General features: G+C 36.5%; 4 protein-coding genes and 1 non-coding gene across 5 annotated transcripts; 2 read left to right on the top strand and 3 right to left on the bottom strand.

Moving 5' to 3' along the window:
* Positions 1-3528: 3528 nt before the first annotated feature.
* LOC145633729 (protein FAR1-RELATED SEQUENCE 3-like) lies at positions 3529-3921 on the bottom strand. The gene has a single exon (XM_081685538.1). It carries the CDS (start codon positions 3919-3921, stop codon positions 3529-3531), a length of 393 nt encoding a protein of 130 aa, XP_081541664.1.
* Positions 3922-13096: 9175 nt separating this feature from the next.
* LOC145566586 (small nucleolar RNA R71) lies at positions 13097-13203 on the top strand. The gene has a single exon (XR_014095453.1). It is a non-coding gene; the product is annotated as a small nucleolar RNA R71 (small nucleolar RNA).
* Positions 13204-23599: 10396 nt separating this feature from the next.
* LOC145592673 (NAD(P)H-quinone oxidoreductase subunit L, chloroplastic-like) lies at positions 23600-25691 on the top strand. Its single transcript, XM_081649212.1, has 5 exons — positions 23600-23856; positions 23985-24074; positions 24168-24278; positions 25148-25242; positions 25401-25691. Exons 1-5 carry the CDS (start codon positions 23719-23721, stop codon positions 25546-25548), a joined length of 582 nt encoding a protein of 193 aa, XP_081505338.1. The 5' UTR covers positions 23600-23718; the 3' UTR covers positions 25549-25691.
* A 3972-nt stretch (positions 25692-29663) lies between these two features.
* Positions 29664-41485, bottom strand: LOC145633668 (uncharacterized). Its single transcript, XM_081685537.1, has 3 exons — positions 39796-41485; positions 30105-30195; positions 29664-29781 (listed from the first exon to the last, which is right to left on the bottom strand). The coding sequence occupies exons 1-3, from the start codon at positions 41483-41485 to the stop codon at positions 29664-29666; spliced, it is 1899 nt and encodes a 632-aa protein (XP_081541663.1).
* A 1903-nt stretch (positions 41486-43388) lies between these two features.
* Positions 43389-47809, bottom strand: LOC145556716 (uncharacterized). The gene is made up of 10 exons (XM_081618373.1): positions 47223-47809; positions 46947-47084; positions 45964-46152; positions 45271-45408; positions 45032-45153; positions 44813-44945; positions 44605-44734; positions 44414-44493; positions 44167-44301; positions 43389-43962 (listed from the first exon to the last, which is right to left on the bottom strand). Exons 1-10 carry the CDS (start codon positions 47709-47711, stop codon positions 43732-43734), a joined length of 1785 nt encoding a protein of 594 aa, XP_081474499.1. The 5' UTR covers positions 47712-47809; the 3' UTR covers positions 43389-43731.
* Between the last annotated feature and the right edge of the window lie 24280 nt (positions 47810-72089).

The raw sequence follows: 72089 nt of genomic DNA, 5'->3' as shown, positions 1-72089 counted from the left end.
AGTTTGACGACACCTTCACCAAAGGCCTACCTCGACAGCTATTTTTGGAGTTTTGTTCCAGTCTTAGCGTACGTTCTCCTCCTGCTATGACTGCGGGGGTGTGATAGAATATGATAAATATTCTAAATATTATTTTGTATAGAAGGATATAGCTTATTAATATTATGTAATTATCTTGTTAGATTTCCTAATGTGTTTAGGAATCACTCTTGTAACCCTATATATATTTGATCAATGGAATCACTCCTATTTGAGGAGTTTTACACAAAATATAACAATAATAATAAGGAAATTTTGATTTTTAACACCACAAAAACGCAGAAAAATGGCTTTTAACACTACAAAAAAAAACTTTTATTTTAACACCACTTAAAAAAAAATTAGAAATTACCACCAGATAACGATTTTCGTCACAGAAAAAGTTCGTGGGGCCCACACTTATGTTTTACCTCTAAACTTCAACCTTCAATTTACGATTTCACTTCCTCCATTAGTGCTCTCATTAATTTCTCACCCATCTTCTGCAAGAAATTCAATTGAATTTCTACATCTACTCAAACAAGCTTCTGCAAAAATCAAATTAAGTTAATTTGTGTAATTGAGGAGTGAAATTCAGAGGTGAGAATTCAAGGTCATACAAAAACAACAAGTCAGCCATTTGCGTCATCATCCTCCTCAAAGAAAAAGGCGAAAGTTGTTGTTTTACTGACAAAGACTGGCGGAAGATTCCAAATTAGGTTTTTTTTTTTTTTTTTTTTTACCTTTAACTGTTTTTTGGGGTGTAATTGATGACGAAGTTGCAAATTGTTGTTGAATTTTGGGGTAATTTTGGAAATAGGACATAAAACCCTAAATGTTACTGCGCGAATTAGGGTTTGAGAATTTTTTTACTGGTTTTATTGATTAATTTATGTTGTTAGTGCACTATGTGTTGGAGTTGTTGATTTTGCTGCCTTTAAATTATAATTAGTTGCTTAATATGTTGTGTTTTAGTGTTGTTATGCAAAGATATTGGAACTTGTGTGGGATGCTGTGAAATAGGTGAAAAAATAATCTTAATTTGATAAGTTTAAGATGCCAATGTAATTGTTAATTGGGTATTGACTTGTACTCATTTGTTATTGGCTCAGTAGTTGGTAGACAATGGATAACAACAATGATGATATAATTGATATGTGTTTGAGAGTTGGGGGAGGGTTTTTCCCCAAAAGAGTCAGCAAAAACAGATAGTTGCTTGTGTGGTGTGGGGGGTGGTGTTATTGAAGGAGGGAGGTGAAGGTGTCTAAGTTGGATGTTAATTTGATAAAGGAGGTTGATGTCCATGGATTTGTGAAATATGACATGCAAGTGCCTATTCTTTATAGCCTTTGGTATAGGCAGAAGGGTAAAACATTTAACACAGGAAAGAGGAGAATAGAGGACATTGTGGATATAAGGGGGCTGTTAGAGTCAGTTAATGATGAAGGATATGTGGAAGTTAACCTGTTTAATCTATGTTGGTTGAATATTAATGCACAAGCAAATCTATTATTGGCGATCACTTGAATTACAATCATATTAGCCTAAACAAGATTATTAATTATCTTATTAAGCATGATTACAAGTACAAATTTCCTTTAAACATGCATAAAAGGCGTGATCAAGCAATAACAATAATATATATCAAGCAACATAATAATCACAATCATCATAATCTTAATCTCAAAAAAGCATAATAATATTTGCAAGATCCTAGGCAAGATACTAACAAGATTAATAACAAATCGTAGCATGTCACTAAACAATAAAGATTAAAGTTTTATCCCTAACATGATACTAACATGATAGAAGGAAAGAATAGGAAACAACCTAAACATGATACTAGAAAACAATAAATAACATTCCAACATGATACTAGGAATTAAAATAATCTAAGCATGCTTTTTTATATTAAAAGAATAGCAATTAAATTACTTACTTGGATGCCTCGTATCTCTTTCTAATATCGAAATACACGCGTTAGTAACTTCAAGGGAAATAATAAATCAAACAATTAAAATAAATAATAGGGATAGGGATTTGGGACCAAACCCTCATAAATTATCAACTTTTCATGTCTAGGGAAAAGACAACTTTGAACTTGGCTAGGTATGTCTAGAACTCGTGAATGTGGAATTTTGTAAGAGGGGAAGGTTTAGAAAAAGAATAGAGAGAGAATAAGTTTCTAGCTTTAGAGAGAAATAGTAGAGATTGATGATTGTGAATGAATAAAAACGGGGATATACGACCCATATTTATAAGAAAATAGTCCGGAATCGATAGAAACAAATCAGAATTTGGATCGGAATAAAACTGCTGCCTGTCGCGAGCGAGTGTCGCCATGCATGAAGCCATGTCGTTTGGCGACAGGCTTGTCGTTATGCGACTGCTTAAAAGACAAACGCGCTTTTGTACGGAATCCTTTTCTTAATATAATTCAACGATAAAAACTTTGTTTAATCAATTTAAAATCAGATTTATCATAATAAAACACTTGTTCTATTTCAAACCAAATTCAATATTTTTCTAAAATATTATTATCAATCATAATGCTATTAGAACTCAAAATATCCTTCTAGACTATGCTAGAAGACTATAATCAATCCTAATAATTTTAGAAATAGTATTTAATAGGCCCTCCACTAGATCATTGGGCATATAACCATTTCAAACCCAAATTAGTATTTGGACCATAACTTCCTCATTATTCATCGGAATTGGGCTTGTAATATGTCATTGGAAAGCTTTTTACGAGCCCGACCCAACTACACTATTATTGGACCCTTATCATGGACCAAAATAAATTGGACCGGCTATTTTCATAAAATAGAGTTCTTTTTTAAAAACAGAAATAAAGATTTTTATTAAAACAAACACATCACAAGACTTTTCACAATTTCACCTCATTCGATAATCAAGCGGCGTGAAAAGATATTCATCACTGGGTTTGGTTTTTAGGGAGATACAATTGGGTGTCTACAATAGCCAATACCACAACACCAGAATTGCTTCAACCATGCTGCACACTAAATCAAAGTCCCTGTTTCAGTACTTCATTCATATCATGACATGGACTACACACCCAAAATGAAAGAACAATTACCAATCTCAAATATGGTCCGCAACCATATTTAGGGTATATCAATACCAACAACCATATACCAATGCAGTAAAAAAAAAAAATAACATAAAGATGATTAACCTTACCTTCAAGCCAACTGTTTTCTTATAGTTTATAATAGTTCACTGCGTCCGTCCAACGATCTACAAATTCTTCGGCATCTAAACTACCATAGATGATATTCTCAAATGCATCCTTCAAAGCATCATACTGTTCATGCTTACCCACGTACTTCCCAAATTTCTGAAGGATGTGCCAAATGCACCACCTAGACAAGTGTCACTCATGGTTAAATGTTCAACTTTCCTAATAGCTGGATCTTGATCCTTCAGGATCGACACTGGAGCTTTGCTTCCCATGCAATGTAGCCATGTCCTCAACACCCGCTCCTAGGTCTCTGCCGTCTCCCGAGAGATCAATGCACAGCCAAATAGTATACTCTGCCCGTGGTGATTCACACCGACAAACACTGCAAAGGGAAGGTGAAATTTGTTCGTTAGGTATGTAATGACAAAACAGACCACATTTCCAAACTCCTCATACGCAGCTCTACTCCTCACATCTACCCAAACATCTTGTAATGCACCGTCCTTCCCAAACCTACAAAGATGAAAAAAAATTTGATTGTCTGTAGTCATTTTCTTGAAGTATTTTATCATTCCATTTGCATCACCCTCAGTAAGCTCCAGTCTTTGTTTTTCAACCACTGCATTCTCCAAGTCTTTCTGCTCAAATGACATCTCATCCCGGCCGTTCTTCTCCCGCGCAAAACAACTATACATCTGCGATACCTTCACCCTAAACTTCTTTGCATTACACACCCGGTTCACCAAGTGTCCATTTTTTTGCCTCCAACTCATGCTTTCTTAACATTGTTATATCCATTGCCTTTCCCGGTGTAACTACGTGACCTTTGTGCTCCAAGTGTAGCCTTCGAACAACCCAATTCCCTTTCTCATCAATACTAGCATACAACTCAACCTCATAACCACACTTTTTAGTCTTCCGTTTCACAACTGTTTCCTCATCTTGCAACAACCCTTCCTTATGTACATCCACTTTACGCTTCCTGGAAGGTCTTCCGTAGCAGTTGCAAGTCCACTTAGCATTCCTTTTTTGCTTACAATATGTTCCATCCCCCAATTCATTCTTCACCTTGGCAAACCCATTAGCAGCCCTCACTATACCAAACCCCTTTTACCTAGCATCCCTCTAAAAATAACTATCAACCTCATCCCAAGCAGTTACCAAATACCATACCCAAAGTTGGGGCTGGTACTTCCTCTTCCACACCAAATATAGTGCTAACCAGTACGGTATTCTTCTTCGGCGTTATGAAAGTAGAACTTCCTGCCCCTACACCTCCATCTTTAACTCCTTCCACCTCTTCTACTTCCTCATAATCTGACCCACATTCCTCTCCCTCACTATCAGACCCCCAATCCTCTTCATCATCTTCTGATCCTTGTTCATTTTCCTTCTGATCCCCTCCTCCATACCCATGCTCACTCTCAAATCCCTCCTCATTACCATACGCATCATCATCACCACCACCAAAACCCCCTATAACAATGACACACATAAAACAATTATATACACAACACCACCACAAGTAACAAAGTACAAAATCTAAATTATACATATCATTTTCATGCCTACTCAAAGCTTCAGAACAGAACAACCATTTTCCAAGTTTTAGTTTCATAATTTTAAGACTACCCTTAATATTAATTTCAACCTACTCCAAATTTCAACATAAACAACACAAATTAACAACACTCACGTCAATTAATCAGGTTACAATCAACAATCTAACATTACAAACATCAATTGCTCAAAAAATGACTTACGTGTAAACAATATGCCAATTAATTTAAGCACTATCACAATCACTGTAAACAACAACTACAATTTGAAACGATATCAATGATTGAAATACACCAAAAAAAAACCCTAACTTTTTAGCTGATTCAATTGTGTTTACTCCCCTAATTCATGCATACTAACTGCTAAGTATAACAAATACCACATGCACAACAGATTGAGCTACATAGGGGTTTCGAACACCTACATTCTCATTCTCACTTTCAAACCGCAACTCCCTTCTAGCGCAACCGTGGCCTTCATCTTCCCGCAATGCTTCCACTAAGTCAATGACAGGGTAAAGTCGTATCCCCTAATAAAAAATAATTACCTAAATCCTCTAAGGTAGATAGGGAAGTAGGGTCGAACTCCATAGGGAAATAGGTCTTTTTACTTCTAATTAATTAATATAATCTAAATTATCTAAGTAACCAATATTTGTATGAATAAAATCTAAACTACGGAGAATAAGGTCGAAGGAAATAAAGTAGGGAGATATTCAAATATTAAAAGGCCTAGGGCATAGGTTCACTAATAAACAATATTCCAGGGCAAATCATAATAAGCAATCATCAAGCATTGGTTAATCAGATTATAAAGGGCTTTCGCTACGTATTATAACCACAGAGTTAATTTACCGGTATTAAATCTCATCTGTCGAATCTCGACTTAACCATTTATAAATTAATCCGCCTATTGAAACTAAGCCTAAACATCAATTCTCATCTGTCGAATCTCGAATTAATATTGCTAGACTCATACAATTAAATCTGGCCAAACCTAATTGCATAGCATTAAAACAATCAATAGGAAATCAACCAAGCATTGATAATTAACAATCACAAAATTACCCCTTCATATCATTTATTAGATCCCCATAAACCCTAGAAATTAAACTACTCACAAATCATCATGACTAAACTAATCAAGCAATTAAATAAAAGCATAATCAAGAAAACAAATAAAATAGCTGAAATTAAAAGAAAAGAAATTGTTACCAAAAATAAATCTGGAATTAAAGGAAGAATTAAGAACAAAAGTTGAGAGATAATTTAAGAGAAAGAAAAATACTAAGTAGAGAGAGAAAGTCTAAGAAAGAAGGTAATCTAATAATACCGTACAAAAACGTATTTAAACGTTTCCTAAAACAAGAATTAAAACTAAACTTAATCAGGCCTTCCAGAAACACGCGCCCGATCGGGCGAAGGGCCGCCCGATCAGGCGCGCCTTTTTCTTCGCGTTCCTACCCAGCAGCATCGCCCGATCGTGCTAGGTGCTCGCACGATCGGGCGCGCCTCAGCACGCTCAGCCTACTAATCTTGCCGCGCCCGATCGTGCTAGAGGTAGCCCGATCGGGCGGTTGCTTCTCCTTGAGGCTTGGACTTCGATTGGGCTAGATTTCTCGGCCCAGTCCGGATTTCCTCTCGGGTCTTGAATACTTGGTCCAAATGCCTCGGGATCCCAATTACCGAGCCCTTAATCACCGGCTCTCACCGATCCTGGGCTCCAAAAGTGGCCATGCCCTTTTAGCTTCCGTAGTTGATCCATAAAGCCCGGGAAAATGCTCCAAGAGTGCAATTTCCTATAAAATACAACTAAAACTACAAAAACACTAGAACACACAAATTAGTAATAAAAGTGGCCCGAAAGAGCCAAAAACACTACTAATAACGACCAAGGGACGGGGGTAAAACACTATATAAAATGGACATATCAAACTCCCCCAAGCCAAACCTTTGCTTGTCCCTAAGCAAAGAGCTCATCAATGAACATATAAAACATACTTCACCCCAATCATCAAATCAAAAACCAACGATTCAAGGCAAATATAATGAACATGCTTCAACATCAATCAATCTTATTCATCTAATCACCCTTCCTCCCCAACAATTGTCAAGTAAAGCAAACCACATGAGCATATAGAATTCAAGACTAGTGCTCACACACTCAACTCTCATTTATGTGGCGAGTAAAGGATGTACTCGATCGCTCTCCAACCCAACCCCTTTAATGTGAACAATGCCCTCCCAACTCACACTCTCGTGTGTATAAAAACAATGAACGCTCATCCTACTAGTCGACTCGAAATATGCCAAGTCATAACTTGCATTGATAAACAACACTTTCACATTTACATAACTTCTATGCACAAGGTCGGAAGGTCTTTTAAGCTTGTAATGTAAGGCTAGGGTAAAGGTAGGATAAATTTGGGATTATGTGAGAGAAAAGTTATGCATTAAGGGAGCCATATCCTATTAAACCCATGATCAAAATAATGATGATCATACATCTCCATCAACATAACCAACTCCAACAAAAACCACCAAATACAACTCTAATCATCATAAACAAACCCAACACTCACAATAATCACTCATAAAAATATGATAATGTAGAACTTGAGTGAAATACAAACTTTGAACTCATTTTTTTTCTTTTGTTTTTTTTTTTCTTTTCAAGCTTGAATTTTTTTCTTTTCTTTCTCTTGAACAACCTTTAAATATAACATTTGAGCATTCATATCAGTTTTTTCTTTTGCTCTTTTTTTTTTAACTCATATTGGAAATTTCAACTTTGAAACACAACATATCAATATTTTCCAATCAAAAAAGAACAAACACTCTTCTTTTATTCCCACATTGTGCAAATAATGTGCACACCACAACTCCCTCACCTCACCAACTAATAGCTCCCCCAAGCCAAGCTTGGGACTAGTAACCAATGGGGCTTAAATAGGCTAGTAATGTGGCTAAATAATCAATAAAAGGGCACAAGCAACAACATGGGTAACAAGAAGGGAACAAATGTATCTAATACTCTGAAGGCTACCTAAAAGAATGAACGCCTTCGTCCTCCTCATGTGCATAATAATAAGTCATGAAACACTACTCATAGTTGCAAATCAGTACTCAAATTCATTGACATACCAGGAATTATGGAACTATCACACATTTCCTAACCAAATCAACTAGTCAAGCACTATATTCACAAGTAGTTGGGCAAGATTGACTCATGTTTAGGAATCCAAGCAATTAAACTTCAAATCATGACCAACAAATCCACAATGCTCATTATCAATAACCAAGAATCAAAACAAATTTTTTTCTTAAGTATGGGGCATAGGGAAGCATAATTTATAATTCATTGGAACGTATTTTTGGATTTTTTTATTTTTCAATTTTTTTTTTGTATTTTTCATAAATAAGAAAGCAATAAAGACTAACCTAGAAATCAAGAAATACGGGTTGCCTCCCGCAAAGCGCTGGTTTATCTAGGTCCCGCACGACCCTCTTACCACGGTGAGACTTAGAGTGAATCGGAACTACTTAGGTGAAGTATATCAACCGCACCGATTGTAGCTCCCTCATGATATTACTTGAGTCTTTGGCCATTAACCTTGAACTCGTTACCATGTTCGTCGAAAACTTCCACAGAACCGAATTTGTTGGCCCTTTTTACGATAAAAGGACCCGACCACCTTGACCTTAACTTTCCTGGGAAAAGTTTAAGTCGTGAGTTGAATAGTAACACTTTATCACCCTCTTTGAATTCTCTCGGAAGGATCATCTTATCGTGCCACTTCTTCGTCTTCTCTTTGTAGACTCGAGCACTATCATAGGCCGTCAACCTAAACTCATCGAGTTGATTAAGTTTAAGTAACCTCTTTTCCCCCGCTAGTTTGGCATCTAGATTGAGCTCCTTAATAGCCCAATATGCCTTATATTCCAATTCAACCGGGAGATGACATGCTTTTCCATACACGAGTCTATACGGAGTAGTACCTATAGGGGTCTTGAATGCAGTTCTGTATGCCCAAAGAGTGTCGTCCAACTTGTCACTCCAATCTTTCCTTGATTTTGACACCACCTTCTCAAGAATGGCCTTAATCTCGCTGTTGGAAACCTCGACTTGGCCACTAGTTTGGGGGTGGTAGGCTAACCCTGTCCTATAGTAGACACCATACTTTTTTAGGAGGGTGTCCAACTTCCGTTCATGAAAGTGAGATCCTCCGTCACTTATTATAGCTCTAGGTACGCCAAATCTTGGAAAGATGGTCTTCTTAAAAGTTTGTGGACGACCTTGGCGTCATTGGTAGGAGTGGCGATGGCCTCAACCCACTTGGATACATAATCTACGACGACAAGAATATAACGGTTCCCTTTTGAAGAAGGGAACGGTCCCATGTAATCAACACCCCAAACGTCAAAAATCTCAACTTCTAAAATTCCTGTTTGGGGCATCTCATGCCTCCGCGAGATGTTGCCAGTCCTCTGGCAAGAGTCACAAGCCTGCACAAACATGTTAGCATCTTTATACATTGTAGGCCAATAAAAACCTGACTCATTAATCTTGGCCACCGTTTTAGTGGGGCCATGATGTCCTCCATATGGGGAGGTGTGGCAACTAGTAAGCACACCGTGGACTTCCCATTCGGGAACACACCTGCAAAATAATCCATCTGCACACTCACGAAACAAAAAAGGATCATTCCAAAAATAATGCTTAACATCAGAAAGGAATTTCTTTCTTTGTTGGTAGGACAAGTCAAGGGGTAGAGTACCACCCACTAAATAATTAGCAAAGTCTGCATACCATGGGTGTTGCTCTACAACTGCATATAGATTATCATCAGGGAAGGAATCATCTATAGGTAGAGAATCCTTACCCTCATCATACCTGATACGTGCCAAGTGGTCTGCCACTACGTTCTCTGCTCCCTTTTTATCTTTGATTTCTATGTTGAAATCTTGGAGCAAGAGAACCCACCGGAGTAGCCTTGGCTTTGATTCCGCCTTAGCTATCAAATATTTCAATGCTGCATGATCAGTAAAAACAATAACTTTAGAACCAACAAGATATGATCTAAATTTTTCTAAAGCATAAATAACAGCAAGAAACTCCTTTTCCGTAGTGGCATAGTTGACTTGGGCTTCATCCAAAGTTTTGCTAGCATAATAAATAGCATGCAAAACCTTGTCCTTCCTCTGTCCGAGCACGGCTCCTAGTGCAAAGTCACTTGCATCACACATGATTTCGAAAGGAAGGTTCCAATCGGGAGCACATATGATGGGTGCCGATATCAAAGCCTGCTTGATCCTGTTGAAAGCCTCAAGACACTCGTCAGTAAAAATAAATGGGGCATCCTTGAGCAAGAGCTATGTCAGTGGTTTAGCAATTTTAGAAAAATCTTTGATAAAGCGGCGATAAAACCCCGCATGACCCAAGAAACTTCTAACTCCCTTAACATTAACTGGGGGAGGTAATTTCTCAATCACTGATATTTTAGCCTTGTCTACTTGTATGCCCTTATCAGATACAATATGACCTAGGACTACTCCCTCTGTCACCATAAAGTGACATTTTTCCCAACAAAGGACTAAGTTGCACTCTTCACATCTTTTCAAAACTTTAGCGAGATTAATTAAACATGAGTCAAATGAAGAACCATAAACGCTAAAATCATCCATAAAGACCTCCATAATAGACTCTATGAATTCAGAAAAAATGCTCATCATACAACGTTGAAAGGTAGCGGGTGCATTACATAAACCAAAGGGCATTCTATGATATGCAAAAGTGCCATAAGGGCATGTAAAAGTAGTCTTTTCCTGATCTTCAGGGTGAATCGGAATTTGAAAAAATCCCGAATACCCATCCAAATAGCAAAAGAATTTGTGATTGGCTAACCTCTCAAGCATTTGATCAATAAAGGGAAGAGGGAAGTGATCCTTTTTAGTGGCAATATTTAATCTACGATAGTCTATGCACATACGCCACCCTGTTACAGTTCTAGTGGGAATTAATTCATTTTTTCCATTTGTTATCACAGTCATCCCACCCTTCTTTGGCACTACCTGCACGGAACTTACCCACTTGGAGTCAGAAATAGGATAGATAATACCTGCATCAAGTAATTTCATAACCTCTTTCTTGACTACTTCCTGCATGTTAGGATTTAATCTTCTTTGGGGTTGAATACAGGGCTTATAGTTATTCTCTAGACGTATCCTGTGCATACAAAAGTCAGGGCTAATACCCTTGAGATCATCAATACTGTACCCTATAGCCTTCTTATGGGTTTTGAGAACCCCTAGAAGTTGGGAAGATTGTAGGTCAGTGAGTGCAGTACTGATGATCACGGGGTGTAGTTCCTGTTCATCTAGAAAAACATATTTTAAATGAGAAGGGAGAGGTTTTAGCTCAGGTTTCTTAACCTCCGCAGGTTTTGATTCCTGAACTAAATTTACTACCTTCATTGTTTCCTTGGGGCTTAACTCTTTTAAGGAAAGAGCCTTTTCAATATGTTGTACCTCATTATCCCAAATGCTTGCATTGTCGCTAGATAAATTCCCGCAGAGAACTTCCTCTAAGGGATCCTTCGCAAGAACCTGTGGCAGACTATCATCACAAATATCGTCCATTACATCAATTATATCAATGTAACAACAATTTTCCTCTAGCATAGACCCTTTCAAAACCTTCCCTAAATTGAAAGTAACATTATCGTCACCTACATAAAGGGTTAGTTTACCATTTTTTACATCAATAATCGCTCCTGTAGTATGGAGGAAAGGCCTACCTAATATAATGGGTATTTGTGTGTCCTCTGCCATGTCTAAAACAACAAAATCAACAGGAATAAAAAATTTACCAACTCTGACAGGTACGTCCTCTAAAATACCTAAGGGGTATTTTACCGAACGATCTGCCATTTGCAAAGTTATATTAGTAACTTTTAATTCTCCCATATTTAATTTAGCGCAGACAGACGATGGCATGACACTAACACTAGCACCCAAATCACACAAAGCTTTGTCAATAAAAACATTCCCAATGTGACAAGGGATAGAAAAACTACCGGGATCCTTTAATTTAGGAGGGGATTTGTTTTGCAATAGAGCGCTACACTCCTTTGTGAAAGCTACAAGTTCTACTTCATTAAAGGCCATTTTCCTAGTCAGAATGTCTTTCATAAATTTAGCATAAGCAGGCAATTGAGTAATTAAATCAGGGAAAGGCACTGTTACCTGCAGGTTTTTCACAACCTCTAGAAACTTACCGAATTGTTTATCAAGCTTACTCTTCAATTGTCTATTAGGGAATGGAAGCTTGATAACTGGGCTCTGCACATCTCCTCCTTTATCCTGCGATTTACCATGCACAGAAACATTAGTAGGGTTAGTATCTATTTGTAGCCCTGCAGGGCTAACAGGATTAGCGTTTGGTATAGAGGAATCTAGATCAGGAACTGGTCTATCTTCCTTTGGCATAGGAGGTCCATCATAATGTGAACCACTCCGTTGAGTGATTGCGTTGGCATGATCTGTAGGATGGATAGGTTGTGCTGGTAGAGCTCCCTGCTGACGGGATTGTAGGGTATATGAAAGTTGTGCAATTTGATTGTCCATGATTTTATTATGGGCTAGGAGAGAATCAATTTGCGCATCCCTACTCTTCATGTGCTTTTGCATATTGGCAAGTATTGCTCTAATTTCTGTCATGGTAGGGTCGGAAGATGATGAGGGTGATGCTTGGCTTTTTTGGCCGGAATTAGGATGATAATATTTTTGCTGTGGTGGGGTTTGCTGTTGTTGTTGTTGTGGAGGTGGAGGATTTTGTACGTTGGTGATCCGGTACGAAAGATAATGATGATTTTTATAACCGGCATTGTAGGAATTGGAATAGGGGTTATTCTGCCTATAGGTTTGAAAGGAATTAACTTGTTCCATAGAGCTCCTACAATCTTGCTCCCAATGACCTACAATTCCACAATTTTCACAAAAAGCTTCATGGTTAGCAACAGCAGAAACATTAGCTGCGGAGTTAGGAGCAGCAGTAAGATTATCTAATTTTTGACAAATAGATGTTAATTGAGCTTGCAAAAAGGATACGGAATCAACATTATGTTTTCCTTTATTTGCAAACCCTCTCGGATTCCCATATTGGGAATTGTGTATTGCCATGTCTTTGATAACCTGTCCTGCATCATCCACATTTAAATTCATAAACCTCCCACTAGCTGCCGAATCTAACACTGATCTAGAAGAATTTCCAAGTCCATTATAAAATGCTTGGATCAATTGCCATTGTGCTAGATTGTGGTGGGGGCACTCTCTCTGTAGATCCTTGAACCTCTCCCAAGCCTCATATAATGTTTCGTCAGCCTCTTGAGCGAAGTTCTGAATAGCACTCCTTAGCACCGCTGTTCTCTCTGCAGGATAATATTTATTATAGAAATTCAAAGCAAGAGTTTCCCAGTCAGTAATACCAAGTGCAGTTCTATTCAAACCATTAAATCATAATTTTGCTTTGCCACATAATGAAAAGGGAAAAAGAATCTCCCTGATTTGGTCTTGCGTGACCCCGGCTTGTCTAATGGTGTTACAATATTGGCAGAAATCTGCGATGTGAAGATTAGGATCTTCACCCTTAGCTCCGCTGAACTGCTTCCTCTCTATCATAGTGATAAATTGGGGCTTGATCTCAAATTGAACTCAATCTAGAGCCGGAGTGGGAGTAAGGTGCGGGAAATCTGTGAGCTTCGGTTGTGAGTAGTCACTGAGTTTCTTCTGGGCCGTCATCTCTGATCCTGAATCTGAAGAAATATCTGTGTCACTAGAATCAGAGGGGGGATCGCGGTGATTATTGTTATTATCACCAGAATCCGCCAGGATTTGCTTGTAGAGATTTTTCTGTCTATGGAAGGAACGTTCGATCTCAGGATCGAATGGAATGTAACCTGATCTGGAACACCTGGGCATAAACAAAAACTAGAAGCAAATATGAGAATTGCCTCAAATAACTAACGTTCTCTAAGGCAAAAAAAAAAAAAAAGGAATAATCTAGACTACAAAAATATAATCAGAAAATAAAAATAAAACCGTCTCCCCGGTAACGGCGCCAAATTTTGACAGGGTAAAGTCATATCCCCTAATCAAAAATAATTACCTAAATCCTCTAACTAAGGTAGATAGGGAAGTAGGGTCGAACTCCACAGGGAAACAAGTCTTTTTACTTCTAATTAATTAATATAATCTAAATTATCTAAGTAACCAATATTTTTATGAATAAAATCTAAACTACGGAGAATAAGGTCGAAGGAAATAAAGTAGGGAGATATTCAAATATTAAAAGGCCTAGGGCATAGGTTCACTAATAAACAATATTCCAGGGCAAATCATAATAAGCAATCATCAAGCATTGGTTAATCAGATTATAAAGGGCTTTCGCTACGTATTATAACCACAGAGTTAATTTACCGGTATTAAATCTCATCTGTCGAATCTAGACTTAACCATTTATAAATTAATCCGCCTATTGAAACTAAGCCTAAACATCAATTCTCATCTGTCGAATCTCGAATTAATATTGCTAGACTCATACAATTAAATCTGTCCAAACCTAATTGCATAGCATTAAAACAATCAATAGGAAATCAACCAAGCATTGATAATTAACAATCACAAAATTACCCCTTCATATCATTTATTAGATCCCCATAAACCCTAGAAATTAAACTACTCACAAATCATCATGACTAAACTAATCAAGCAATTAAATAAAAGCATAATCAAGAAAACAAATAAAATAGCTGAAATTAAAAGAAAAGAAATTGTTACCAAAAATAAATCTGGAATTAAAGGAAGAATTAAGAACAAAAGTTGAGAGAGAATTTAAGAGAGAGAAAAATACTAAGTAGAGAGAGAAAGTCTAAGAAAGAAGGTAATCTAATAATACCGTACAAAAACGTATTTAAACGTTTCCTAAAACAAGAATTAAAACTAAACTTAATCAGGCCTTCCAGAAACACGCGCCCGATCGGGCGAAGGGCCGCCCGATCGGGCGCGCCTTTTTCTTTGCGTTCCTACCCAGCAGCATCGCCCGATCGTGCTAAGTGGTCGCACGATCGGGCGCGCCTCAGCACGCTCAGCCTACTAATCTTGCCACGCCCGATCGGGCTACCTCGTAGCACGATCGGGCGGTTGCTTCTCCTTGAGGCTTGGACTTCGATTGGGCTAGATTTCTCGGCCCAATCCGGATTTCCTCTCGGGTCACGAATACTTGGTCCAAATGCCTCGGGATCCCAATTACCGAGCCCTTAATCACCGGCTCTCACCGATCCTGGGCTCCAAAAGTGGTCATGCGCTTCTAGCTTCCGTAGTTGATCTATAAAGCCCGGGAAAATGCTCCAAGAGTGCAATTTCCTGTAAAATACAACGAAAACTACGAAAACACTAGAACACACAAATTAGTAATAAAAGTGGCCCAAAAGAGCCAATTACACTACTAATAACGATCAAGGGACGGGGGTAAAACACTATATAAAATGGACATATCAGTCAACTCCCAATAAATCAGCTACCCGATTTTGCATTGTCAAAATATAGTTGGGATTCACCAATTAACTACAATTTTGGGTTTAGCAAGCTATAAGAATCCTGAGTTGGAGGTCATGGCGAAACACTCTCCGCCATTGAAGCCTCTTACTACTCAAAATTGTTTTTTTTTTTATTATTATTAAACTTTTTGCAAAAAGTTACTTTTGTTGGGGAGTGGGTAATTTTTTGTTTCCCGCTTCAAATTTCATGTCCCGCTATTTTTCTCTCGGCTCTGTTCCACTTCAATCCCACTTGACACTTTCAAGACACACCAACCTTTGATAAAGTTCCACTTAATAACAATTTTTCCATCCTATAACTTTGTAAATCAATAGGGACTATGTGCCTATAGTTATCCGATTTAAAAAACCCGTTCAACTAACCTAATTAAAGACCACTAAAAAAACCTAGTAAAACCTCTCTGAGATGGCTTTGGAAGCTAGCTCACTACACTAGATTATATTCTAACCAAATCTATCGCAGTGCATTAAATATATCACTGTGCATTAAATCTCAGCGTGCAATAATGCAGTGACGACGACAAATTTCACCAACCAAGTTCAAATGGGATACACTCAAATTATGAGCCTAAAACTTTATCTCCTAATTAGCACTGTCAAAACGGTTTGACAATTTGAGTTCGGTTCGGTTTGAAATCGGTTCGGTATTAAATCGGGTCGGTTTGAAATCGTTTTAAATGTCTTGCGGGTCGGTTTTAGTTCGGTTTAAATAGTTATCAGTTCGATTCGGTTTCGATTTATTCTTGAGCGGTTTTAATCCGGTTCGGGTTGTAAACGGTTCGGGAAGTAAACGTTTCGGTGCAGCCGGGTTACGGTTTGTTAACGGTTCGGTGTAAACGGTTTTTATACCGGTTCAAACAGTTTCGGGTTGGAAACGGTTTCGAGTTAAAAACGGTTCGGTTCTTTTTCGGTTCAATTTTATTTTGGTTCTATTTGTTAACAGGTTCGCCTTTTATACGGTTTAACGTTATTCGGATCAGTTTCATTTCACATTTACTAAATTATGGTTCGGAACGTTTTTTTATTTCAAAAAGTCGGTTTTTAATCGGGTCGTTTGGATTCGGGTAGTTAAACGATTTTGGTTTGAATTTCATAGTACTTACTAACCTTTTGCTGGTTAACAAATTTTATATCAAGTCGAGACTTCATCACTTCATATTTAGGAATTAGGCATTATATTATATACAAATTCTCATCGATTTTAAAAATGCATATCATGTTATTTTCAAGTTTAGTCATACTGATCTTACTAGTTTATTACGAAGTAACGTAGATTATAAAAGTTTAGTATATTAATGAATTATTATTTTGTTACTATCACATTATTAGTTGCTTCGTATTCAATCATCTAATTGATGTGTCATAATCATGATTTGATGAGTTATTGTGAGATCGAAATTACAGTTTGATTTATAGACGGTTCGGTTTGTAAGTGGTTCGGTTCATAAATTGTTCGGTGTAAACGGGTTGCAGTTTGTTAACGGTTCGGTGTAAACGGTTTTTACCTCGGTTCAAACGGTTTTGGGTTGGAAATGGTTTCGGGTTAGAAACGGTTCGGTTCTTTTTCGGTTCGGTTTGATTTCAGTTCGTTTTATAACTGGTTCGGTATGTTAACGGGTTCGGTTCTTATACATTTTGACATTATTCGGATCGGTTCGGTTTTGGTTTTACTCAAATACGGTTTGGGTCGGTTTTCGATTTTACAAAATCGGTTTTTAATCGATTCGGTTCTCATTTGGGTCGATTGGTTTCGGACAGTTAAACGGTTTGGGTTTGATATTTGACATCACTAATCCTAATGCACCATAATACACCCTTCAAATACAATTCAAGTATTTCAATCAATCCTAAGACGTTTTTAAAGGTTCATTCAAGATTCCATTCAAGACAAATAATTTAATTGACGATGAAAGGTATGATGTACCAATTGGAATCTTACTTCAGAGATTCTAATGCAAATAAATCTTATATTTTAATGTCTTTTTATTTTTCAAATATCATCATTTATGATCTTGTTATGGTCGACCCGAAATTTAGTTGTCAAATATGAAATTTTTATAAGTTTTGTAATACATCATATTATATATTTTAAATGCAATATTCCATTAAAAACTATAAAAAAAGCAAATGTGACAAACATTAAAGAACAAAGGGAATGAGTAAATTTATACAAAATAAAAGGGTGGTATTTTGAATACATAGATTCAGACGAAGATCTGACATAATTATGTCGCAAAAACTTGGGCTTGTTTAACATTATTTTTTGTTTTCAATCTTCTGGTTGAGGAAAAAAAATATAAAACAAGAAAAAGTTGTTTCGACTTTTCTGTCGTCAGTTTTCAAAATAATCATAATTTTAAAACACTAATTTTTTATTTTATTTTTAATGACTTATATCATATTATTATAAAAAAATAAAAAATCACAATAATGTCAAACGAACCCTTAAGATTTCAACGTAGAGTATGTGAGTAATGACAAAATTTAAAATATGTGAATTAAAAATTAACAAACAAAGTATATCGTGTTATGAAATATCTAAATGTGGATGACTATTATCCCATGTACCATCTAGAATACTCTAGAGTTGGGTATTTGATCTTATCCGTTGATGGAACTCTAGATATTATTCATGTATATATCGCGCGTACTGGATGGCAGAATATAACAACGAACAATATATTTCTCTCTCTATATATATTTCTCTTCTATATTTAACACGTTATCAGCACCACTCTCTACAACAATCAAGATCTAAAAACCAGTGAATCATGTCAAACCTTGCAAAACTCGAATTTGTTGCTCTTGATATTACTGGAAACAACTACCTGTCTTGGGTGTTAGATGCTGAAATACATTTATATGCAAAAGGACTTGGTAACACTATCAAAGAAAATAATACAGCAACAAGCCAAGACAAAGCTAAAGCCATGATATTCCTTCGCCATCACCTTCATGAAGGCCTTAAGGCTGAGTTCTTGACTGTTAAAGAACCACAAATCCTTTGGAGTAATCTTAAGGAAAGGTATGACCACCAGAAAACAGTGATATTACCAAAAGCTCGTTATGATTGGTTACATTTAAGATTACAAGACTTTAACTCTGTGAGTGAATACAACTCAGCCATGTTTAGAATTACGTCACAATTGAAATTATGTGGAGAGAAAATCACGGATGCAGAAATGTTAGAAAAAACATACTCTACTTTTCATGTAAACAATATTGTCCTGCAGACACAATACCGTGAAAAGGGTTTTACAAAATATTCAGAATTGATGTCTTGTCTCCTTGTGGCTGAGCAAAATAATGAACTATTAATGAAAAATCATGAATCACGCCCAACTGGCTCTACTCCATTCCCTGAAGCGAATGCGACATCCCATAGTGGGAAAAAGTAAAAGGCTAAAGATCACGCCAGCAGTCGTGGTCGAGGTCGTGGTCGCGGCCGCGGACGTGGATATGGTCGTGGTCGAGGTGGTCATTTTAGGAACTCATACCCTCACCAGAAGTGGGACAATAAAGATGGAAGTAAGAATGAAAAGGATAAAATGAAAATATATGCTACCGTTTTGGAGGAAAAGGTCATTGGTCACGTGTGTGTCGCACACCAAAACATCTAGTAGACCTTTATCAACAGTCAATCAAACAGAAAGGAAAGAAAGTGGAAACAAATTTGGTGTATGAAGATGGCGAAGGTGATTTTGATGCGGTGATACAACTCGCCTAGAAGCAGCTGATTTCTTACCTATTCCTGAAGAAAACAATTGAATAAATTATGATCCACTGGCGAATAAACTCTATTAATTAGTTTGCATTTATTTTATTTTATAATTTTATCGTAATTCTATGACTTTATGCTTTATGGGACATTTCATGTTTTGGAAAATTTTATGTTTTCGGATATTTCATATTATCATTATTTAGTCATTTATTGATTTAAGTTATTTGATTTGATTTTGTGAATCTTATTTTAATTCCTTTAATTCTATTAGAATATGAATCCCTTTGGAGCTCAATCGTCAATCAATGGTGAAGATTTATGTCTAGTTGATAGTGCTACTACTCACACCATACTTAAGAATAAGAAATATTTTTCGCAATTGATGATGAAAGAAAAAAATGTGAATACTATATCAGGTAGTACAAAAACTATAGAAGGCTCCGGAAAAGCAAATGTTTTATTGCCTATGGGAACAAAATTGGAAATTATTGATGCATTATACTCCCCTAAGTCTCAAAGAAATTTACTAAATTTTAAAGATATTCGAAAAAATGGATACCATATTGAGACAATTAGTGAAGGAAATAAGGAGTTCCTTCAAATCACGAGTGTAACTCAAGGCAATAAACTTATTATGGAGAAATTACCTACATTCTCTACTGGTTTGTACTATACAAAAATCAATACAATTGAATCACATGCTATAGTAAACCAGAAGTTTACTGATGACTTTAAAGTTTGGCATGACCGGTTAGGCCATCCCGGTTCAATAATGATGCGAAAGATAATTGAAAATTCATGTGGACACTCATTGAAGAGCCAGCAGATTCTTCATAATAGTTTTTCATGTGCTGCTTGCTCAATAGGCAAGTTAATACTTCGGCCATCACCAGCCAAAATAAATTCCGAGTCTATTACTTTCCTAGAACGTATACAAGGGGATATATGTGGACCAATTCATCCCCCGTGTGGACCATTTAGATATTTCATGGTTTTAATAGATGCATCAACTAGATGGTCACACGTATCATTGTTATCAACTCGCAACCTGGCGTTTGCGAGACTACTTGCTCAGTTGATCAGATTACGAGCACATTTTCCAGATTTTCCTATTAAGGCTATTCGTCTTGATAACGCTGGTGAATTCACATCCCAGGCATTTGATGAATATTGCATGTCAATTGGGATCAGTGTTGAACATCCTGTAGCACATGTTCACACACAAAATGGTCTTGCGGAATCATTAATTAAACGTCTGCAATTGATTGCTAGACCATTACTTATGAAATCTAAGCTCCCAATTTCTGCTTGGGGGCATGCTATATTACATGCAGCAGCACTAATTCGCATCAGGCCGACAAGTCATCATAAGTTCTCCCCATCACAATTGGTTTTTGGTCAGGAACCAAATGTATCCCATTTAAGAATATTTGGATGTGTAGTATATGTTCCAATTGCTCCACCACAACGCACTAAAATGGGCCCTCAAAGAAGACTAGGGATATATGTTGGATATGAATCTCCATCGATAATTAAGTACTTAGAGCCAACTACAGGAGATTTATTTACAGCTCGTTATGCAGACTGCCATTTTGATGAATCAGTTTTTCCAACATTAGGGGGAGAAAACAAACAGCTGGAAAAGGAAATTAGTTGGAATGAATTATCATTATCTCATCTAGATCCTCGTACTAAACAATGTGAGTTGGAAGTCCAAAAGATAATTTATTTACAGAACTTAGCAAATCAATTGCCAGACTCATTTACTAACCCAAAGAAAGTGACAAAGTCACATATACCAGCTGAAAATGCTCCTATTAAAATTGATGTCCCAGAAGGACAAGCCCAAGTTGCAAATGATTCTAAAGCACGCCTGAAGCGTGGTAGACCCATCGGTTCCAAAGATAAAAATCCCCGGAAGAGAAAAGGAGCAACAATTGACAATGGCCAGACTGAGGAAGCTATTAATTTTAAAGGATCTCCAGAAGAGACCTTAAACATGATGGAAAAGGATATTCAGGTACCTGACAATGAAGAAATTTCAACAAATTTTATCATGTCTGGAATTACATGGAACCGAAACCAAATCGAGTCGATGATGTTTTTGCATGCAATGTAGCATTAGATGTCATGAATGATGATGAGGATCATGAGCCAAAATCCATTGATGAATGTAGACAAAGAAGCGATTGGCCAAAATGGAAAGAAGCAATTGAAACTGAATTGAAATCTCTCGAAAAAAGAGGAGTATTCAAACCTGTAGTCCGTACACCTGAAGGTGTAATACCAGTGGGATATAAATGGATCTTTGTACGAAAAGAAATGAAAATGGTATTATTGTAAGATATAAGGCCCGATTAGTTGCACAAGGATTCTCACAAAGACCCGGTATTGATTATGAGAAGACATACTCTCCTGTGGTGGATGCAACTACTTTTAGATTTCTAATTAGTCTGGCAATAAGAGAAGGACTTGATTTACGCTTGATGGATGTAGTCACAACTTACTTATATGGCCCACTGGATAATGACATTTACATGAAACCCCAGAAGGATTTAAACTGCCAGAAGCAGCAAATTTAGGTTCTCGAGAACAATACTCAATAAAGTTGAATAGATCTCTATATGGATTGAAACAATCAGGGTGCATGCGGTATAATCGACTAAGTGAGTACTTGTTGAAGGAAGGGTATAAGAATGACCCTATATTCCCATGTATTTTTATAAAGAGATTTGTTTCAGGATATGTCATAATTGTAGTATATGTTGATGATTTGAATATTATTGGAACTCCTGAAGAGATTTCAATAACAGTAGAGTGCTTAAAGAAAGAATTTGAAATGAAAGATCTTGGAAAAACTAAGTTTTGCCTAGGGTTACAAATTGAACACCTGAAGAATGGAATCCTTGTGCACCAGTCAACATACATAGAAAAGGTTCTTAAAAGATTTTCTATGGATACATCATATCCATTGAGTAGTCCTATGGTTGTTAGAGCACTTGATGTAGAAAAAGATCCCTTCCGACCCCGGGAGAATGACGAAGAAATTCTTGGTCCTGAAGTACCATATTTAAGTGCAATAGGGGCATTAATGTATCTTGATAGTCATACACGACCTGACATATCATTTTCAGTAAATTTGTTGGCAAGATTTAGCTCATGCCCTACCCGAAGGCATTGGATTGGGGTTAAGCATGTACTTCGTTACCTTCAAGGTACGAAAGATATGGGTTTGTTTTTCTCTAATGTATCCAAAGAAGGTTTGATTGGTTTTGCAGATGTAGGGTACATGTCTGATCCTCATAATGCTAGATCACAAATTGGATATGTGTTTATGTGTGGAGGTACTTCTATTTCTTGGCGTTCTATGAAACAATCAATTGCAGCTACTTCTTCTAACCATGCAGAAATTTTGGCAATCCATGAGGCTAGTCGAGAATGTGTATGGTTAAGGTCTGTAATTCAACATATTCAGACATATTGTGGCATAAACTCCGAGAAAGAAGTTCCAACAATTTTATATGAGGATAATGCAGCATGCATCGCGCAGCTTAAGGAAGGGTATATCAAAGGTGATAGAACGAAGCACATTTTACCAAAATTCTTCTACACTCATGATCTCCAGAAAAATGGTGATATAAAAGTCCTTAAGATCCGCTCAAGTGAAAACTTGGCAGATTTGTTTACTAAAGCGCTCCCAACAGCCACATTCAAAAAGTTAGCTTATGGCATTGGATTGCGTTGTCTTAAAGACCTCAAGTGATGTAGTCATGAGGGGGAGTTAATGCGCGCTGCACTCTTTTTCCCTTAACCATGGTTTTTTCCCACTGGGTTTTCCTGGTAAGGTTTTTAACGAGGCAGCATCTTATGCGCATTATAGTGTATCATTTTGTATGGTTTTTTTTAGTAAATGTTAGTTATTGTTTTATTTAATATATAGTCATCCAAGGGGGAGTGTTATGAAATATCTAAATGTGGATGACTATTATCCCATGTACCATCTAGAATACTCTAGAGTTGGGTATTTGATCTTATTCGTTGATGGAACTCTAGATATTATTCATGTATATATATCCCGTACTGGATGGCAGAATATAACAACGAACAATATATTTCTCTCTCTCTCTATATTTCTCTTCTATATTTAACATATCGCTGTATATGTTTCACCATTTCCATATTTTGAAAACTGACGACAGAAAAATCGAAACACAATAATGTCAAACGAACCCTTAAGATTAGGAATTGATTTTGGCACACCAAAAATTGATTTTGGCACACCCATTGTGAGAGCACAATTTTCAAAACTCCTCTCACATGAAGGTGTGCCAAAATCAATTTTTTGTGTGCCAAAATCATTTCCCCTTTAGATTTCAACGTAGAGTTTGTGAGTAATGACAAAATTTAAAATATGTGAACTAAAAATTAACAAACAAAGTATATCGCTGTATATGTTTCACCATTTCCATCCGAATACATGTGGCGGACAACCAGTCTTAAAAAAAAAAGGGACAAACCAATATCGTCCTCCAGATGCATGGCATGCTTACCATGGAAACATTTGGTTCTGATTAGAAGAGATAAGGCAGGAAAACCATGAATTGTACAATCTTCCACCCTCTCAAGGCTCTGCCTATACTCTCTGCTTCGAAATGCCGACCCGCTTTCTCCATCACTTGTGCGCTCAAACACAAACTGCTTAGCGCTTCGAACTCCAACCAACAACCATCACCGGTATGTCTCCTACATTTCCCACCCAAAGAAGAAAAAAATGCCACTTATTTATTTGTTTATTTATTTTTGGTGTGATTTTAATCTTCTTCTTCTTCTTTATTTATTTATTTATTTTTTGCTTCAAATAGATTAGTAATGGAAGCAAGATTTCATTGAAGCCTAGTGATGGGATTAAATCCAATTGGGTGTTTCAGTTGGGACTTTTGGCCACCACAACTGTATGATCTTCATCTATCCTTAATTCAATTGATATATTATTCAAATCATATTTGTTTTAGTGGTTAAGAAGATCCAATAAATTGTATCAACAGGTTGCTTCAGAACCAGCATTTGCAGTTACAGGAGTAAATTATCATGAAGACTTGGTTTGGGTTTTGATTAAGGCTGGAGTTGTGGCTTTTTGGTACTTTCTTATTATGCCAGTAAGCAAAATCATCCACCCTTTTCTAATCCTTTGTTCAACATTTATAAATTGATCTTTTACAAAACTCGTAATTAGTATGTCCGTTTACATGATCTTATTTACTACCCCGTCTCAAATATTAGCAAAGATTGACAAAACTCGTAGTATTATGTTCTGTTTTCTTTTGAATTGTGATGTTTTAATCATAGTTAGCCAAATCTCATAATCTATAGATCATTCAAACTAGGTAATCCATACCATAGTACTATAGTAGTGTATAATAATAATAAACTAGACTCTTTAGAAAATGTAACAATAAAAATATGGAATTCAAACATTCTAGACGGGAAATTCCTTGTTTCTCACGGTGAGAAACGAAATTTGTTTCTCATGGTGACATTTTCGTGAATAAATCAACAACTTTTTCAGTATTGTAGGCTCCACAGTTAAAAAAGTTGAATAAAGTTGTTGGTTTATTTACGAAAATGCCATGTGAGAAACAAAATTTGTTTCTCATCATGAGAAACTGGGGCATCCTCATTCTAGACTAATTAAAATGATTTGTTAATGTGGTTGGATGATTCTCATACTCTATGCAATATGCATCACTCAATCTTAGTACATAGTACCTTAGTAGAGTATAATAATATATACTTCATATTAATCATAACAATTATGATAATATAGAGAACATTACAAAAAAATAATTCAACATACCATAGTAGCATATGGAGTAATAATCCGAACAAGTTGAGCATTTTTTCAGTTCATTATCGAATCAAAGCAAAAAAAAAAAAAAAAAGGGTGATTTTTCAGGTTATTCAATTACTGATCATATACTCCGTAGTAGTTTATATTTGACATGCTTGATTTTATATTTTATGACAGCCGATAATCATGAACTGGCTAAGAATAAGATGGTACAGAAGAAATCTACTTGAAATGTACTTCCAATTTATGTTCGTCTTCTTGTTCTTCCCTGGGTGAGTACCTTTATGCTCCTTACGTCAATTGTTTCTTCCTTCCTCTAATTTGGTACTCGCGTTAATAGTGTAATTTAAACTAGTATACGACGATTAAATCGAGTAGTGTTGAACAATTAAAGTTATTGTCATTTAACTATGGAACAAATGTGATGCAGGATTTTGGTATGGGCACCATTTCTTAATTTTAGGAAATTACCAAGAGACACAACATTGAAGTATCCATGGTCTAAACCTGAAAACCCATCAGAGGTTAAGGGTGGGTTTCTCAAATATCCATGGGCTACCATTGAAGATTACGAATAAAGAATCGTCTCAAATTGTCATTATAAATTGTATAGTATATTTATTGATAAATTGATATTTGTAACTTCTCACTCTTTTAAAGGATTACAATGTGATTATACATATATCTTATTTACAAAAGTTACTCCTTATTTGATTATCAATCATATTACATTAAATCTTCGTTGTGCAGTTAAGACTGAAGAGGCTATACAAGTAATGCTTCCTCTGGTTTTTCGTTTAGATGCATCATTTTTTAATTCACTGATTGTTTTTTTTAACACATAAAAGACGACATATATTAATTAGTTAGAGTTTTACAAGCAAAGCAGCAGACCCCATTCCGTAAACCAAAATTAGGGGCTGACAAATAGCTATTAACATAGGGCCATAAGCTAAAGTGAAAATCAATGGTCCTAATACTAGTACACACTGTGCCCCATCGAAAAGCAACTAAAAACAAGTTAATGACAGCAGAAACTATACTACTAAGATAACCATACAACCAACTACTCCTCCTCAGAATCGTCATCAGCATTCAGAGCAGCCACAGCAGCAAGCTCTGTGTTGTATATTGGCAGAATAGGCTTAGGACAGGTGAGATAAAGGCGATGACCAACACTCATAACCAAACCAATTTGAGCTAATTCATGAGCAACAACATTGTTGTTCCTTTTCACATGGAGGATTTCAAAAGTATCAAAGAATTTGATATCCTCCTTGTAGACACCTAAAAATGTCTCCCCAAAACCAAACCCGTTGATGAACACCTTTCACCGCCATTATTGGTCGAGTTGAGTATTTAATCTTTGGAGTGATTAAATCCATGTTCTTTCCAATATATTTCATGAACCAATCCAATTTCTAGCTCATTTCCCTAAACCATAACCTATTTTCCACTTTTTGTGTCCACATCGCAAAACTGAGAGAAACTGATTTTATGGCTATACAATTTTGATCCAATTATTATTTTTTTGGATAGGCCTTTAAATAAGCTTTCCAACCATTTATCATAAGCCCAATTCTGAGCTATAACGAAAAAGATATGAGCAAAACACTAAACTCGGCCTAAAACCGACACCCTTCCACTAAAACGGCCATATCTTAAAATCTACATATTATTTTGACTTCATTCTAATTGGGTTGGAAAGTATACTTGATAAGCTTTCCAATGATATATTATATGCCTTATTCCGAGTTACGGATCAAAAGTTATGATTATTTTTAAAACGGGTAAAAAACTGAAATTACCACGCAACAGCAAAAATGCCGCGACGCGGCAAAAGCTGACGTGTCACGGGGCTTATTCCCGTGACACGGTGCCCATTTTTGTTATTATGCACGATTTTCTCCCGTGTCACGGGATTTTGCACCGTGTCATGGTGCAATTTCCCGTGTCACGGTGCCCATTCCGTGACACGGGGATATTCCGTGTAATTTCCGCGTACTTTTTACACCGTGACACGGCATACTGCACTGTGCCACGGTGAACAATGTCGTGTCACGGCATTTCTTCCCGTGCCACGGGATTGCTCCGTGTTTACTCCGCGTAATCCCTAAACGCGTTTTCACTTCCCGTAACCTAATTATTTCCCGCGTCACTCAGTTTTTCCCCGTGTCACGGGATCTTCCCCCGTCTGACGGTGCCTGTCAGCGTGTCACGGTGCTCTTTGCCGTGACACAGTATTATTTTTTAGGGTTTTTATCTTTTTAGGGTTCCGCGTGTTCCCTCTGCTTATTTTCCCTATAAATAGGACCCCCCTTTCTGCAGTTCGGGGCACCAATAATCATTCTCTCTCACCTTACACCAAAAATCATTCTCTTCTCCCTCTTTAACCTAATTTCTAGCCTCCTTATTCTTCCACAACAATTCCCCTAAGCACTCCAAGGAGTCTATACTTAACCCGAGGTTCCGTCCTTAAACCAAGGCGTGAAAGGTACAAATAACTGAGGGTTTGGACCAAATCAACTCTACTATTTATTTAATTTAATTTTCATTTACTTTATATTTTTTTTATTGAAGTTACTAACAGTTTATTCATGATGTAGCAATTTAAAGGAACGCGCAGAATGTGAGTAATTAATTAATTTAATTACTCTTATTTTATTTTTAATATTGCTAGTATCATGATTAGGGTTGTTATTATTATTATTTGATTTGGCTAACACTATTATTGTTAAATTGCTTCCAATATTAATGTTTATTCTATTATTTTTTTATTGATCACCATATTGCATGTTTAAAGAGAATATGTAATTGAAAATCACGCCTAATAAGATAATTTGGACAACCGGTTTAGGTTCCTTTTTAATCTTGTTGTTTAATCAAGTGATCACAAATATTTTAGAATTATATGTTGCATGAATATTTAACCAATTTAGCTTAATAATAGTTTGGAGCAAATTGAATATTTTGGTTTGTATGTCTTTGAGATCGCAGGAATGCTTTTCACTATAAGAATCGAGTAGAGGCCAATACGGGCGAATGTGACTCCATGACTCACTTCGTACCATCATCCCCGATCCTCCTTTCGTGGTTCCGAACCATATGGAGTTAGTAATCTCATGGATTATGAATGGGGTGTAACCTTCACGGGTCAATCGTTGTTGCCTTTGTTGTCCCTTATTCGTGGTTGCCTTTTTATGATCTGTGAACGGTTTACAAGTTCCTTAAAAACTTGTTGGCGGCTCCCTATTTTCCTTGTCCCTAATCGTATATGTCAATTCCCACTTCCTATGAGTGCCAAGCATATTCACAACATGCTTTTAACGTAGGCGCACTTCGAGCGACGCCTACACTCCTCTATGTCTTTCACCACCGCTGCTAGCTCGTGATGAAGAGAGGAACCTGCTGATTTGAGCATCACACTAAGAGAGAGGGCATCCACTTCTAACTCCACATCCTTAGCCTTAAGTTGCTTGACCATAGCAATTCCTTCCTTAACAGCTAGCAACTCAGTTGCAAAAGCTAAAATGGCGTTGTATTTGCTAGAAAAACCCATGATCCAAGTGCCATCATCCCTACGCACAACACCCCCTCTAGCAGCAACATTAATGGCCATCCAAGCACCATCCGTATTAAGCTTGACCCAACCCTTTGGAGGTGGACTCCATGAGTTCCGAACAGCTGAAGTGCTTGGAATCTCAACAACCTGTGCTTTGCCCTGCATTATATGATTAGTACACTGATAATCTATAATGAAACGACTAAACACAATTCGAGAATTAAACATTTTCATATCAAAAACCGTTGTGTTTCTTTGCTTCCATATATGCCATATAGCCATTGTAAATGTCATTTTCCAATGACAATCCAAAGCCAAATTAAAGTTAATCCAATCATTCCAATCTAGAGAAAAGAAAACATGAAAGTTAAATTTAGATGGGAGATGGATTTTAGCAAAGATATCCTTCCATAAGATAGAAGAAGAGAAGCAATCTCAAAAGAGGTGAAGATGCGATTCAATATACATATTACACCGAGCACAAATAGGAGAAATAAAAGGCAAAAAAACCGTCAACTTTTCAGCCACAGGAAGTATGGAGTGGACAACATTCCAAAGAAGCATTTTGTATTTTGAGGGGGCAGCCACTTTCCAAAGAGATTTCCACGAAGAAAAGTAAGGAAAAGGATGATAAGAGGAAGAAATAAGAAAATGGTAAGAAGACTTAATGGTAAACTCACCCAATTTGGATAAAGTCCAATGAATGAAATCATCAAAGTTAGTTACTCTAGAGATGGGAGTAGCTAAAATTTCAGAAACAAGGGAGGCAGGTAACATATGCTTGATACCATCCAAATTCCAAACACCATCTTTTATAATGTCACTAACCAACCAATGACCCATAGAAGGAGGAATGGCACACGATATAAGAAGAGAAATAGGAGTTGTGCTAACCCAATGATGGTACCAAAGAGAAGTGAGAGAACCAGTACCTATTCCAATTTTCATACCCGAAGCAAGAAGATGGAGACCCTTAAGAATATCCCTCCATATTGGTGAATGAGAGGATTTTGGAACACGATCAAAAAGGGAAAATTTTTTAAGATATTTTTCATTGAAAATTTTAACCCAAAGCTTCGAATGATTATTTAATAGAGTCCATCCCAATTTAGCCATAAAACAAACATTCCATTATCTTAACCTTCTAATCCCTAGACCACCCGCAGCAAGCAGCATAGTAACATATTTCCAGCCAAGTCCAGGACTATAGTGGATACTATCAACCTTGTTCCATAAAAATTTCCTACACCTTTGTTCCAATTTGTCCAGAACAGTGAAAGGAATGAGATTGGTTTGCATATGATAGACCGGGTAGGAATTTAAAACCGACTTGATTAAAGTACACCTTCCAGAAAGATTCAAAAGTTTTGCCTGCCATCCCCTAATCCTATCCATAGTCTTATCTAGAAGGCAAAAATAGTGAGAAGGTTTAAGCTTGTTCGGGCTAATCTCAATCCCCAAGTATTTCTCAAAAGAGGTAGAACACTTAAACCCAAAAGAATTTGTTATATTGGTTCTAACCGAATGATTCATGCTAGAGGGAAAAATCATAGAGGCTTAGCTTGGTTTAACCTTAATCCAGACATATCACCAAAAGAATTCAGAACCGACATCATCTCACTAACATTCTCACTGGAGGAATTACCAAAAAGGAAAACATCATCTGCGTAATATGTGACATATGAATAGAAGATGTAAGACGAATAGGTTTCCAAAGTTTCCTACTGTAGGCGTCGTTTGAAGTGCGCCTACGTTAAAAGCATGTGGTGAATATGCTTGGCACTCATAGGAAGTGGGAATTGACATAATACGATTAGGGACAAATAAAGTAGGGAGCCGCCAACAAGTTTTTAAGGAACTTGTAAACCGTTCACGGATCATAAAAACGCAACCACGATAAGGGACAACGATAGGCAACAACGATTGACCCGTGAAGGTTCCACCCCATTCATAATCCATGAGATTACTAACTCCATATGGTTCGGAACCACGAAAGGAGAATCGGGGATGATGGTACGAAGTGAGTCATGGAGTCACATTCGCCCGTATTGGCCTCTACTCGATTCTTATAGTGAAAAGTGATTCCTGCGATCTCAAAGGCATACAAACAAAATATTCAATTTGCTCCAAACTATTATTAGGCTAAATTGGTTTAATATTAATGCAACATATAATTCTAAAATATTGTGATCACTTGATTAAACAACAAGATTAAAAAGGATCCTAAACCGGTTGTCCAAATCATCTTATTAGGCGTGATTTTCAATTACATATTCCCTTTAACATGCAATATGGTGATCATAAAAAATATAATAGAATAAACATTAATATTGGAAGCAATTTAGCAATAATTCCAACAATATAAAATCGTTAGAAAAATAATAGAAATAAGAGGAACATAATTCTTACTTTGATTCTGTTTGTTTGCAACTACAAAATAATAAACGAGTTAGTAACTTCAAGGAAATAATAATAAAACAACAATTAAATTAAATTAAATAAAGTAGAGTTGATTTGGGGTCAAACCCTCAAACAGTTCTACCTTTCACGCCTTGGCTTAAGGACAGAACCACGAGTAAAGTATGGACTCCTTGGAGTACTTGAAGAAGGAATTTTGAAATAAGAAGGGTAGGCTAGTGTTTAGGCTAAAGCATAGAAGAGAGAAAAATAGAGAATTAATTGGTGCCCCGTACATCAGAAATGAGGGGGTATTTATAGAGAAAATGTGCCGAGGGAGCACACAGAACCCTAAAATTATAAAAACCCTAAAAAAGTATCCCGCGACGCAGCAAACTGTACCGTGACACGGGAAGTCCCACCGTCAGACGGGAAACATTCCCGTGACACGGTGCATTTTTAGTGTGACGCGGGAAATTTTCAGTAAACGGGGAAGAAAACACGGTAAGGGTTTACGCGGAAAAGATACGGAATTTCCCGTCACGGGAAATCCCACCGTCAGACGGGAATGATTCCCGTGACACGGTGGGTACCTGCCGTAGCGCGGGAATTCCCAGCCCGCTTTTCCGTCTAAATACATTTTTAACCCTAATTTCATTCAGCATTTTAAGTGTCGATTGACAATTTCGGGCCTTTTTTGATTTATTATCATTTGGGCTAAAATAAGAAAATAATTAAATAAAATAAATAAAAGGTTTGGGCCAAAAATAAATAATAAATTTGGGCTAAAATTAAATAAAAAATTTGGGCTGAAATTAAAACTATGCTTTTACCAAACATCAAGACTAATCCATGGACTGTTCAAAAATATGAATTTAATCAAATACGATTTTTTAAGCACTCTCGCGGTTAAATACTGAACCCGACCAATAGTTGCGGTGAAAGGTTGTTCATCATCGATTTTGGTTTTGGGGAGACATTTTTAGGTGTCTACAGAAGCCCCCACTTTGACTGAGTTTGTAGAAACGTCAGTTTCGAAAACGATAGTCAAAGTAGTCGATAGGGACGGAGAATGATTTAAGAAGTTCTGCGATCCTAAATTACTCTGTATACGCCGATACCTGCAGAAAAATGTTAGTTTTACAGATAAAAGAGTAAAGAGATAGAACGCTTATCTGACACCAATGTATCGGTGGCAAATGAGTCTGGTATTTTCCTATGCTTGAAGGAATCCACCGGATGACATTTGTTGAAATGCTTTCCATGCTTGAGGAAAGCCGATAGATGAGTTTGGTAGCTTTCTAAGCCTGAAGAAATTAAACCTACCGGATGACACTTTCCATGCTTGAGGAAAGTCGACATATGATTTTGGCGTTTTTCTATGCTTGAAGAAATCCACCGATAATGCTTTCCATGCTTGAGGAAAGCCGACAAAGAAATTTGGCGGTTTTCTATGCTTGAAGAAATCCATCGGATAATACTTTCCATGCTTGAGGAAAGTCGACAGATGATGAGATTGCAAGTCTCTGTGTATCGAGAACCTTGCGTCATGAAATGATGGTGGTTCGATTGTCCCCGAACGTGGGCTGTAGATGGTCCGCTTGTCCCCGGACGTGGGATGTAGATGGTCCACTTGTCCCCGGACGTGGGCTGTAGATGGCCCGCTTGTCCCCGGACGTGGGCTGTAGATGGTCCGCTTGTCCCCGGACGTGGGCTGGTTGTAAATGGTCCGCTTGTCCTCGGACGTGGGATGTAAATGGTCCGCTTGTCCCCTGACGTGGGCTGTAAATGGTCCGCTTGTCCCCGGACGTGGGATGTAGATAGTCCGCTTGTCCCCGGACGTGGGCTGTAATTGAGACCTGCAAAATAAAATTTGCCAGGGGACTCGTATAGACTATGATTGACTTGACCAACTGACTTGACCAAGTTTGACTTGACACGACATGACATGACATGAGTATGACTTGTGATTGTGTGTGTATAGTTTGAGTGTGTGTGTGCAGACACAAGCAACCGAAAATGCAAAAGCAAAAAATCTCCGTCAATTTTTGTCATGAGTGGAGGGTACCGACTTTCTCCCGAAAAAGAAAGACATGAAAAATGAAATTTTATTTTCAAACTTCCCTCGATAAAAAATTTGAAAAAGTTTTTGAACTTCCCCAAAATAAAATAATGAAAAAGGGAAGAAGTTTTGAACTTCCTCCTTGAGCAAGACGAAATAAATTGTATGGATTCAATTGCTTGTCTTGAAGATAATGTATGCATGATGCATGTTCTTAAGCCAAGAGGCTAAGGACAATTACATCATGTGACACGATAGATGAATGAACTTAAGTCATGGAGCTAAGCATCATATATGGTGTAAAGAAGCGATCTTGAACGTCATTTAGGTCTGGAAGCTAAGCACGTATATAGATGAAATGATTACGAACGTTGCTTAGGTCAAGGAGCTAAGAACGATATGCTTTGTATTATTACAAATCATTGATATAGAAATGTTACTCAGCACATTATTCGATGCATGAAACAATGAACATTTCTCAGGTCAGGAAGCTAAGCAAGTATACAACGTTTCTTCTAATGAATGTTATCTTGAAAGATGATGAAGCATGCGCGGTGTTGAAACAAGATTTCATGATAAAGGGCTTTTAAAGGGAAGGATGATTGATATGGATATGGATGTGTGAGTGAAGTGTGTGAATGTGATACTAAGGCTGGCTGCAAGGGTTATGGTGATGGAAAGAGATGTGAGAAGAGTCAAAGATGATGACTCTTTAGGCTGGGTAAGCTAATGTGATGTGGGTTCAAGCCCCCAAGTCTAGCTCTAAATGGGTAGGGATATAGAGATAAGCATTGGATATTCTTTGACTCGATCATGCATAGATATGAATATGAATGTGGCCGCACCTTAATGTAAGGTTGCCTACGTATCCGTTAGGAATCGGGCCGAACGTAGCTCTAACCAAACTTTGCACAAGTGTATGTACACCTCAAAGAGGTCTTTCAAGGGTTGTAATGTGGTTAAGCTGATGGTTTAAGGAAGAACGGGGTAAAAGGCTCAAGACCCGAGAGAAGTTCTAAGATGTGTAATTGTGTATTTGAAAATTTGGACTTTGCAAGTTTATTTTCAACTTTTTTTGTTTTGAATTTCTTTTTTCTTTTTTTTTTATTCTTTTGAATCAATGTAGACAATCTCAGATCATGCGTTCCATCACTCACTTAGCGTTCATGTTTCTCAGGCACGGTACCAAGCACTCGATGAGAGATGCAATTTGAGACGTGTTCATATCAAAGACATTGGAACACTTGCCTTTAGACATTGTTTTATTGTTGCTTTGCTGCTTTTTTTTTTTTTACTTGCTTTTTGAATGTTATACAATTACACATCTTCCAATCCCAGGGTTAAGTGAATGTGGGTTGAAGAAATGAAGGCCAAACGTTAGACGAGGCTCAAAATGGTTGATGAAGAAATGGAATGTGATTGAACGGTTAACAGGGAATGACATGGTTGCAAAGGTGCCTCAAGTCATTGGTGTACCTTGGGTTTAGTTCGGTAATTGATTTTTGTTTTTTTTATTTTTGTTTTTTTTTAGAATGAATGAATGAATGAAAAAATCTATGATCGAGATGCAAAAGAAATTTGCTCATTTTATTAATGGAAAAGGTGAACGAAACACATGAAACATATAAAAATTCAAAATGGAAAATCTATGCTAGACATGAATGAGGAATGGAGATGAATGATAAAGAAAGAAATCATGAAATCTTGCACGAAGGATCTGCTGTGCGCCTTGTGTTCATTACTTCTTGCCGCCTGGAGGGACAGGAAGTTTGTTTGCATCCACCAAGTCTTGAATGACGTCCTTCAAATTCCAACATTGCTCCGTAGTGTGGCCCCTTCCTTGATGGTACTTGCAATGGGCAGTGGGATTCCATTTGGCGCTCCTTTCTTCAGGTTTTGGCTCTGGAAATGGCCCAATAGGTGTGATCAAGCCTTGACTGTAAAGGCGATCAAAGGCCGCATCATAAGTCATTCCTAAAGGAGTGTAAGTTCTTTTCTTCTTGGGCAATGGAGTATCAAGAGCTAACACTTCATTGAGATCAACTTGGCTTATATTGTTGGTAGTATTTTCGTGCTTAGAAGACGAAGAAGAAGGATGGTCGTTCTTCTTGTTTTTCCAAGTGTTATTATTGTTACTACCAGCAGTCTTTATTAGCTCATCCTCGATATTGATGCCGATGTCGTATACAGCTTCGAAAGTGTTCAGTGGAAGAAATTTGAGATGTTCCCTATATTTATGAGTCGGATTTTGAATAAAGAGGCGAACCATCTCTCTTTCTTTGGGAGGATCTACCAAGAGTGAAGTTGTTTCCCTCCACCTGTTCAGGTAAGCGGTGAAGCCTTCATTCTCTTTCTGTTTGAGAATGGAGAGTTACGTTCAGAAGTTTTGGTTTGAATGTTACACTTGTAACGATTCATGAAACTGTCGGTGACATCTTGCCAAGTCGCAGTATGCTTGGCATCTAAGGAATAAAACCATTGTTGGCAAGCATGTTCTAAGGAGAGAGGGAACACCGTAGGGAAGAGTGTTACGTCCAATCCCTTAAGAGCCATGGTTGCAGAGAACGCCTTAAAATGGAATATTGGATTGTCAGTAGGCTTGAACTTTGGAATATCAGCAGTGGAGAACTTTTCAGGGAGTCTGTCCTTCACATCCAAAGGAGTGGGAGGCCGTTCCACATAAGTGAAATCCTCAGAAATCTTACTCATTTGTTCCTTCAGTTTGTCAGGGGTGGAAACAGTGACCTTGTTTTGTTCCATGGTAGTGACCCTAGTGGTAAGGGTTTGCATCAAGGCAGACAGTGTCTCGATTGATTTGTTGATGTTCTCAATATCTTCTTTAGTGGCCATTGAAAGGTGATGAGTAATGGAGATGGCAAAGTTCTCTTTGAACGCCTATTAGATCTGAGAGATTGTTGCGGTAATGACTCGAACCGTATTAATCTATCCCTGTTCCTTGACCAAGTAATGTGAAATAAAATAATTCACTTAATTGTTTGACTCATTGCTCAAGATAGGAAAGGAAGGAAAAAATAGACATTTGAAAACAGGTGAGAAAACTCCACTCATTTTTTTATTATGACGAAAAAAAGGGTGCATGAACCTAATATACGATCATAAACGACCTGGTGCACGACTCGAGTCGGAACATAAAGAAAGTGTGTGGACTATAATTGACTCGTGAGTGACTAAGTGATGTCATAAGACTCATGGTATGATCGTATGGCTAGACATGTGAACAATAACCAAAATGACTGACGCGATGACCAAATTAACACGGAAGACTTAAAAAAAGCTGACTAGACTTATTTCAAGGGCACCGTGACACGGAAAACTGTACCGTGCCACGTGACAAGTTGTCGTGACGAGGTGGTTTTTTTTTTTTTTTTGCTGCAGGTCCACCGCGCCACGGGAATGTTTACCGCGCCACGGAAAACTCCACCGTACCACGGTGGATGCTGACGTGGCACGGGGAATTTTGTTTTTTTTTTTTGGGAAATCCACCGTGCCACGGTGAAAATTGTCGTGACACGGTGAACTTTCTCGTGCCACGTGGGATTTTTTTATTTTTTTTATTTTTTTGAAATCCATCGTGTCGCGGTAGAAATTTGCCGTGACACGGTAGAATTTCCCGTGGCGCGGCAGACTTTTTTTTTTTGCTGCAGGTCCACCGCGCCACGGTGGACTGTGCCGTGGCACGGGAATGTTTACCGCGCCACGGGAAACTCCACTGTGCCACGGTGGATGCTGACGTGGCACGTGGAATTTTTTTTTTCTTTTTTTTTTGGAAATCCACCGTGTCACGGTGAAAATTTGTCGTGACAGGGTAAAGTTTCCCGTGGCGCGGCAGACTTTTTTTTTTTTTTTGCTAATTACTAAGTGAGTACGGTCCATTGTCAATCGTTAGTCATAAAATAATCCACCATAGACAAAGAAAGATCGTTAAGGTTAGGATCAAAACGACCAAACATAAAACACGTAGGCACAATGATGCAAAGAATAGTTCGCAACCTAAGGTCAAGTTTTATGTTCGACTATGGTCAAGTTTATTTGGTGTCAATAGGGTACCATGGTTAAGAGTTTAGACGCGTTAGCAAGGCAGCCTCCCTTGAGGGTGTATGCCAACAGGCGGCTCCGCGAGTTCGTGATGAAATCGAACTCGACTCCATGGTTTGGGTGGATTTAATAACTCGGATGAACCCTTATTGCCATGAGCATTTTTGGGTTGATAGAGCTTAAATCCCCCGAGGCTAAGACGTATGTAGAACACATACGTTTTTTCAGAAAAATCAAAGGAAGTTGACTGTGAGAAGAGAAAATAAGGCACCAGACTGATTTTAGGACTGCCGTGACACGGCAAAGATTCCCGTGCCACGGTACGGCACGCTGTCAGACGGTGCACTGTACCGTGACACGGCAGATTTTGCCGTGGCACGGCAGTCAGAAAATCTGACTGGTGCCCTGTTTTCCTTCGTACGCAATCAAGTTATTCAATTTTTCCTACGGGACAGACCTAAATGCGACGTTAAAACGTCTATGCATATGCAAAAAATGCCAAATTAATCAAGGGAATATTTTTCAAGAATCTTTTAAGTCTCATCCACTCATCTTAATTAAATATCGATCACTCAAATCGATAAATAACCAAGAATCCTCCCCAGTGGAATCGCCAAATTGTAGGCGTCGTTTGAAGTGCGCCTACGTTAAAAGCATGTGGTGAATATGCTTGGCACTCATAGGAAGTGGGAATTGACATAATACGATTAGGGACAAATAAAGTAGGGAGCCGCCAACAAGTTTTTAAGGAACTTGTAAACCGTTCACGGATCATAAAAACGCAACCACGATAAGGGACAACGATAGGCAACAACGATTGACCCGTGAAGGTTCCACCCCATTCATAATCCATGAGATTACTAACTCCATATGGTTCGGAACCACGAAAGGAGAATCGGGGATGATGGTACGAAGTGAGTCATGGAGTCACATTCGCCCGTATTGGCCTCTACTCGATTCTTATAGTGAAAAGTGATTCCTGCGATCTCAAAGGCATACAAACAAAATATTCAATTTGCTCCAAAATATTATTAGGCTAAATTGGTTTAATATTAATGCAACATATAATTCTAAAATATTGTGATCACTTGATTAAACAACAAGATTAAAAAGGATCCTAAACCGGTTGTCCAAATCATCTTATTAGGCGTGATTTTCAATTACATATTCCCTTTAACATGCAATATGGTGATCATAAAAAATATAATAGAATAAACATTAATATTGGAAGCAATTTAGCAATAATTCCAACAATATAAAATCGTTAGAAAAATAATAGAAATAAGAGGAACATAATTCTTACTTTGATTCTGTTTGTTTGCAACTACAAAATAATAAACGAGTTAGTAACTTCAAGGAAATAATAATAAAACAACAATTAAATTAAATTAAACAAAGTAGAGTTGATTTGGGGCCAAACCCTCAAACAGTTCTACCTTTCACGCCTTGGCTTAAGGACAGAACCACGAGTAAAGTATGGACTCCTTGGAGTACTTGAAGAAGGAATTTTGAAATAAGAAGGGTAGGCTAGTGTTTAGGCTAAAGCATAGAAGAGAGAAAAATAGAGAATTAAATTAATTGGTGCCCCGTACATCAGAAATGAGGGGGTATTTATAGAGAAAATGTGCCGAGGGAGCACACGGAACCCTAAAATGATAAAAACCCTAAAAAAGTATCCCGCGACACGGCAAACTGTACCATGACAGGGGAAGTCCCACCGTCAGACGTGAAACATTCCCGTGACACGGTGCATTTTTAGTGTGACGCGGGAAATTTTCAATAAACGGGGAAGAAAACGCGGTAAGGGTTTACGCGGAAAAGATACGGAATTTCCCTTCACGGGAAATCCCACTGTCAGACGGGAATGATTCCCGTGACACGGTGGTACCTGCCGTGGCGCGGGAATTCCCAGCCCGCTTTTCCGTCTAAATACATTTTAAACCCTAATTTCATTAAGCATTTTAAGTGCCGATTGACAATTTCGGGCCTTTTCTGATTTATTATCATTTGGGCTAAAATAAGAAAATAATTAAGTAAAATAAATAAAAGGTTTGGGCCAAAAATAAATAATAAATTTGGGGTAAAATTAAATAAAAAATTTGGGCTGAAATTAAAACTATGCTTTTACCAAACATCAAGACTAATCCATGGACTGTTCAAAAATATGAATTTAATCAAATACGATTTTTTAAGCACTCTCGGGATTAAATACTGAACCCGACCAATAGTGCCGGTGAAAGGTTGTTCATCATCGGGTTTGGTTTTGGGGAGACATTTTTAGGTGTCTACACCTACCAACATGATGCTCAATCATAATAGACAATCTCTCTAAGCAAAGCACAAAAATATAAGAAGACAAAGGATCACCTTGCCTAATACCACGGGAGGGAGAAAAGGAATCACAAATTTCACCATTCCACAAAACAGAAATACTAGGAGAGCAAATGCAATTCAAGATTAATTTACTCAGATTAACAGGAAAGCCAAAAAAAATCAAGGTATTTTCAATAAAAGACCACTCTAGGCTATCATAAGCCTTAGTAAGGTCAAGCTTGAGGGCACAAATATTTTTTCCTTTTTTAGCCTTCTTGAAAACATGAGCAATCTCCTTAACCACAATAATATTATCCTCAATACCTCGACCCGGGATAAAACTTGATTGAAGAGGGTTAATTATTTTAGAGAGAAAAGGTTTTATTCTGTTCGAAATCAACTTGGTGATCAATTTATAACTAGTGTTACATAAACCTATGGGTCTAAATTCTGAAAGTTTGGAAGGATTATCAAGCTTAGGAATTAAGGCAATGTAGGATTTATTAACACTAGTAGGAACCTCACACGAAGTAAAGCAAGCAAGCACAAAATTAAAAATTGAGGTGCCTAAATCAGACCAAAAATGCTGGAAAAACCGAGGCTGCACACCATCAGGGCCTGGCCATTTCATGGGATTCATCCCAAATAAACATTCCTTGACCTCGTCCAAACATGGGATTCGAGACATAGCCATACGATCAAGGTCAGAAAGAGTATAATTCGGCACATAAATATCTTGGAAAGATAAAGTTGATGGCAATTTCGAATTAAAGATATTGATGAAATAATTAGTTGCCAAAATCTTTAGCTTATCACAATCTTTGACCCAAACATCATCATTATCCTTAAGAGCTAAAAGCTTTCCTTGACTCTTTTTAATCTTCGCCAAAATATGGAAATATCTAGTGTTATGATCAGCATATTTACGCCAATTAATCCCTGCCTTTTGTGCCCATATTATTCTTTCTTTTTTATGAATATCCTCTAAATCCCTTAAAAGACTTTGCTCAAGATTATTTAGAAAATTCGAGTTAGTAGAAGATAAATATAACTGAATAACATCGAATCTAGCCAGAATTTTTTTCTTTTGATTTTTTAGATTACCAAAAATATTCGAATTCCAAGATTTTATGTTACTTCTAAAATTATCTAGCCCTAACAGAAAATTATTATTCGATTGATTCCAATTATTAACAAAAAATTTAGCAAAATCAGGATGCTTAGTCCAAACTTCTTTGCATCGTAAGGGGAATGGACCTTTCACAGAGGGATTACTCATATCAATTAACAAGGGGCAATGATCAGAATAATTAGTGTGAGTAAGATGGAAAACCTTGGTATGAGGGAAGAAATCAAGCCACGAAAGACTTGAGAGAGCCCTATCCAAATGTTGTCGTATGAGAGCACCATCCTTCCTTGTATTTGTCCAAGTGAAGGGAGCTCCATTGAACCCTAAATCCACCACACCCGCCTTATCAGTGAATTCCTTAAAATCTTTGCACTGACTTGCTTTAAAAGGGCGACCTCCAGACTTTTCTGATTGCCTTGTAACCTCATTAAGATCACCCAAAATCAACCAAGGCATATCACTTGGAGGAATTGATTGCTTGAGACGTTGCCAATCCAAGTGACGCTCCTTAGGAACACTCGAGGCATGCATTCCCGTAATCATGACTTCCGGAGTGTTATTACTAAAGTGAAAAAGACCATGAAATAAATTGCCCTGATCCGAGAATTTCAGAAGATCTACACCATTTTTCCAAAAAATCCAAACACCTTCCCTTCGTCCATTAGGCTCAATAACTTTATAATCAAAGAAACCTAAATGTAAAACCACTTGACGAGCACGTTGAGACTTAGCCTTAGTTTCCAAGAAGACAAAAACATTAGGATGGTGAGTGTCAACTATATCCTTTGCATGAGGAACAAATTCCTCATTATTCGCACCCCGAACATTCCATACTATTATTTTCATATTTAAAGCTGGAACAGAACGTTGGAGGGTGGTATAAGAGGAATCACCCGGATGAGCTTGAACTGGGAATGGATGGAAATAACTCTCCCAGTCCATCCAATGCTGGAGAGCTTGCATGGGGCCCACATCCTCCAATTTGATCGGAGTCATTAACAAAGGAATTTCCAGGCATCCGTTCGGGCGAGGATAGTAACTCACCTGAATTTGCGCACCGACTACCTCCTCCTTGGTTACGAACATGGCTATACGGCGACTTGGAACTTCGATGTTGTGACCGCGAGTGACTTTAATTCACTGATTGGCGCAAGAAATAAAGAGAATTTATTTTATTATTTTTTTTAAAAAAAAAGTGGCGAGTCTAAGGCCTTGTTCTTTTCACCTTATTTTCACTTAATTTAGGGTTAATAAGTTCAGATAAGATAAATTTGGGAAAAATAAGTTCAGATAAGTTGTGATAAGGGTTAATTAGGGCTAGTTTAATTTATAACTAAAATAAGTTCTAATTAGGGCTAATAAATTCATATAAGTTCAAATAAATTCAAATAAGTTAAAATAAGTTCAGATAAGTAAAAATCAAGTGAATATATAGAACGCACGATACTTCCATTTATAGTTTGGATGTTGCTACGAATAATTATAGGCGCATAGCACCTATATGCTTTAGAAATAAGTAGGATGATAAAATGTAACACTACATGCATAATATACAAAAAAAATTACTTTTAAGATAACTTATACTTTAATGGAACATTGTTCTTGCATAATAGTATATAAAAAAGTACAGTGCTATAAATGAAAAAAAAAAAAAAAATTAAAAACCCCATAACACCCTCCTATATGCCTTTTTCCTATGCTAAAATAAACCTTTTTTAAAGGAGACTTTTATGTTGTGATATTCCTTCATGCGTAAAATGAACCTTTTTATAAAAAAACAAAATGGAAAATTTGATTCTAATAATCTCACCTTTGACCGGTTTGCTGTTAATAATCCCACCTTTAGATTATTATTTAATAATCCCACCTTTATATGAGATTTTCTTCTATTGATCCCTTATTACTGTTAACCTGAACTTTGGGTTAACTTTTTTCTTTATTTATTTTAATTTGAGTGACACGTGTCACTAAATAATTGGTCAAAAAATATTGGTAAAAAAAAATAGAAAGCCTAATTTTTTAAAAAAAAACCCAGCCAGCCCCAACGACCACCCTAGCCCCAACCTCCGGCATCCTCTCCTCCACCGCCTAACCCCCATATCCACCGCCGAAACCTCCATTCCCACCCTTAACTAGCAAAAACCGACTCGATTCAAACCCCCAAACCCACGAAAACTATCTAAATTTATTCAATGAATTAAAAAATAAAAATAAAAATAAAAAATTATCAATGAATCAATTTCAAGGGATGACTTGAGGTTGAATTTGTGTAACATTTAAGGGTTTTTCGGTGGTTGTTGGCGGTTAGAGGGGGTTTTAGGTGGTTACAGGGGGGTTTCGGTGGCTGGGTGGGGTTAATAGGATGGTGGTTGTGGTTGTTTCGGGGGTGGTATTCGAGGGGTGCTTTGGGTCGGCGGGGGTGAATTCAGTAATGGGGAGTTTCGGCCGTATTTTCGGTGGCGTACGACCGGTTTAAGGTGGGGCTAGGGTATGGTTAGGGGTTCACGGTGGGGGTGATTGGTGGATTTAGTTTTTTTATTTTTTCAGTTTTGTTTTTTATTTTTTCAGTTTTTTTTTAATTTCTTTTTTAAATTTTTCAACCAATTAAAAAACAACACATGGTCTTTTAACCTATCAAACCAGTCACCAACAGATTAAGAACCAATAGAATAAAATCCCTTATAAAGGTGGGATTATTAAATAATAATCTAAAGGTGGGATTATTAACAGCAAACCGGCCAAAGGTGGGATTAATAGAATCAATTTTTCCAAAAAAAATTTATCAGTAGATCAATTTAGTTTGTAAATAATTTTCATTACTCACAACTTTTATTTAGTTCTACTTTATTCTTGTTTTTTTAAATATTATACCAGATCGAAGGGAGTACATGAGACTTGGTGATTTAATAATATCATAATATTAAAACCTGTAAATAAAAGCATAGGAGTCTACAAATACAAGCATGTATGTCAAATATTCTAAAAGTTAACAGGAAGCTGAAAAAAAAACTAAAATAAATAAACAGAAAATCAAATCGGTCAAAAATGCCGAGGACCGAATTGAAACTATCAAATACAGCCGAAAGCCTTGTGGCATCCTCTCATTCTAACTCCTTGTATCCGGTGATCTATTTAGATGGTTATTGTTGGATGTAAACTTGCTGGTGTTGCTTCCTCTCAATCATATTACGAACCAAATGAACAGCAGAACTGACAGCGCACAGCCACTAAGTGTTCTTATTTCAGAAAGATTGGAAGGAGCTGAGCATCACAGATACCCTCTTCCAATCAAAGGACTCCACATTTGAAGACATAACAGCAGCACCCACAGCTGTTGCAACTGCAACAAATACCAAGGCTTTAACACAGCCATGACTTCGCGATAATCTCCCCAATAACACTTTACAATACTTGTTAGCATCCTTGAAGAGAGCTGCTTGTCCTGAATGATCACCGGCCAATGCCTTTTCATTCTATGAGAAAAGCAAAAGAATGTCAAATCAATGAATTATACAAAGTCACATAAAATCATATTATGACCTGCTTTTTCAAGAACAGAATTAGCAGAAGCTGATTCTCTATCAATCTTTATTTTTTATTGTATTTTATCCTTCAATCTACAGCTCCGAATGTGATTGAATAAAAAAAAAAGGTTGAGTGAGGATCATGGAATCTACCTTCTGCTGGAAACTCTTCAGAGTCTGCTTTACAGTTTCAAGAGATGACTGGTTCAGATGTTGTTCCCTTCTTTCCTCAGAAAGCTTTTTCAGAACGGCAACACTTGCCTCCACATTATCCAGGTATACTTTGTCCTGCAAAAATTGAGCACGAAAATCAAGTAAACCACAAAAGATGGAATGCCAATATAACCTGTCAAAGAATTGAATGCTAAATAGTAATAGTAAAAGTGTAAAATCAATTTACCCATTGCTTGTAGATATCACTGTTATGAGCCAAGGACCAAACTAAGATGTCAGTGGCTTCTTTAGCCAGCTCAGGCTTGCCTGTGAAATCAGTAAACAAAAAATACACATAAATTTCACAACAGAGTTCTTTCTTAGAAATGCATGTTTATATAAGAAAACAAGGATGCAAAATAGCATGAAAACAATTACCTTCTCCGGCTGCTAAAATTGCAAATCCAAATATCTGCTGTGAAACTTGTTTCATTGCTTTGCTTCCAGGCGCACCAGCAAGAGCAACTTCCTTCAGGACAGGATAGACAGCCTCAAATCTTTCAGTTGCCTGCAAAGAATCCCCATACAACTATTAGATACATATTCAATAAAAGGTCAAGAATATTAATCTCTATGAATTACACACCTTTACTCTGGCGGATGACACAGGGAAAGTGGCCCGCATAAGGATCTCAAACTCAGTTGGAGGGATCAGACGTTCTCCTTTCCTAACAGCTCCGTTAACCAAGATGGAACGGGCCTTTGGGGAAGCCAAAATTCTGCAATCAAGCACATTATATTACAAACGTACGATACATTAAACACAAATGATTTACTGTATCAAAAATATGCAACTGTTTCAAACCTTTCAACTAACTGCAAAATCAGATCCCTACAAAGTGGATTGCTAGTGGATTTGCTGTTGAGCAATGGCAAGAGGTTATGAGCCCATGCAAACAAGCCAACTGCCAAATCTCCTTGACAGGCCTATACAGAATAGTTTAATTTGTCAGGATAAGCCAGTGGCAGTTAAATAGGACAAGCATAGTAACAATTCAACCTCAATATCCTTCAAATAATATGAGGCATTACTCCAAAGACTACCTGAGATATCATCCATATGATAACTGAAAGCTTCTCTTGTCCTTGATACTTGGGGTTCTCTCTTAATGTAGGCAACACACTCACAAGAACATCTGGTTTACGCCTTAATACCATAGCCAAAACCGCAAATAAAGCAACCTGTCACATATAGCAACATCCATAAGACAACAACAAAATGACTAAATATATTTCAGGAATCGGAAACTTTCATAGGATACTTTGAGAGTGGAGAGTGATATGACCAATTATTGTGAAAGACCTATGAGCAAGAAAGTGAAAAGAGTGGTAGGCTGGTAGCATAGTTAGTGTTCTCATTAACTCCAATGACATAGTAATTCTGATAGAACTCGATACTTCCTTCCACAGTCTATGGTGGGGAACAGGGAAGAGGTAAAACAAGAAGTGACAGGATAAGAGTGACACTAAGAATCTAAGATATAATAAATATAAAATGATAATCATAAATCATTCAAGCATTAGTAATTACATTGCAGAAGACATGCTTCAAACCAGCATCAAAGTCATAATTTTAAAATAGCATATATAAACCTGATGTAGCATTGTGTACTTCAAGATAAGGTGTTATGATAAACCAAGTGTAAGAAAAGCAAATCAAACTCTTAGATATAAGAAAACATTTAAAGTTCTGCTAGGAGATAGACTTAAAGATGAGCACATTCTGTACAAAATTACCTGAGATTTGGATGTTGGCTGCTGAGTTGCCTTCTTAGCATTCTTAACACTAGGAGCTTGAACGTTTAAATCTGCGAGAATACTATCTAATAACAAAATTGCAAAGGAGCTAAGAGCAGGAACTGAATGTTGGCTGATCCAGTCAATTGATGTCTTATAAACAGCATCAGGGATATGGGAGACAGGGATCTGTTCAGAAAAACAAGTAAAAGCGGATGAGCAGACAAGCCTAGCAAGAAATAACAGCTACTCGTATGTAATTATACAAAATGTGGTCAAGCAAAAACTATTTGACAAGGCTGATAATGAATAATGAGTTGTACTTCGTGTTAACAAAGAAAGGAGAGGCAAAAGAATCATACACAAAAGGGAAAACCGGTTCAATGTACATAAAAATCAAATTACATAATCCAAATAGCCAATAACTAGAATCTTTTCACCAAAGAAAACATATGTTACTCAAAGACATCCAAACAAATAAATATAATATACAGAAAGTTATATTCTTCTATGGTCTATAAATTAGAAAATAGTCCGTACATAAGTTGTAAAGCCCAAAAAATTTACAGTAAAATTCTAAACAAAAAGAAAAGACAAAGTCTTTTTAGTTGGAGAAAGATATGGTAGTCCAAAAGCCAGCAATTGTGGTCCGCGGATAATAAAACACATTCATGAATTTTATATTCCCACGTGTTTCACAAGCACATAACTTGTACTCGACATCGATTTTGCCAAGCCAAATCAGCTCAAGCATTATTATCATCGTACAAGATGTATTCAAAGACAAAAAGGTTTCAGATTCAGGCTATACTGACTCTAAATTGGTAGAGGATGCATTCAATCACTAACATATTTCGAGTTTCGAGCATGAAAGATCTAATTAACAAAGCTTCAACAAAATTAATCATCAAATTTGAAATTCAGCTAAAGATCTAATTGCCAAAGTTGTTACAGAATTCATCATTATGCTAAAAAATTCTCACCTCAGAAAGTTTAGCAACTGGAGATTCCCTGAATGTCTTAACCCACGGAAATTGGGCAGAACTCACCCCTGAAAAAGCCCGTGCGAAATAATCTGCGAATCGCATCAATTGTATGTCCTCCTGATTTTCGTAAGAACCCTAAAACACAAAATACCACTCAAATCAATCAGATCACAATTGAAATTCAATTCAACAAAATTCAATTCAATTCAACCCAATTCAATTCATTAATCAATCAATCAAATCAAACATTGATCTACACCAAAAATAACTCACCGACAAATCGATAAGAAATGCAGATAAATCATCGGCATCCATCTTCGCAGCGGCTTCGGAAACCGAAACCTTAGGTTTCTTCTCAACCTTCTTCTTCTTTTTCTTCTCCTTATTATCATCCTTCTTCTCAACAACATTCACATTCTCTCTCTCCTCCGATTCACTATCATCGAAATCATCGCGCTTCTTCGATCTACCATTCCGATGAACATCATCGTCATCATCGAAAAGAGCAGATTTCTTCTGCGCCTCCACAATTCGACGATGTCGATCCTCCGACTGCTGCTCGATCGCTCGAAAAACATTCCCATCCTTATCAACCCCAGAATCAGCGACAGTAATTCCGGAAGCGGCACCAGGTTTCTGCTTATTCTGCTGTTGATTCTTCCTGCGCTTAGAGTAGGTAACCTTCTGCCATCCATGATTCGGCACGGCCGTGGCGGCAGCACTGACATCTTCAAACTCGTAGAGGTGGTTTGAATCCTCCATTGTAGTTTTAGAGAATGATTTTAGAGATAGAAAAAAGGGTGAAACAAAGAAAACACGGCAGATTGTTGAGAGTAAAGTTAGGAAGAAAGAAATAGAAAGAAATGTGAAAGAAGATTGATTGTATTTATAGAGGGGGAAGAAGTCGAAGTGTGTTAGGAAAAGGTAGCCCGTGTTTGACTTGGGTTATGATCAAAGTGTTTTGACATCGATCGTGCGGAGTAACACGGGGGTAAGAAGTGGACGAATAGAAATTGGAAGGTTACATATGTGTTGCTTTAGGTGTGGTGGAAGTGACGTGCAATTGAGATACACTATGACTATGTGTATATAATTGATATTACTCCTTATTGATTATTGCATTAATCCTTTGTGATTCTTTTCCTATTATGTACAATATAATCTTATCTTACCTATTATGTTCAATCCAATATCTTTATCCAATCTATATTCTTTAATCTATCCAATCCATTGATAAAGTGGTCATAAGCCAATAAATATTTTTGCTTGTAATTGATAATAAGATACTCCCTCCGTCCCCTTTATAGTCACTTATATTATTTAAAGTTACCCAAAATGTTAGTCACATTTGCTTTTTTCAAGTACCATTAATATTATTTTTAAACCAAAATTCTTTCCCATTTGCAAAAATATTTGTACAAATTTAACTTTTCCATGTAAATTTTACTTTGCCATGTACTTTAATTACTTTCTCTCTCTACTTTTTTTGCCTACCCAATGTAAATTTACTTTTTTCAATGTACTATTGCTACTTCTTATTTATGTTTATTAATTCCCGTAATTTTTCATCAAAAGTGACTATCAAAGGGGGACGGAGGGAGTAAAAATTATGGCGGAGTTTGAGTTCTATTAAATTACTGTGTACTAATCTAATATATATATATAAAGGGGAGTTTTTTCTCGAGCTTTTAGAGAGCCACGTAGGATTTAATTTTTTCAGCGCTCCACGTAGGATAATAAATTTTAGTGGTAGCCAATTAAATACGAGATTATTAATTTCTTTTAAAATTAAATAATTTAACTAACACGTAAGCAAAATTGCAAATGAGATTATCTAGTTTAAATTAATTAAATATAAAATATTATCTTTTGACATCAGGAATTTATCCAAATATTTAACAATTTTTAGCACATAAATTTACATATAAAAAATTTGTTTTAAAAAATTCAAACAAACCGTGCATCGCACGGGCTTCATCTAGTGTTTGATATATTTTCGTGTATACATAATCAATTGGGTTACATTTTGTGTATGCACGATGATTTTTACTTTTACCGGTAAAGATGAAGCACATGCTTCATTTTTTTTGTGTATTTATGTGATAAAATTTATTATTTTATTTATTGTACGTAGTATATCATTTAATAATTTTATTTTAAAATAAATTGTGAATTTCTCACATTCATTATCTATTTAGATACAATTCTTAATCTCAAAAGATAATATTTTATATTTAATTAATTTAAACTTTAAAATCCATTTGTCAACTTTGCTTATGTAACATTGAATTATTTGATTCTAAAAGAATTTAAAATTCTCTCATTTAATTGGTTATAACTTAATTTTTTAAATCTTAGACCCCCGTTCACTTCAGTTTATTTTTGTTGAACTGAAGTTAATTTTACTGAACTTAATTTTGCTAAACTAAAATTATTTTTTTAGAACTGATATTAATTTTACTAAAATGAAATTATTTTTGCTGAGTTGAAATTACTTTTACTGATTTTCTATTATATTTCTTCTTAAAGTTTACTGATTTATACTGAATTATAATTATATTTACTGAATTGAAATTATTTTTGCTAAACTAAACTTATATTTACTGAATTGAAACTATTTTTACTAAACTAAACTTATTTTTACTGAATTAAAATTAATTTTACTGAACAGAAATTATTTTTACTAAATTTTAAAATTCTCTCATTTAATTGGTTATAACTTAATTTTTTAAATCTTAGACCCCCATTCACTTCAGTTTATTTTTGTTGAACTGAAGTTAATTTTACTGAACTTAATTTTGCTAAACTAAAATTATTTTTTTTAAACTGATATTAATTTTACTAAAATGAAATTATTTTTGCTGAGTTGAAATTACCTTTACTGATTTTCTATTATATTTACTGAATTGAAATTATTTTTTCTAAACTAAACTTATATTTACTGAATTGAAACTATTTTTGCTAAACTAAACTTATTTTTATTGAATTAAAATTAATTTTACTGAACAGAAATTATTTTTACTAAATTTTTTTTTAAGCTGAAGTGAACATGGCCTTACATGTCGAGTTAAGAAAATTTAATCCTCTAAACACTCGGGAAAAAACTCCCCTTTATATATAGACTAGCTTTGTGCCCAGGCGATGCCGAGATAGTTGAATTGATAAAGTTTTAGGATAAATTTTTATAGCTTGAATGTTAAATATGGTCGTATCACTTATTTTATACTTCGTATATCAGTGTACTCTTTGTATAGCCTTGTTTATTAAAATATCTATGTTATTATTGACTTGAAATTATTTTTTTGAATTTAAATTTTTTTAGTGAACTTTTTTTTACCTTACAAAGATTATTTTTATTGATTAAAACTTATTTTTTTGCTTCTTTAAAAAAATGATTTTTTTATTCATTCCCTATTTTTTAAAAAAAATTAATTAAGGTCCCGTTCACTTCAGCTTATTTTTACTGCACTTAAATTATATTTATTAAACTTAAATTAATTTTACTGAACTGAAATTATTTTTGCTGAACTAAAATTATTTTTACTGATTTTCTATTATGTTTCTTCTTTAACTTTACAAATTTTTACTAAACTGAAATTATTTTTGCTGAACTGAAATTATTTTTGCTGAATTGAACTTATTTTTACTGAACTGAAATTAATTACTGAACTGAAATTATTTTTAATAAATACTATTTTTGTTAGGTAAAGTGAACAGGGCCTAAATATATTATAAGTGGGTCTTATTTTAAAGAACCTATCAAAACGAATTTTATGATAGAAATAAAATCGAGTTATAGGATATTATTTAAAGGTTATGATTAATTTTGTATAAATGAAATATTAGAAGTATATCAATAATAAAACTCTATATAATATTTATCTTACAAAATCTATCCAATCTAATCTAATATAACATCTAATCTAATCACAATAATATCTATTTGTTGTCTACGTGGTGTGACACTAGGAAAAAAACTGGAATGCCAAGTGTTAATGTCTCGTGGTCTAGCTGCTAGACGACTTTATATATTAGTGATGATATGATAAAATTATAATTTAACAATTTTTATAGGAAAATTGGCTTCAAATAATACCGACTATCAACGGTATCTCCGGTCCCTGGAAAAGTATCACGAGGAATATTTTGTCTATATTTATTTTATTTTATTTTTGTTATTAATTTTATGTTTTTCTTTTCAAAATATATATTATGTTAACAATTTCCTCTATAGTACAGCCCAAATTAATAATACCCCACATCTTTGTTAGGATTTTTTTTTATTATTATATTTATAATTGTCAATATGTTAATTTTTTTTTCCCAAAATACTTGTAGTAATTTTAATTTTACTACCACACAATAGTATATAGATGCATTTTCTATCTTAGTCCTGGAGTAACATGCACAAAGTACTCAGGTTTATAAAATTCATGTTATGTTCATGTTAACTTCTTATTATCTCAATTTATATATATATTATTTTTAAATAAGTACATGTTATTTATAAACGCATGTTGTAACAATCGATCATGTCACTATACTGTAGGTTTATAATATTCAAGTTATTTTGATGTGAAATTCTTATTATTTCAATATATATATATATATATATATATATATATATATATATATATATATATATATATATATATATATATATATATATATATATATATATATATATATATATATATATATATATATATATATATATATATAGTTGTAACACTTCACCACAATCCTTTAAAATTAAACCCCAACTCTTTTTTTTTTTTTTTTTTTTTGACAACAGCAAACCACAACAAACTAAGTGACAAAGCTATAAAGGTTAGTCCTGCAAGAGTTAGCGAGATCGTGTGCCTTACCCACCTGGTCCCTTCCAACTTTCCATATCACACACGTTCTGAAAGTAGATGCCAATTTCTGGATGTCCCTGATAGTCCATAAAATGTTTACGTCTGTTGACTGCTGGTTCCCAAGAATATGAACTAGATTCAAGCTGTACGAGAGCAAGAAGACAATAGGAAAACCTTTAGAACTTGCCCATCTAACAGCCATCAAGCAAGAAATTGCCTCTGCGTGTAAGGCCGACACTGCTTTACAAAAATGACCCCCCCATCTTCGAACGTACAATCATCTAAAGAGAAAACCCATCCTATCTCCGCATTTCCAGTGCTTTTCATCCATGAACCATAAAAAAGAATTGTAACCCCTTGTGTAGTAACTGGTCAATGGGTAAGACTATAAGACTCAAATCCTAACGAAGTATAGGAAAACCCCGGAGGTCGAATATGCATATTGTCTGATTCATGGGGGTTCCTATCCTGCTTTTCACGGAAAATATCCAGCTCTGCCATTGCCCTACCCATATGCTGCAGCCAAACACCTCCATCACCGACTTCCCCTCGGAAGACACGGCTGTTTCTAGTTATCCATAGGCACCATAGGGTCACTATCATCTTAGTGATCCTATCGCTATGAATGACATCCTCGCTATAAAAGAGCAGGATATGCATGATTCTGAATCCATTATCGCAAAGGAGTAGATTGAGTAATATTTAAGTCAAGAATGAGCAAGCAGTTATTCCACGCGAACTGTGCCACTTCGCATTCTCTAAATAAGTGTTGGAAGTCCTCTTCCTCCTCTATGCAAAAATCACATTCAATTTGTACAGGAATCCCCCTGTGGTGGAGGTTGGCTTTGACTGCCAGCCCATTCAGAAGCAGCTTCCAAAGAAAGAGGCTCCATTTTGGAGGAATATTTAACCTCCAAAGAATCTTCCACACCCCCTTCTACTCTGTATGATAAGACTCCTTGGCTTTTAGCCCTTGCAGAAAAGCGTACCCTGTCTTAGTTGTGTACCTACCCGACTTATGATGAGGCCAATATAATAGGTCTTCATTCTGGTCGTCTGACAATTCCAAGCTTAAGATTTCCCTAGCACTTTCCCACTCAAACCTTGACCGTACTAAAGAGACATTCCATCTCTTAGGCCCACTAAGCATGAAAATCACTTACTAAACTTGCGCCCACACCACTCAAAGGTTGGTTCAACGCCATGACCGGTACTCTTCCATTGACCCATTTCATATTAGCAGCCCTGGTCCTATCCCCCGATCCTACCTTCCAGGCAAAACTCTCAGCCAGGTTATATATATATATATATATATATATATATATATATATATATATATAGCTGTGTGTGTGTGACTTTTATACATGATATGTTGTTTTAGTGTTTTTTTATATTCAACAACGATCATTTCATTGTATAAAGCTCTTGTGTTAATTTGAATATTCCATATATACTCTATCTTAACATTAATTTTCATGTAATATTTAATTCGTTCAAAGGAGTGAAATACACATAGGCTGGTTTTGAATACAAAAAATTATCAATTTAAAGCATACTAGCACAAGGTCTAAGAAAATAGCACAAGTTTGTGTAAATAACACGGGTATTATTGGTAAAATAACACAATTTTATGTAAAATTGCACAAGCTGAGGTCGAAGTAAATAACATGTTGTTTAGCAAAATAACACAAAATTTAAGCAAAATAACATAAGGTGTAGGCAAAATAACTCAAGCATATTGGGTATGAGATACCATGATCCATAGTACTCCAGGAGAGTACAAGTCTTAAATGCATTATTATTTTGATATAATTAGTTTCAAAAATGTTAAAAAATCCAAAAAATTTCCACAATATTTTGGTTGGTTTTTTAATTTTTTTTTTGTTATTTTTTTTTTTAAAAAGGAATATTTTGGTTGGTGAATGTGGGGAAAATTTGGATGTTTGAAAAAAAATATATAAACTAATTATATGAATATAATAATGCATTTATATACCCTATATACTATTATGTGATAGTATAAATTACTGCAATTGTTTTGAAAAAAAAAATAGTTAAACACATATTGACAATTCAAAAAAAATAAAAAATAAAAAAGTCTAACAAAAAGGTGGGGCATTATTAATTTGGATTATAAAGGAAATTGTTAACATAATACTTCATCTGTTTCTATTTAGTTGACATGTTTGATTTAGGCACATATATTAAGGAGAGGAGAGATAGAGTGAGAGAGGATGAAAAAGTAAGTGGGGTAGCTTATAAATGCAAGGTAAAAAATTTTTACCCCAAAAGGAAAAGTGCCGACTAAAAAACCCTAAAAAGGAATATGTGTCAACTAAAAAGAAACAGAGGTAGTATGTATTTTGAAAAGAAAGCATAAAATAAATAAATAAATATATAAATAAATAGACATAATATTCTTCGAAATAAATTTTCGGTGACTGGCGGACTAATTTGCATACTAAAATAGACATCGATAATAACACTTGTCACTTTTTGGTGCTATTTTTTCCCTAAAAACAATCCCCCTTTTTTAAAGTCAAATCTTCTTAAAAGCATACTTCTATTTAACATATTATTATAATATAACTTTCCTACTTGAGTGTAATAGTTTTATAATGTAATAATAATATAAAAAGTTTCATGTCATTTTTATTTTGTATTATCGAAAATATGTCAAAATTATCACCAAAATATTATATTATTCCATATTGCTAACATAATTTTCTACATTAAATCTTCTAATACAATTAAGTTCTATAAATAAAAAATTGATTAATTTGTTGGCAAAATTTACTATCATCACCTTAAAGAAAATATTATATCAAATATGATTAAACTAATATTATTTTTAATAGTCTTAAAAAAAATATTATTTTTAACAAAGTATATTATAGTGAAATACATACACTAAAAAGAACGTTGTAAAAATGCATATAAAACTTTACAATGTAAATATGTACGTAATGGCTTTTTTATATTTACTTGACCATGTATCGTACTTTTATTTTATGAACAATATTGAATTCCCCCTCTCTTTCTTTTAGCTCTTCTAAGGTTTTTTTTTTTTTTTTTTTTTTTTTTTTTTTTTTTTTTAAAAGAAATTAGACTATTTTTGTAGGCGTCTTTTGAAGTGCGTCTACGTTAAGCATGTGTGAATATACCTGGTACTCTTAGAAAGTGAGAATTAACATACGATTAGGACAAAGCAAAGTAGGGAGCCGCCAACAAGTTTTTAAGGAACTTGTAAACCGTTCACGGATCATTAAAGGCAACCACAATTAAAGGACAACAAAAGACAACAACGATTGACCCGTGAAGGTTACACCCCATTCATAATTCATGAGATTATTAACTCCATATAGTTCGGAACCACAAAAGGAGGATCGGAAATGATGGTACGAAGTGAGTCGTGGAGTCACAATCGCCCGTATTGGCCACTACTTGATTCTTATAGTGAAAAATGATTCCTGCAATCTCAAAGGCATACAAACAAAGATTCAATTCGCTCCAAACTATTATTATGCTAAATTGGTTGAATATTAATGCAACATATAATTCTAAAATATTGTGATCACTTCAATTAAATAACAATATTAGAAAGGAACCTAAACAAGTTGCAAAAATTATCTTATTAGTCGTGATTTTCAATTACATATTCCCTTTAAACATGCAATATGGTGATCATAAAATATAATAGAATAAACTATAATATTGGAAGCAATTTAACCATAATAACATTAGTCAAATCAAATAATAATAATAATAAAACCTAATCATGATACTAGAAACAGGAATAAAAACAAGAGTAATTAAGTGATTAATTAATATGCGTTTCCTTGAATTGCTACATCATGAATAAATTATTAGTAAATTCAATAAAAATATAAATCAAATTGAAATTAAAATAAAATTAAAAGTAGAGTTGATTTGGTCCAAACCCTCAGTTAATTATACTTTTCACGCTTTGGTTTAAGGACAGAACCTCGGGTCAAGTATGGACTCCTTGGAGTGCTTAAGGGGAAGTACTATGGAAGAATATGGTGGCTAGGGTTTAGGACCTGTTCACATTTACTGGATTAAGCTGAATTGAACTGAACTGAACTGAACTAATTGGAGCTGAACTGAACTAAATTGGACTAAACTGAACTTATTGGAGATTAACTGAACTGAACTGAACTAAATTGAGCTGAAATGAATATTTAATGAGAGAGGGAAATTAGGAGCTGATCTGAACTGAATTGATTGGAGCTGAACTAAACTGAAATAAAATTAAGTGAATCTGAACCGGCCCTTAGGCTAAAGCAAGAGAGAGAGAGAGAAGAAAATGATTGTTGGTGTAGAGGGAGAGAGAATGATTTTTGGTGCCCTGAAACTGAGGAAATCAGGGGGGTATTTATAGAGGAAATGAACAGGGGGATACACGGACCCCTAGAACAGATAAGAGCCGCGAAAAAACCTTAATTGAGCACCATGACACGGTGTTGGGAACGGTGACACGGTGAAGCACACCGTGTCATGGTGTACAATTTATTTAAAAATGCTTCCAGATTCATAAGTGCGTGAGAGAAAACACGGAGAAGGCACGTGAAAGCACTGTGTCATGCTATGTGTACCGCGGAACGGTGTATAATATCGTGTCACGGTACAAGTCACAATGACACGTCAGCTTATGCCGTGACGCGAAGTTATAGCTGTTGCGCGGTAATTCCAGTTTTTTACACATTTTTAAAACTATGATTACTTTTGATCCGTAACTCGGAATAAGGAATATAATATATAGTTGGAAAGCTTATCAAGTCTAATTTCCAACTGATGGGTGTCATAAATGGAACCCATTTGATGTGCATTTAGGTTGTTTTTACCTTCTTTTCATAGCTTTCTTTCTTAATAAATGCTTAGTTTTATGCTTTTTCTCTTTGTTTTACCTTTTACTTTCTTATTTTGTGGTTTTGTGCATTTTGATGGTTTTTCTAGTCTTTTCTCCTTTATTTGCTCTCTTTTCGTGGTTGTAGGTATTGTACGAGGTTCGGGTCTTGAAATTGGTGATTTAATAAGGTGGAAGATGCTTTTGGAGTGAGCTCATGGCAATTGGAAAGCTCAAGATGCAAGGAAGTGGATTCTCCAAGTTCTAGCTCTTGCGCTCTCAAGTCGTGCTCTCCTGAAGATGGGGTGTTGAACCCACAATCAAGTGCTTTTTGGGACTGCCACCCTTAGTGTTCATCATCATCATGTTGTGCGTTCATTCGAAGACCTTAGCGAACGCACGAAGCTGCGAGAAAGAAACGAAGAAACCCAGATCAACGCAGGCGCGCAGCCCACTTGCGCGAGCTCGTAGACCAGCCGCATGGGCGCGCCACCTACGTGCGTGGGTGCGCCTCCTTGCCCGCGCGGCCGCGCCTCTCTGGGTATTCGTCTTGCTCGGTTTTTGTTCGCGCCTCCTTTATATATCTTTGTAACCCGATTTTTGGGGCAAGTTTTAGAGCAAGTTTCATTTTAGATTTTGATGATAATTTTAGCTTAGTTGAGAGCTTCTCTCTCTCTATTTTTAAGGTTAGTTTAGGAGTAGATTTTAGAGAGAGAAAGTGAGAAATTTCAATGGTGATTGAGAGATTGAAAGATTCAAATGGTGACAATTGTGTTGAAGATCTTATCTATTATCAATGAGCATTCTTAACTCTATCTAATTTTATTGCTTTGTTTAATATTCATGTTTGTTTGGATTGATTTTGATGTTTGATGCTTTATTAGTGTAGTTGTTCTTCATATTTTGTTGATTCTTGATTTCCTTAGTTGTTTGTTGATTAGATGATGATGTTAGAGTAGTTGTTTGCTAGGGATTGGGTGAAACTTGTATGATTGATTGATTGTTATTAATTTGGAGATTATGTTGATTAATTGTTGAGATTAAAGTGATTAATGGAAATTTTCATGTGTGTAATTCGATTAGGCCTTGAGAATTATGCTAGATTGCATTGTGAGTTTACATTGATACGGACCATTGATTAATTGTAGCTTAAAATTGTCGATTGAGTTTGATTTGTGACGTTATTAGTTAGTGTCTCTCATAGTTGGTGCTAGTTAGACCTCTAGGAGATAGCTTGTCGAGCTTTTTTGATTGAGTTTGCCATTAGTCTTCGCAACCATTGATTTGCATATTGTTCCCGAGTTGCTACAATTGTCATGATTACTTGTTGATCCCTGTTCCTAGTTCTTTATTTGTTTGGTTTCTTTGTTTGGTAGTCTGTTAGTGTTCTCTCTTTATCTTTGTCTTCGACCTAGTTTAGGCGCATGATTGAGAGCGCATGAACATTACCGTTCCTTTGGGTTCGACCCTTGACTTGCCTCTATACTAGTATTTAGGTTGGTTAAGTGTTTATAAATTAGTTTGACCGAGGTAGGATTAGTTTCAACGACCTAGTTCCACCCCTCGTCACCAACCAAATTGGAATCAGGTTAAAATCATTTTTAGATTTTACGATACGATCGTTTAGTAAAAGGGTGTCGATTTTGGGATGAGTTTAGTATTTTACTCGTATCTTTTTCATTCTAAATCGGAATTGGGATTATGATATATCATTGGAAAGATAATTTCAAGGCCTATCCAATAAAATAATAATTGGATCAAAATTATAGGTCCACAAAATTAGTTCATCTCATCTTTGTGATGTGGACACAAAAAGTGGAAAGTAAGTTACGGTTTAGGGTAATGAGCTAGGAATTGGGTTGGTGTATGAAATGTATTGAATGGAATATAGATTTAAGAACTCCAAGAATAAATACTCAACCCGACCAATAATGGAGGTGAAAGGTTTTTCATCATCGGGTTTTGTTTTGGGGAGACATTTCATATGTATGAAATATATTGAATGGAATATAGATTTAACAAATCTCATATGTTTGATTGTGCCCCCACCCCCCAATGTTATGTATATGCTCATGATTTTAATGTTGATTATTCCAATCTTGGTTGTACTTCTTATTCTTTTGTTGAGCCTCAATCTCATACACCTTTTGAATCTCTTAATGCTAATTGGGAAGCTCTGATGGAGGAGAGAAGAAGGATTGGTGAAGAGCTAGAACGCCAAATATTACTCTTGACGCTTGCTTGTAAAAATTTCAAACCAAATGTGTGTGTTGAGAATGATGATAATGATGTTCATGAGCAACCAAGAGTGTGTGAGGATCCTATTGTGGAGCATAGGAGTGAAGGAAAGGAAGTCGAGAGTGATGATGATTTTGATGATATTTTGAACCTAGACTTCTCTTCCTTTGTTGATTGTGATGAGTTTTAGGTGTATGTATGTGTGTAGGGAATAGATTTCAAACGTTAACCCCCTTAGCTTGAACCCCACTGTGATCATACACTAAAGTGTGGTGGCGTCCAAAGGGAAAGAAGATAGAGCAAAAGAGTCGCCAACAAGTTTTAGGAACTTGTAAACCGTTCACGAGGTGAAGGTTACACCCCTTAACGATCCAAGAGATCGTCAACTCCATAAGGTCTAGAACCAAATAAGGGTTCGGGGATGAAGGTACAAATCCAACCTAAAAGAGATTGAACCTGCCCTAATAATAGGCCTCTATTTTATTCTGATCGTATTCATGTGCGCTTTCTGATTAACATGCAATCAATATAATTAACCCTAAACCTGTTTATCTATGTTGGTTGAATTTAATGCACGAATAAACTATTATTGGCGATCACTTGAAATTATAATCAAATTAACCCTAACAAGATTATTAATTATCTTATTAAGCGTGATTACAAGTACAAATTCCCTTTAAACATGCATAAAAGGTGTAATCAAGCAATAACAATAAATATCAAGCAACATAATAATAATCAATCATTATAACAATCATAATAATAATAATTATAGCAATAATATCATTATAAATAAAATAATCATCATCAAAATAATAATAATAATAATAATATTCATAATCATCATAAATTATAACAATTATAATCATAATCATGTTCATGTTAATATTAAAGCATAATAATAGCAAGATCCTAGGCATGATACTAACAAGATTAATAACAAACCCTAGCATGTCACTAAGCAATAAAAATAAAATCTTTAACCCTAACATGATACTAGCAATCATAAATATTAGGAAGAACATAGGAAACATTACAACAATCATATTAAATATTAAAATTACCCTAGACATGATACTAGGAATATCATAATAATAATATAAACATGATTTCTACATCATAACATCAATAAATCAATTAAGGTACTTACTTTGATGCCTCGTACCTCTTTCTAATAACAAAATACACACATTAGTAACTTCAAGGAAAATAATAAACAAACAATTAAATTAAATAATTGAAATAGATATTTGGGACCAAACCCTCAAAAATTAAACCTTTCACGTCTAGGGCGAAGGCAACTTCGAATATGGCTAGGTGTTTCTAGATCTTGTGAATGCGGAATTTGTATGTAAAAAGCAATTTTAGAAAAGAGAAAGAGAGATGAAATAATCAAGAAAACTTGATGAGAATTGATGAATGATTAAGAGAGAATTAGAGAATTAACGATTGCGAATGAAAACTGATTGTAGGTGAATATTAACTAAAACTGATTGTTGATGAATGAAAACAGAGTTTTTAATACGTTATTTATAGAGAATATCATCCAAAAAGATAAAATAAACAAAACAGAGTCTGACGCCCAAAAAACAGAGCTGGCGCAAACCCTGACTAACTAGCGCCAGGCACCAACACTAGCGTCAGGCGCCAATGGCTAGCGCCAGGCGCCAGGCCTGGTTCTAGGCGCCAATTCCTGGAGTCAGGCGCCAAGCCTGTTTTTAACGCGTTTTCGAAAATCAGATAAGTTTGCCGTATTGGAGGATAAAATCATATAATTTCCTCAAAAATGCTATTTGATTTTAATTAAAACTCTGAAAAGTCAACAAAAGTCAATTTATCAATGCTAATTGAATTAGGAATGAAAAGAACCTTCTAGAAGAATTTAGAAGACTAAAACCATTCCTAATTGCATTAGGAATGATAAATCATATTAGGCCCTCCCCTAGATCATTGGGCCGCATATAAGGCTCAAAATGGGCCCAGTTTGGTAAATTGGCCATAACTTCCTCAATATTCATCGGAATTGGGCTTATAATATATCGTTGGAAAGCTCTTGTCAAGCCCCATCCAACTACACTATTATTGGACCCATATCATGGACCAACCAAACTGGATTGGCTGTTTTCTTAAAATAAGTTTTCAAAAACAGAGAGAAGAGAAAAGAAATTAAAACTATCCGCAACACTAGACTTTCCACACTTTCGCTTCATTCGATTATGATTCGACGTGAAAGGTACTCATCACTAGGTTTGGTTTTTGGGGAGACACAAATGGGTGTCAACAGAAGCCCCCACTTTGACTGAGTTTGGAGAAACGCGAGTTTCGAAAACGAAAGTCAAAGTAGCGATAGGGACGGAGAATGATTCAGAACGTTCTGCGATCCTAAATCATTCTTGCAACGCCGATACCTGCAAACTAGTGTTAGTTAAACAGATAAAAGAGTTAAGAATCGCGTATCTTGCACCGTCGAGCACACGTCTCTGAAAGTAACCGATTTGTTTGATGACCTCCTGCAAGCTAGAGAAAGCCAGCCCACTTGAAAACCGCTACGCCCGTAACTGCTTCCAATATAGAAGATTGCCTCGCCTGAAACTATCCTCCTCCGCATTGATAATATTCCACATCCAAGGGAATACTATCGAAGATTGCTTCTCTTGAAACAATCCTCAGTTGTTTGTGACAACTCTCCACAATCTAGGGAATGCCACCTTGCTGTTTCAATGTTCACTCGTCTCTGAACAAAGAGCTTCTTTTTGATATGTTCACGCGCCTCTGAACAAAGAGCTTCTTTTTTTATATGACTCCAATTTCCGCTATGATAGTCTTCGAAAAGATCACTGCTTCTTAATGTTTGCTATGCCAGTACGTCGGCGCTTTGCTGCTTGTGAACCAGTATGTCAACAATCCTCTTGTATGATGTATGACAATCCAATTTAGGGAAAGTTGTCAATGCCACGTAACAATCCATCCTTGGAAATGTTGCCACGATGAAGCGACAATCCGTTTCTCGGAAAATTTGCCAAAATCCAAATTTGGGAATAAGTTGCCAATGTTTCGTAACAATCTTTCATAAGAACTTTGCTACGATCGACAATCCACATCTTGTAATATAACTCTTGAAAGCAATCCACCTTGGAAATTTGCCAACGCTATGTGACAATCCTTTTAGGAAAATATTGCCACTATTGACAATCCGCGTCTTGGAACATTTTCAAAAAAGAGTCGACCGACAATCCACTTCGGGAAAATTTGCCACTTACTGGAATGAATGACAATCCACGTTGAGGAACTTTTGCCGATATTTATGATGAATAGAAACCTACAACAATCCTTTGGGAAATTTTGCCATAGGGAACTGGGTGTATGACAATCCAATCTCGGAAAACTTGCTAGCGATCTATGAATGTATGATAATCCGAACTTGGAAAAACTTGCCGAACAAAGAAGGAGCACGACAATCCACGCTTGGAAACTTTGCCAGAGATGACCATCCAATTTTGGAAAAATTGTCGTTGAAGAAGATGCACGACAATCCATATTTGGAAATATTGTTGTTTAAGTGCTTGCTTTTGAACCGATTGTAATGAGCCAGTGTTTTAGGCGCTTAAGCTAAGTGAGACGAATTTTCGTCAGGTCGATCACTTATTGCAATTGTAATCAAACCGATTACTTAATCATGTCAAATTGCTTATAGGGGCTAACTGGCGTACCAAGGAACCCGAAATTGCTGTATGAGGTCGAAATCACCTTTCTGAGAGGCTTCGAGCTCTGTCGCTGCTGAAATATCTCTAGCGCCAGGAATTGGAGTAGGGTCTTCCCTGTTTTGCTGCACCAGTATTTATTTTGACTATAGAACTTTGCCAATCTTTTTAATTATCTTAGGGTTGACCTAAGGCTTAATGTTGCTTGACTCATCGACTTGACACGACTCAATGTATAAACTTGACTCTCTGTGATTAACCGACTCGAGGTTGACTCGACTCGAAGTAAAATGACACGTGTGTTAGACTCAAATCAAAGTGATATGACACGACATGACTCAATGTGTACATGACTCGTGACTTTCTCACACTGAAAAAGTGATATGCAAAAATTTTTCGTCATTTCTGTTGAGGGTACTGACTTTCTCTCGAAAAAGAAAGACGCGAAAAAAGAATCGAAAGTTTTTGAAGGTGCATGTTGAATGAGCTTAGTCAAATGTTGTGCAAGGATTAATTCATCCTAGGATTTCTCAATTGTTGACTCCACGATGAAAGTATTTGGGTAACTTAGGCATGGAGGCTAAGCACTTCGTACTTTGTGATGCAATGACGAGTGATGTTGATATGACAAGGCATACTTCAACGTTATGATTTCAAGACAAAGGGTTCCTAAGGGAAGTATATTTGGTCATGTATGTGTGATGTGTGTGAAAGTGACACTAAGGTTAGGCCGGAAAGACTAAGTGTGTGGGAAAATATATTGAAAAGAGTCAAATGGTGGTGACTCTTAGGCTAGGTAAGCTAATGATATGGGGATCAAGCCCCCAAGTCTAGCTCTACGTGAAAAGCGATGAGCTTAGGAAATCCCTTGATATGATCATGGTGAAAGTGTGTGAATGTGAATATGAATGCGTGTTTATTATGGCCGCACCTCGATGTGAGGTTGCCTACGAATACGTTAGGAATCAGGCCGAACGTAGCTCTAGCCGAACCTCGCACAAGTGTGTATACCTCAAAAAGGTCTTTTTAAGGGTTGTAGCGTGGTTAGGTGTAGACACCCATTTGTGTCTCCCCAAAACCAAACCCAGTGATGAGTACCTTTCACGTCGAATCATAATCGAATGAAGCGAAAGTGTGGAAAGTCTAGTGTTGCGGATAATTTTAATTTCTTTCTCTTCTCTTTGTTTTTGAAAACTTATTTTAAGAAAACAGCCAATCCAGTTTGGTTGGTCCATGATATGGGTCCAATAATGGTGTAGTTAGATGGGGCTTGCCAAGAGCTTTCCAACGATATATTATAAGCCCAATTTCGATGAATATTGAGGAAGTTATGACCAATTTACCAAACTGGGCCCGATTTGAGCCTTATATGCGGCCCACTGATCTAGGGGAGGGCCTTATATGATTTATCATTCCTAATGCAATTAGGAATGGTTTTAGTCTTCTAGATTCTTCTAGAAGGTTCTTTTCATTCCTAATTCAATTAGCATTGATAAATTGGCTTTTGTTGACTTTTCAGAGTTTTAATCAAAATCAAATAGCATGTTCGAGGAAATTATATGATTTTATTCTCCAGTACGGCAAACTTATCTGATTTTCGAAAACGCGTTAAAACCAGGCTTGGCGCCTGACTCCAGGCATTGGCGCCTGGAACCAGGCCTGGCGCCTGGCGCTAGCCATTGGCGCCTGGTGCTAGTGTTGGTGCTTGGCGCCAGTTAGCCAGGGTTTGCGCCAGCTCTGTTTTTTATGCGTCAGACTCTGTTTTGTTTATTTTATCTTATTGGCTGATTTTCTCTATAAATAACGCATTAAAAACTCTGTTTTCATTCACCGATTATCATCATCATTCACCAACAACCAATTCTCACGAATAATCATCAACAATTAGTTTTCATTCGCAATCTTTAATTCTCTAATTTTCTCTTAATTCATTCATCTCTTCATCTTTCTCTTTTTCTAAACTTTGCTTTTCAAATACAAAATTCCGCATTCATTAGATCTAGAAACACCTAGCCAAGTTCGAAGTTGCCTTCGCTCTAGACGTGAAAGGTTTAATTTCTGAGGGTTTGGTCCCCAATCTCTATTTCAATTATTTAATTTAATTGTTTTGATTATTATTTTCCTTGAAGTTACTAACGTGTGTATTTTGTTATTAGAAAGAGGTACGAGGCATCAAAGTAAGTACTTTAATTGATTTGTTGGTATTATAATGTAGAAATCATGTTTATATCGTTATTATGATATTCCTAGTATCATGTCTAGGGTAATTTTAATATTAAATATGATTGTTACGATGCTTCCTATGTTCTTCCTAATATTTATTCATGTTAGTATCATGTTAGGGTTAAAGCTTTGATTTTTATTGCTTAGTGACATGCTAGGGTTGTTATTAATCTTGTTAGTATCATGCCTAAGATCTTGCTATTATTATTATGCTTTAATATTAACATGAACATGATTATGATTATAATTGTTATAATTTATGATGATTATGAATATTATTATTATTATTATTTTTATGATTCATTATTATTTATTGTTATTATGTTTTTTGATTATATATTTATTGTTATTGCTTGATCACGCCTTTTATGCATGTTAAAGAGAATTGGTACTTGTAATCACGATTAATAAGATAATTAATAATCTTGTTTAGGGTTAATTTGATTATAATTTCAAGTGATCTCCAATAATAGATTTATTTGTGCATTAATATTCAACCAACACAGATTAAACAGGTTTAGGGTTAACCTATTGATTGCATGTTAATCAGAAAGCGCACATGAATACGATCAGAATAAAGTAGAGGCCTATTATTAGGGCAGGTTCAATCTCTTTTAGGTTGGATTTGTACCTTCATCCCCGAACCCTTATTTGGTTCTAGACCTTATGGAGTTGACGATCTCTTGAATCGTTAAGGGGTGTAACCTTCACCCTGTGAACGGTTTACAAGTTCCTAAAACTTGTTGGCGACTCTTTTGCTCTATCTTCTTCCCTTTCGGACGCCACCGTACTTTAGTGTATGATCACAGTGGGGTTCAAGCTAGGGTTTAACGCTTGAAATTTATTCCCTACAGTTTTTGGCGACTCCACTGGGGAGGATTTCTATTTTAATTCCTGAATTTGTTTCGGCAATGATTTAGAATGAGTGGATGAGACTCGAAAAGTTCTAAGTATTTCTTGTGCGTAATTTTGATTAACATTATTGTCATATGCATAAAAAAGATGTCATTGGAAAGACCATCTGTAATGAGTTAAAAACATAGGATTTTACACGTAGGAAATTTGAGAAATATCTTTCACAACTAGGACTGAAATAACACCGCGCGAAACTGGAAAATTTTATCGAGCACAGAAAGCTGCCGAGGCATGTGGGAAGTAGCGTTAGGGGACAGAGCTTGGCGCCAGCATTTTAGTCATAGCGCCAGACGCCAATATTGGCGCCAGGCGCTACAGTTAAAAGCTGGCGCCAGTCTCTGTTTGCTGGCGCCAATTTCCCCCAATACCGAGCCATAAATATGCGTTCTAATTTCGACCGGTTTTTCGAATTGTTTGCTTGATCCTACTTCCTGATCGAATTTTTTCACTTTTCTGAAACCCATATGTGTTTTACATATGGACATAACCCCCTGGGAATTCATGCTCCATCTACCCGATTGAACGCTCTGTGCAACAAAGGGTACATCCGAGATGTTGAATTCACCAAACCATGGAAGCGAGTTTTTCTAAAGCTCGCGGTGTCCCATCCACTCGCGCCAACCCTTCACGGTTAGGCTTCCGCGCGGTGCATCCGGACAATTAACCATGGACCCTCTATTGACTAAACCATATCCCGAACTTTAGAGAACTAGAGCCATGGTTAGGTTGCAAACTCATTGCATCATATTGTGCCTACTTGACTAATTGTGCATTATTTGTTGTGCATATATTCTATGTTTCTCTTAACCGTTTGATTGACTTATGTTGAGAATGAATAAATTAATGACTTAAAGAACTTTTCCTAATTAATTAATTAATTAATTTGAGTCAATAAAGTCTAATATTTTAATCGGAATTGACCTAGTACGACTTTAGGCATACCCCAATTGACTAATAACACCGAAAACAGTCCCAGATCGAAGCTCCAATATTAGCGCCAAGGTCTGAGCTGTAGCGCCACACTATGGAGTGTAGCGCCTGACGACAGCCCTATCGTCTGGCGCCAAGCTCCACAGTGCGACGCCAGTCCTGTCGTCTGGCCGACAGTTCGGATTATTGGTCGAGTCATCACCTAGAGTCTAATTAATAAGTTTGCTAACTAATTCGGTTAAGTTTTGCTGTCAATAGTACTTATTTGAGTCGATGATCGAGTTTAGGCACTAAGTCCCATGGTCTTACACAAGAGTCCAAGCATGTCACTTACACTCAAGGCACACACTCAACGCACACACCAATACACATACTTTGACCATGTTTAAGAGAGTCTTGTGTGCGTGTTTTTTCTGTCATTTTTTTTTCAGGGGGTAAGTCGGATATTAATCCTCCAATAAAAAAAAACTATACTTAGTTCCCTAAAAATATGTACATTATTTTTGCCAAAAATATGCACCCTTTTTTCTCTTTTCCTCCTTAAAATAAACCGTAAAGTCAAGTTGATTCGAGTCAAGTAATTAAAACGCAAAATGGTTTAATTTACAGCGCGTGGTCAAGAAAGAAAGGACGGTTAATCAAAGACAACCTTTCGTACAAGTCCAACTTTTCGACAAACCCATAGCTCGTAAGATAAAAGCTAAGACTATAATGGCAACACAAGAAGAATTCAATGATCTTAAGAACCAAGTGGCTACCGTGACTGAGACACTGAAGCTTCTCGCACTCAAGATCGATGATCCCGTGAAGCAACAACAGATGGAACTCATGCAAGAGAGCCTAAGCAAGTTGTCTAGCGACTACAAATTTCAAGAACTTACATCACAAGGGGTCTCGGTGGACAAAGATCTTCTTCCGCAGAAGTTCAATGCCAACGACATCCCAAAATTCAGAGCAACTGACAACCCTTACTTTCATTTAAGAGCATTCGAAACAATAATGAGTATTAAGGGTATTGATAAGAAGGTTTTCCCTTCTCTGTTCTCACTATCTCTCGAGACCGTTTGCCAACAATGGTTCTTTTCTCTCGAGAAAGAAAAGACCTCTACCTAGGAGTCTATAGCAAACGCTTTCGTTGATAGATACAAGTGCAACATTCAAGTCGAGACTGACCATAGGGAACTTGAAATCCTCAAGCAGAAAGAGAATGAAGGCTTCACCTCTTTCTTTAACAAATGGAGGGAAACCTCAGCTAAGATGATCGAGGTGCCAAGTGAAAAAGAGTCTGTGAGGCTGTTCATAAAAAATCTTCAAGAAAAGTATTCTAAGCATCTCAAGTATCAAAATAATCTCCATACCTTCAAGGTCGTTTATGACATTGGGATCAATATTGAAGACGACTTGGCTAAGTTAAAAGCTGCCAACAATAACTCCAACAGTGGCTGGAAAGGAAAGAAGAACGACAATCCTTCTTCTTCCAAAACCGCCCACTCAAACAACGTTAGCACTTTTAATTTAGGGGAAGTCCTTGCTATGAACAACCAAGGACAGAAGAAACCATTTAGGAGGAACTTTACTCCTATTGGCATGAGTTATGACACCGCATTTGATTGATTAAATGCAAAAGGTCTTATAACTCCTATTGGACCATTTGGGGACCCACCAGTTGAGAAGAGTTCGGCTAATTGGAACCCCAATGCACACTGCAAGTATCACCAAGGTAGGGGCCATCTCACCGAAAACTGTTGGAAGCTTAAGGAAGCTATCCAAGACTTAATCGACAACAACAAGCTGCCGTTGCCCCCTGCCAGTAAGAAGCCAAGCATTGACAATGCACCTCTTGCTCATACCCTGGCTATCTCTGATGAGGGAAACGAGGTTGACCCTTCATCTCTCATTAGACCTGTCAAAGAAAGCCATGCCATGGAAAAGGAAGAGGAAATCTTTTTCGATGTCAAGGATAACCTTCCAGAACTGGCAAGTAAGGAAGATATACAATTGCTCACACTGTCTATGATGGAGGTGTCACATCTACTACGTGAAGCTCTCAAGGCTATAAAGGAATCCCAAAAGAAATGCGATGAGGTTCCATTTCTGAAAGATAAACCTAAAAGAGAATTCACACCCATATGAATGACCTATGATGCTACTTTTGATCATCTCTATGATCAAGGACTAATCAAACCTATTGGTCCAACAGAGGATCCAATATCAGAAAAGCGATCTCCAAGGTGGGATCCCAAATCCTACTGCAAGTACCATCGAGGAAACGGTCATACCACTGATGAATGTTACAGGTTTCAAAACCTCATTCAAGATCTCGTGGAAGCTAATAAAATCTCATTACCTCTAGCTAGCAAGGGAACGACTTATGAGGCAAAGCATTTTCCCTTACAAGTCACTGAAAAACCCAAGAAGAGGAATAGAATTTACACTCCAATTGGGATCCCATATGCACAAATGTTCGAAATACTCTCCGAGAGTGGCGAGATCAAACCTCTCGAACCGAGACCATTCGAATCATTGAAAAGGACGGATAGTTATTACTGTCAGTATCATCAATCAGGGGGTCACACTATAGAAAACTGTTTCAAATTCAAAGATTTGGTTCAGAAAATGATTGATGAACAGAGACTAGTCCAAGTTCAACAAGAAGAGGATGCCACCATTAATGGAGTTTGGGACAGTGATGAAGAAGATGTCTATCTAAAGGACATAGTAGGACCTTCACCTTCTGTGTCATATACCACGGATGACATTTGGGCTGAAGAAGACTCATCGATAGACGTCCTCAAAAGATCCGGAAGAATGCAACCTCCCGTTTCAACACAAACTATGCCAACCACACAACAAGTTCCCATACCTATCATTGAAGACAACGATATTGTTAAGCAGTTTAAGAAGACAAAGGTTGAGATGAATGTATGGAAACTTCTGGCAATATCCCGAGAACATAGGTTGGCTGTAATGAATGCCTTGGACAAAATAGAGATAGATTCTGACACTACCCCTGAGGGATTAGCCAACTTCCTCACAAGTGACCTTCCCAGTCCGATTAATTTGATCACTTTTTCTGACAAAGATTTACCCCCAGAAGGTGACAAACATTACAAGGCATTAAACCTCACAGTAGTTTGCAAGAGGATGAATGTTCCTATGACTCTTGTAGACAATGGATCGGCCATCAACGTCTGTCCACTTAGAACTGCGAGGATGCTAGGCATTATGGACGAAGATTTAATTTCGTCTACACAAGAAATAAGGGCCTACGACAACACTCGTCGTCAAGCTCTTGGCAAGATTACCCTAAAAGTAACGGCAGGAGCAATAGAACATGCTACTAATTTCCAAGTAGTAGATATTAAAGCTTCGTTCAACTTGTTGTTGGGACGCCCTTGGCTTCATGATCTAAAGGCCGTCCCTTCATCTCTCCACCAGCAAGTAAAAGCTCTAGTTGGAGGAATTCCAATCACCATCGATGCTTCGCATATGAGGATCAAATCTATAGAGAATCCGATCATTAATGTGGAGCATGACGAGGATGATGAAGATTTATGGGGCTTTAACGAAGAAGTCTCCTTAATCTAGGAGGATGAAAGGACCCCTCTTTGCCATGACCCCCATTCCAACATGATTATCAATGCCATGCTGAAGAAACAAGGACATTTTCATGGGATGACCCTAGGAAAGAAGAAAGGAATGGCAAAACCGCTGGAGTCACCCGGCCTCCCTAAGTTAGACACTTTCGGACTTGGTTTCGAACCGACTCGGAAAGATCTCAAGCGAGCCCAGGAAAAGTCAAAAGCATGTAAGGATGCTCGCACTCAAAAGAAAGAAATCCCAATGGATCAGTACCCTCTTACGCTTAATGGTCAATTTATAAAAGAAGGAGAGGACCATCCATGCCATGAATTTCCCGAGCCATTTGTTGTAAACGGCATAAGACAACCGGGATTCGAGATTTTCTTGGATTGCTACTTCACTGATGAAATCCCAACTCCTGTCTACAAGGAGAAAGCACCCCCATGCTTTGACTTTAACGTCATGGGATTACTGTTTGGGCGAGAAAAGAATGAGCCAACTTATAAAGAGGATAACTCCTCGCTCATTCAAACAGTCCTACAAAGCGAAAGCTTCGATCCCTCGAAGCTAATCACTCCAGCTGAAAGATCCCTACAAGGGTGGCGCAAGACTATCAAGGTGACTACTCCAAGCGGAAGAAAGATATCCATCACGACAGGGCAAGGACCGATGTTTGAAGAGTCGTCTAAGTCAGAGTCTGAGTCAGAGTCTTTCCCCCTAGAGTCTTCTAAGACTTTAATAGTAATACCTTCCCCTCCTATTTCTTCTCCTAGGATAGTTAGTGATCCAGTCCCTGAGGACATATCACTCTTTGATGTAATGATCTCAGAGTATAATAATATTTCTCATTCTCCTTACTTCTCGTGTTCTTCTCTAACCCAAGATGACGAGCATTGCTTAACTAACAATGAAAAAGACAAAGAAATTATTAAAGCAATGGAAACACTCGAAAAGAAAACACCGGTAATTGAAGAAATTGAAACAGTTGATATCTCAAATGATCCAACTCATAAAAGAGAAGTTAAAATCGGACTAACACTGGATAAACAAGAAAGAACCGATTTAATTAACTTACTTAAAGAATTTATCGATGTATTTGCTTGGTCATATGAAGATATGCCAGGCATTAATAGAGAAATAGCTCAACACACTATACCACTAATTCCAGGAATGAAACCTGTAAAACAAAAGTTACGTCGAATGAAACCTGACGTAGCTCTTAAAATAAAAGAAGAAGTTCAAAAACAAATAACTGCAGGTTTCATCAAGGTATCCAAATACCCCGAATGGGTCGCCAACGTCGTCCCAGTTCCGAAGAAAGACGGAAGGGTAAGAATGTGTGTCGACTATCGAGATCTAAATAAGGCAAGTCCAAAGGACGACTTCCCTTTGCCACACATCGATATTCTGGTAGATAACACGGCAAATCACGCGCTTCTCTCGTTCATGGATGGATACGCAGGGTACAATCAAATTCTCATGGCAGAAGAAGACATGGAGAAAACAACTTTTATAACACCATGGGGCACTTACTGCTACACGGTAATGCCATTCGGGTTGAAAAACGCGGGTGCTACTTACCAACGTGCAGCAACTGCTTTACTCCATGACATGATGCATAAAGAAGTCGAAGTATATGTCGACGACATGATTGTAAAATCAAAAGACCGTCTAGGCCATCAAGTAGCCTTAAGGAAATTTTTCGAAAGGCTAAGAAAATACAATATGAGGTTGAATCCATCTAAGTGTGCTTTCGGAGTCACCTCAGGCAAGCTTTTGGGTTACATCATAAGCTCTAGAGGAATAGAGGTAGACCCAACCAAGA

This window comes from Chenopodium album, chromosome 1, assembly GCF_948465745.1.
Source record: "Chenopodium album chromosome 1, dcCheAlbu1.1, whole genome shotgun sequence".
Lineage (NCBI taxonomy): Eukaryota > Viridiplantae > Streptophyta > Magnoliopsida > Caryophyllales > Amaranthaceae > Chenopodium > Chenopodium album.
Note: the sequence above shows the minus strand (reverse complement) of the source record. Positions and strands in the feature narration are given on the sequence as shown.

Coding starts and splice junctions, on each gene's coding strand:
- LOC145633729 (XM_081685538.1), bottom strand. CDS start 3,921: ATGTATAGTTGTTTTGCGCGGGAGAAGAACGGCCGGGATGAGATGTCA.
- LOC145592673 (XM_081649212.1), top strand. CDS start 23,719: ATGAATTGTACAATCTTCCACCCTCTCAAGGCTCTGCCTATACTCTCT. Junction 23,857..23,984: donor CCAACCAACAACCATCACCG/GTATGTCTCCTA, acceptor TGCTTCAAATAG/ATTAGTAATGGAAGCAAGAT. Junction 24,279..25,147: donor GGTACTTTCTTATTATGCCA/GTAAGCAAAATC, acceptor ATTTTATGACAG/CCGATAATCATGAACTGGCT.
- LOC145633668 (XM_081685537.1), bottom strand. CDS start 41,485: ATGACTCCGATCAAATTGGAGGATGTGGGCCCCATGCAAGCTCTCCAG. Junction 30,196..39,795: donor TTCAGAATTTAGACCCATAG/GTTTATGTAACA, acceptor CATATTACGCAG/ATGATGTTTTCCTTTTTGGT. Junction 29,782..30,104: donor GGTGATATGTCTGGATTAAG/GTTAAACCAAGC, acceptor ATTGGAACAAAG/GTGTAGGAAATTTTTATGGA.
- LOC145556716 (XM_081618373.1), bottom strand. CDS start 47,711: ATGGAGGATTCAAACCACCTCTACGAGTTTGAAGATGTCAGTGCTGCC. Junction 47,085..47,222: donor CATTTCTTATCGATTTGTCG/GTGAGTTATTTT, acceptor TTTGTGTTTTAG/GGTTCTTACGAAAATCAGGA. Junction 44,735..44,812: donor TGTCATCCGCCAGAGTAAAG/GTGTGTAATTCA, acceptor GATTCTTTGCAG/GCAACTGAAAGATTTGAGGC.